General features: G+C 38.3%; 1 protein-coding gene across 2 annotated transcripts; it reads left to right on the top strand.

Moving 5' to 3' along the window:
* Window positions 1-18,307: 18,307 nt before the first annotated feature.
* Window positions 18,308-67,449, top strand: csf1rb (colony stimulating factor 1 receptor, b). 2 transcript variants are annotated; one of them, XM_082141251.1, is made up of 21 exons: window positions 18,308-18,474; window positions 33,467-33,727; window positions 35,320-35,604; window positions 35,715-35,848; window positions 38,366-38,525; window positions 38,618-38,813; window positions 39,609-39,730; window positions 39,818-39,935; window positions 40,046-40,239; window positions 40,330-40,445; window positions 40,702-40,828; window positions 40,931-41,035; window positions 44,319-44,429; window positions 51,749-51,911; window positions 53,236-53,306; window positions 53,388-53,494; window positions 53,966-54,088; window positions 58,410-58,521; window positions 58,610-58,709; window positions 58,793-58,898; window positions 66,442-67,449. In XM_082141251.1, exons 1-21 carry the CDS (start codon window positions 18,312-18,314, stop codon window positions 66,526-66,528), a joined length of 2,961 nt encoding a protein of 986 aa, XP_081997377.1. In that variant the 5' UTR covers window positions 18,308-18,311; the 3' UTR covers window positions 66,529-67,449. The 2 variants fall into 2 exon arrangements, with proteins under 2 accessions (XP_081997377.1, XP_081997376.1); XM_082141250.1 differs by having other exon boundaries at window positions 66,439-67,449.
* Window positions 67,450-68,339: the final 890 nt, after the last annotated feature.

Raw genomic sequence — 68,339 nt, 5'->3', positions numbered from 1 at the left:
GATATAAAGTCGCAATTGCAGGTTATAAAGTCAGAATTGCATGATATAAAGTCTTTGATGAATTATGAGATATAAACTCGCAATTGCGAGAAATATAGGCTACTTGAAATTCTGACATTTTTTCTCAGAATTGCATGTTTATATTTCGCAATTCTGACTTTATAATACACAACTGGGAGATATAAAGTCAGAATTGCATGATATACAGTCGCAATTGCGTGTTATAAAGTCAGAATTGTGAGATATAAACTATTCTTTTTTTCCCTTAGAATTGGACTTTATATCTCACAATTGCGAGTTTATATCTCACAATTCTGAGAAAAGATGTCATAATTGCAATTATGTGTTATAAAGTCGCAATTGCGAGAAAAAAAAGGGTCAAAATTCTGACTTTATAAGACGCAATTGTGACTTTATAACACGCAATTGCGACTTTATTTCACGCAATTCTGACTTTATAACACGCAATTGCGACTTTATTTCATGCAATTCTGACTTTATATCTCGCAATTCTGACTTTATTTCACGCAATTCTGACTTTATAACACGCAATTGCGACATTATTTCACGCAATTCTGACTTTATATCTCGCAATTCTGACTTTATATCTCGCAATTCTGACTTTATATCTCGCAATTCTGACTTTATATCTCGCAATTCTGACTTTATTTCACGCAATTCTGACTTTATTTCACACAATTCTGACTTTATATCACACAATTCTGACTTTGTAAACTCGTAATTGTGAGATAAAAAGTCGCAATTATCTTTTAAAATGTTTTATTCTGTGGCAGAAACAAGCTTCAATACAATGCTGATGAGTCTGGCAATGTGAAACTAATACATTTCAGGTCCAATATGAGCCAAATATAGTCTAAACTGAAAAGGTTTCTTACTTCTTCTTACAAAATGTTTATTTGTGCAGTTTGCTGCTTTAAACACTGGCCTTCTCCTGGAAATCCCCAGGGAATAAGAGACTGCTGCTGTAAAGAAGTAACCAGTATTTTCCCTTTATAATGACTTCCAGGCGATGCGTACGCTGTTCCTCCAGACACTTCTCCTCGAAGCTCACAAATGTCCTGAGTTCAACTTTTACGTCAATTCAGATACGCCATTATGCCAATAATAATTTGTGCTTATTACATCTGAGAATACAACTTCAGTTTGTGCTGTCCCACACAGAGAGGATCAGATGTTCTGCTCTGTTTTGAAACAGTTGAAAAGTTTCTTGTTTATAGCATGCTAAGACTGGATAGATCTGTTATGCAGGTCAAGAGGTATACAGCACATGGATACTGGGCTTAAAAGAGTATGTTTATATCAGAATAAGTGCATTAGGGGTGTGTATGTGACTCTGAAGAGTTGCATGTCTGCACACTGACTCCTGATGACTTCAACACATGCAGGACGCCTCCAGAGCTCACAGCAACACTGTGCTAACTCAGTAGTTAAGGGGAAAGCAAGCATCAGGTCTCGTTTTAAGTTGAGCTTTTACATAAACAGTTTGTTCACTGACCATTCAATGCATATTGCACGGGGAATCAGCTCTAAAGCAACTCTTATATTGCATAAAACTGACTGGTTTTCATGTGGCCTGAGAGATCTGAGTTACGAGTCAGAATAGATTTACTGTAAAAGACTTTATTTATTTTTTAAATTATGCATGTTCATTTATTATTGTGAAAATTTGATTTATTTGTGCGTATTTAGGATGCATCTAATGCAATTAGGAGTCTGGCATTTCTTCCACAAAAAACTAAATTCATTACTTGAGATCGTGGAAATTATGATTTTTTAAAATGTAGTTAAGTCAGGATCCAATCTTTACTTTGATTAATAATGTATTTAGAAACCTGGCCTGTACTCGTCATGTAATAACAAAGCATAATGTAATAAGTATTATATTATTAATGTAATAAAATGTAATAATTTTCTTAAAAGGTAATAAAATAATGAGCTCATATGTGATTAACTTTTTTTCAATGTAATACTTTTTCATGTAATTTAATAGGTTATAAGACCGATGTATTACTTTATGAACACACTGTAGCTACTTATAATGTAATCACAGTTCATAAGGTTATATCAGCGCATAATGTATCAGTCAAACAATATAATAATTATCTTTCAATATAACAAATTTGAGCACAAAATGTAATTCGGCTGCATCGTGAAAGTAACATTTGTGATTATGATGTGCACCATTTTGAATCGCTTTGAATCGCAGAAACACATTTTAAGTTTTATACACTAAATAAACAAATATTAAAGATTCTGCTATCTAATTTTTTTTAAGGGAGATATAGTCATTTAAAAGGTTGTTTAAAAACTTGCTTATATTCTACAAAAATGTATAATTTATTTATATAATTTTTGTGATATAAATCTCTATAGAGTCGCTTTTCATTTTATAGTTAACTAATAAACTAAATACATTATTGGCTAATTTTCCTGAGCTAAACGTCACGCTATGACAAGTTCTTCACTATGTTTTTTGTTCAGGTTTTTGTTTGTTTGTGATACTTTACTTGATATTTATACACAGTTTGTCATTTTGTCACAGTATGTATACTTTTTATGTAGTCAAACTGAACAAAACTTTTAACTAAAGCCTACAAGTGTATTTGGCTCATGTATTTAACCCATTTAATCCCACTGGTCACAATTGTGACCACAATTTTTCTTTGCATATTTTAGTGTGAAATTAAAAATAACTCATATTATGAAGTACATATTCATATATAATGAAAATGTAAGATGTCTATAAGAGTTTATGGCAGGTCTAACATGATTAGTTTGTTTGGTTATGTGACCACACACATTTATTTCTTGGTACTGTCGTCTTAACGAAAGGATGACATAAAAGCTCAGAAAGGACAGGTAAGAATACGAAGTTCCTTTTTGAATAGCTTATACATTTTTTGCACATATCATCATGAAAGGGTTACCTATACATACACATTGAAATTAAATTAATACATGCTTTATTCTGTTGTGAAACTGCAGATAAATGAAGACGGTTACAATAGTGACCGGTGGTAGAACACAGGGAGTCTATGTTCCCCATATGTAATTCTGTGTTATTTTTATGAACTCTCTTTCAGACTGACTTTAAGTCAAGTTTTGGATTTACTTAATAATAATAATAATAATTAATAATTTGTTACATTTATAAAGCACTTGGGTACTTAAAGCGCTTCACATATGGAAGGGGGAATCTCCTCAACCACCACCAATGTGCAGCATCCACTTGGATGATGCGACGGCAGCCATATTGGACCAGAACGCCCACCACACACCAGCTTACTGGTGGAGAGGAGACAGTGATGAAGCCAATCAGTATATGGGGATGATTAGAAGGCCATGATGGACAGAGGCCAAGGGGCAAATTTGGCCAAGATGCCGTGGTTAAACCCCTACTGTTTTTCGAAGGACATTCTGGGATTTTTAATGACCCCAGAGTGACTCTCTGAGCACTGTTATTCTCACCCGAAGGACGGTCCTCTTTGCCAGTAGTGTCCCCGATCACTACACTGGGGTGTTAGGGCCCACACAGACCACAGGGTGAGCACCCCCTGCTGGCCTCACTAACACCTCTTCCAGCACCAACTCCTGGTTTTCTCAGGAGGCCTCCCATCCAGGTACTAACCAGCCTCAGCCCTGCTTAGCTTCAGTGGGAGACCACTCTTGGACTACAGGGTGATATGGCTGCTGGAGCTGGATATGCTCTGTCTTCCAGAGACTGGGTTAGGTCATGGGCCCAGTGTAGTGATGGGTTTGGCTGAACAAGCTGGTGTTCCAGGTGGATGCAACTTCAAGCATGACATGCCTGGACTCTACACAGTGCTGTGATCAACAGTTGGCTGTTCCACAGAGATGTCATGAATTGTGACTATGATCTCCTTGGATTTCAGCAAGTAGTTGCCCAAAGTCTCCTGAAAATATTTGGTACTGCACCAAAAGGACAAGGGAGGCCATCCTCAATGTCAGCTGCTGTGACTGATATACCCAGGTTTGATGGTGTTGCCCACTGGCTGATAAACACAGGTAGGCAGGACACAGTTGTGATTTAAAAAAATATATATAATTCCACTGTTATTTCTTTAGGAAGGTGATATATAATGAGTTCCACACCAGCACACAGTTGTGACTGTTGATTGATCATTTTTGTGATGCTTTCCTGTTATTCATGAATTGTTACATGTTCCTTGGCATTGTTACATGTTTCCTACCATAGGCTAATTTTTAATCATTTGTTTATTTTAATTTGTTTATTTTAATTAATTTATTTTATTTCTGTATGTTTTTTTCTTTTCATTTTGTAATTTTAAGTATTTTGCATCATTTATAATGATTGCATTCTAAGCAATTTCCTATAATTTATTATTTCATCATAATTTAATTAAAATATTTGTGCCATGTTGCTGCATAGGATTGCTATTTTGTCATTTTTTAAACTGGGCCAGACAATGTTTAACTATTTGTTAATCGAATAAATCACTTCAAAATTTAATTCTGTCTTCAAACTAATTTCTGGAGATTTTTTATTTATTATATACCCCATAGACTTAGACTCCCTGTGTTCTACCACCGGTCACAATTGTGACCAGAGATAAAACTCTTATTTTCATGGACTTTTCAAATATTTTTTTACATTATTGACATTGATTGTTTAATATACTTGCAAATACCACACAAACTCATAAATTTCATCTCTGGGAAAAATTTGGGATTAAATGGGTTAAGTACCGTACAGTAATAATAGTAAAATAAACATAAATAATAATATACCCTAAAATAATAATAGTAATAATTGCATGAATATTTAATTTTGGTGCATTCATGGGTAGTTTAAGACTGGATTTAGATTTTTAAAATACACTGTAAATTATGTTTAATAAACAATAATAATAAGCTATTATGATAATATGGTGAGATTTTTTTTGTTGAGAAAATGAACATTTTATTGACTTATGACATGATGTGCAGTTATGATGGTACGAGTTGCTACATGGCCTGCGATCTGTGGCAGACTGAAGGAAACAAAGACACGAGATCTTTATCATCATGTTGTCTGTTCAACAGTGCGTGACCTTACGACCCTGTGCTTGTGCACGACTAACAAGCCGTAAACCCTGGAGAATCACATCCATCTGGAAGCATTCGTACATCTGGAAAAACTTTCCTCTGGACAAATGAATGCATAGACGAGATGGTGATAGTCCAGCAGAACGAGGCTCTCACAGAAACTGCATGCTAATAATTGTCATATACGTCATCTTATGTGTGTGTGATGTCTGTGATTGTATTATGATATGTCTATAATTTAACATGTTATGTGTTGTCTGTGTTATGTGCACATCTACAGTGGAAACAAATGTCCTCTCGAAGACAAATACTATATCTTCTACTGTCCCGCATTGTGATGAACCAATCCCAACATTTTGATAAGCATTTTAAATCATTTTAAGGCTGAAGTGTGTAATCTTTCAATGTTCTAAATTCAGAGACAACTATAAATCAGATGCATTATGTACTATGAAAAGCACATAACAAATTTGAATTGCAATAATCACCTTTTGTTGTTCAGTAATTACAATGGCCTAATCATTTTATATCTGCAACCGTGCCATTTTAATTCACCTATTAAAAAGATTCTAGTATTAGTTTTGGATTCTATGACTTTTCATGTTATGAAAAAAAAAAAAAAAAAAAAAGGATGAACAATATCCAATAAAAAACTGAGATGTATAAAAACAATGATTATAATAAGAATGCATCTGAATCTTGCATAGAAACCATAAAACAGTGGCTGCCTTCAATAGGTTTACATTACATTTTTACCCTTATAATGCTTCTAAAGAAGTTTTTATTACTAATTATAATTCTACATAAAGCCTGTTACTGAATAATGGAATATTTTTCAATGTAAGCACATTTCAGTGTGATATTGTGTGTTTGGCTCCGGTCAGGGTAAATCAGTTTGTAGTCGCTGAAGATGCACATTTTCCTTGTGAGCCAATCAAACATAATATTGCTGTATATGTCAAAGCGTAACTCTTATATGCGCTCTGTTTCCTGTCTAGACTTTTATTTTGAAGGTTGTGTTCCCGTTTCCTGTTCCAGATTTGTAGGCCTTTTGTAGTTTTCTTGTTGATTTCTGCTTGATCGTCTCCCATCTTCAACCTGTTAGCCATTAGTCAGCTGAGACACCATATTGAAGTTGACTCGGATGAAAACGAGGCTGTGAGAGATATGAGATCATGATTTTTTTCACAACTCGCAACTTTCAAAACGGTTTTATGGAGTTTTTGTCTGAAAGTTTGTTTTTTTTTATCTCAGAAAGATGTTTTGTCAGATGAACAATATGTTGTTTAACAACAGTTCAATCCACTGAATGCACTGTACCGACTTCTATCCCTCACAGCCTCGTCTTCATTCCTGTCAGAAATTAAATATGGTGCTATATGATTAAGGCCCATTAAAAAATAGTTTTGGATTGATCTATTTTTGATAGTTTACACCAAAGAAAATGCTGTTCAGATTAATTTCTAATGATATCAGCAAACAATAACTGACCATCACAACTCTCACAGCAATTCAGTGATGTCAAGGCTATGATGTGATTGGTTATCGAGGCACACATGATTTACAAATCGCTGATATTCACAGGAAAGAGGCATGGTTAAATCCAAATACATTTTGTATGCTGAATAAAGTTAAAGAGGTACATTTTAAAATACAACTTTGGTCTGATTGTTAGTTCTTTTCTTTTTGCCCCAAGGATTATAAATTATCTCTAAAAGATGTTCTTTCACTCACAGAAGCAAAATGTTTGAATATGTGGTGAACTTCTACATCGTGCATGGTAAATATTACACCCATAAACAAAAATGAGCAAAATTCACACCTAAATGTAATTTATTCTTAATCAAGATGGAATCGCTAAAGAAGTCGTTAAATTAAAAATAAAAAGAATGAAATTTTGTTAAACTTTATGGAGAAATTCTTTATATTGTAATGTCCCCACTATGTTTACTAAATTCTATGAATCTTGAATGTCTCAATAGGAAAAAGGAGGAAATATTTAGCTTTTTTTCTTTTTTTTTTTTACTTGTTAATTTGTTTAAAGATGTGATATTTGTCTTGTGAAGCATTGTTGTTGTATGCTGGTATGCTGGAATCAATGTTTTTGAGTCATTTGTTTCAATAAAAAAAAAATACAATGGTAGAGCCAAGGACTGACAAAAGCCGACAGAGTCAGTTGCATAAATAAAACTTACACTGGTCAAGTATGACAAAGAAAAAGACTGATTATGTTTATGCAACATAATATATAATAGGTTTCACGGGTCCATTTTTATTTAATGCTGACTTTCATGGATGGACATAGTGTTGTCTGAATTCAGCATGACATCTAGTGGTCATGTGAAGTAATGTTATGAGAAAAGAAAAGTAAGAATATAAACCTGACCTCGGTATTCATACACAACAAGTTCAGATGATCTTAAATGAGCAAGACCGTTCTCAGTAACATCTGAGGCCCCTGTTCACTAGGGTGACTAGCCGGGGACAGTCCGGTTTTAGGTATCCTGTGGCCAAAAGTTTCCCAGTTTTACATCATGTTCAAAACATGTTCATCATGTTCATTTTTTTTTTTTTTTTACCAACAGAGGGGGCTCATCCGATTTATTGGTCGTACAGCGTTACTTTAGCCATGAAGAACTTTACCTGAAGGAGAGCACTGTTATCATCAATGATCAACAGAGACACCTTTATCGGTTTCAATTCAAGGTAGTCATATACTGAGTATTCTTGTTGAAATAACACTGTTTGTGTGTACTATTTCAGTGGTGCTCAACTGGTTTGGTCATGGGACCCACATTTTCCATGGTCATTAAGCCAAGACCCAATTATAATGTAAAATGTATAGTGTAATTTCACCTAACTCCTATATAGCCTATAAAAAAATATAATAAATTATAATAAAATGTATTTCACAAAAAGTGCTTGACACATAAAGTGTCACACTTCACATAAAGCTGCAGTCCGTAACTTTTGGGCGCTCTAGTGGTTAATAAACAGAACTGCATGCGTCTTGCGGAAGAATAATAGCCACGTTTCCACTGTCGGGCCAGGGCCGGGCCGTGCTAGTGCGTGCCAGGGCCAGTCGCATTTCCACTGTCACTTCCGGGGCTTACTCGGGGCCAACGGCCAGGATTTCTGGCCCGTCGAATACCTTGGGCCAGAGCGGGCCAGCTCGGGCTAGAGGAGTGGTTACGAACAGAGGCGGAGTTCACCTGAGTCGGGAGACGGCAGCGCCGGATGATTCTGTCAGCATTAAAGACTTTTAAAATAATTTAACTCGCGTTCATGTTTGAATGCCTTGTGTTTGTGATGCAAAAGACTATGCGCGCTAACCGTTACCATAGTAAACACTTGAAGATACGCATAGTAAAAAAACATAGTGAACGCTTGAAGAAATCAGACCAATCATAAAGGCTATCACAATCATGGTTTTATTTTATCTGTCAGTAGCCTCGTCTCGTCTCTTTATACCAGACTATCATATCTGTATGGGAGTCGAGAGAGTGCTAAAGCTCCTCAGGTCGTATTTTTGGTGGCATAGAAATTATCATTCTTTCTAAATGTGATGTAAATATGTCCTGTAACTACCAGATAAACAGAAACAGACGCGACTGAAAAAGTAAGTGTGTCCTCTTTCTTTTGTGAAATAGACCTAACGTTAACGGTAATTTATTTCTGAGTGACTAATGTGCAATTTTGACATAAATTAATTCATTATGATCAATGCATCACTTTTTATTGTAAACCTGTGGTAAAACATCGATGCTTGGGTTTTAAATATTCAAGTAAACAACAAAAATGCCAGCAAACGGCCGCTTTTATCATGTTTGTTTTCAACGCGGTTTCCAGTGATTTCTGATTAGTTTTCTGATAAAACTTCCATTTGTTGGTGAATGGGTTAGTGTGACGTTGTTCCAGAGAGGCGTGTTACGGGCGTGTTTTAGTGAAGCGCTGTGGAGCTTCTGGCCCGACAGTGGAAACGCAGGCCCGAGGCTATTAGCCCGAGGCTATCAGCCCGGCACGGCCCGTTTAAAGCCCTGGCTCGCACTGGCCCGACAGTGGAAACGCGGCTATTGTAGCCGGAGCTACTTCTCTCTGTTTATGTCTATGACGAGTCACGCAGGTAGGGGAGAGCCGGGACAGTTGAAACACTTAACGATAAATGTCGTTTTCTATGATAAGGTTACAGATAGATTTTTCTATTTTTTTTGTGATTAACAACTCACATATGTGTTCTCTTAGTATCATGTGTTATTCGGTACAAATATAGAATGATTTAAGTAAAATTTGACTTTGAACGGTAGTCGTGCTTTGTTTCAATCGCGGGACGATTGCAACACATGGGGTGGGACGGATGAAACATAACAGTTTAAACGGCAACTATTCATCTAATGCTTATTTTTGTGAACAATACCTGACAAGTAACTTATGTACATATTGTTACAAACATATTTTGTAATTTATTTTAATTTAAAGGTTCATATTATACCATTTTTGTTATGTCGCCCAATAAACAATAGGCGATAAGCCTATGCTCATTTTGTAATCTTTCTAATAGGCTATTTTGACAAAGATAGAAAAATCCGTTTACAATGAATTTTCTTAGATTTCTTCCTTGAGTCATATTGAGTGTTTGCTAGTTGAAAACCCGTTATTATGAAGAAAACGAGGTCAACCAGAAGACGATAAATGAAATTTATTGAAGATTGAAGATTGGACAATTGATGATTATTAATTTGCATTAAAAGAAACACAAGTCTAGGAACAGTATATGAATCTATGAACAGTATAGGCTATGCAGGTTTAACGGGCAGGATGCACGGTCGGGACGGTCCTGACAGCACCTCCTGTCATTTAAACCTCTTTTGCCCTCAAACTAAAAAACTCTGATAATGCTCACTTAAGGGTGTGTTGCAGGACTAATACACCTGCCGTATTATCATTACAATGGCACATGAAACAATAAATCCAACTTGTCAGTCAAAAAAAAGTACAGCACGAAAGAATTCACTTACCGCACTCAAAAACAGTTTTGCGGCTTTAACTCCAAAACGGCACGACGTAAAGAAGAAATGTTTTCGCGGGTATGGTAGGCATTGCGTGCTGTACGTGCTAACGAAATTTGACGAGTGGTTTTCAAGGAAATCTCAGTGTTTCATCCGTCCCGTGGACTGGATACTCCGCAGAGGTGCGACCCGACCGGTCTAATATAGTCCCAATATAAACACTTATTATAGGCATACCGTAGTGATTCAGGATAGGACGAAACCAAGGTTTGGATAATGGATTCACGATGTACTCGTTTATTATATAAACGTTGTCAATTTTGAACACACAAAAAAAAGCTACGGACTGCAGCTTTAACATACACATAAATTGCAAGAATATGACTTTTTAAGTTTTCAGAATTTAAAAAATTACAGGGAGTAGATATTGGCCTATAATTCTTAAAAAATGTAATTGGGGTTATAATATAAGTTTTACAATTTGAGAGGAATTTACTTTCTCTAATAGATAATCAAATTTACCACGGTCTTTAGAAAACAAGTGCTAATAAGTAGTAAGTGTTCAATTTATGTTCAGCTCCAACAATGGTTTTCTTCGCCTACCTTCTCGTTTAGAAAGTTTGTTAATGCACTAGAGATGAGCTATTTTCTCCTGATTCTGCAATCAATTGGCCAAAATAGGCAGTTTTTGCATTTATACTACTATCACATCCCAGTAGGCCACTGGTGTTGGTGGTAGATTGTTAGAGTGACACCCAATGGATAAATATATAACTGCATTAAAATGGCTCTGACAACTACTCTTGGCCGGCACGGCAGAGTCTGAAGCCGTCATGGACGCTGCACCTGAAGCTACTAATGCCGAGTTCACACTGCACGATTTTCAAAGTAGTCGGGTCACTGTTCTTTTCACACTGCACTACTATCTGGGGTAACATTCAGTCACTGCTGTGTTCACACTGCACGATGGATCGGTGACAGGAGGTTTCACACGGCATGCTTTTACAAAAGAAAGAATCGCAAACAGCTTCAGGCTGGTTCGCAAACTACATTTCACAACCAAACACCAGCGAGAAGTGATAAGGAAATCACGCAAGATCACGGTTGCGTGAGACCGGAGTTCTCGCGCAAGACTGAAATTGTTATTAAAAATGGTAGCCTGCAAGAAGATTGCGATCCAAATTGTCTGTGCACTGATTTGCTGCAAAAAAAAAAAAAAAAGAATTATGCAGGAGGGAATCGTTGGGGAGACGAGGGGAGCAAGGACTGTGTGTTCTGCAAAGAGAGTTGGGGGTAAATAAATAATTTTGCAATGTGCTGATGGTCAAGCAAATGTTTGTGCTTTGTTTCTGTTTGATATAATTGTAATCATATCTATTAAAATACTGATATTCTGGTCTATAACTCCTCCCCGAACATCCCGCTGTCCTGTTTCTTGCTCTCTCATTGGCTGTAGGTCTTCGCCGATGTAGTTTTCAGTCAGAACACATTCACACAGCAGGATTTTGAATCGCCGACAGGTCCAGATATTTAGCATGCCAAATATCTCTCGGGCGTCTGCGACTCATCGTTGATTCTCTCAGATCGCGTCTTTGATCATTCACACGAGCATCGATTTGCCTATGATTTTGGGCATTTGTCGGCGATCTCACAAAACCTGTCAGCGAGCGAAAATCGTGCCTAAAATCGTTCAGTGTAAACTCGGCATAAGGCGGTCCCTAGGTGTTTGAGACTGGCTTCCAGTTTGGCTGCCTCACCGCTGATGTTGGTGCGAGTGGGCTGACATCTCAGTGGTCCTAACATCGACCTGAAGTCCAGTGCATCCGAGTCCGGTGGTATCAAGTCTGGGGTCTCAGAGATTCTCCCACTATCGATTGCTCTCCCAGTTACAGCAATGTCCATTATATGTGTCTGGGCTGTGTACACTTCTCCCGAGGCAGCGGCACCTGATCTAGTTTTGCCCAAGGTGGCGGCGCCCACTCATGAACATTCTGTCTACTAAGGCCCTGTCCCAAATGGCACCCTAAGCACTCACGGTCTTCCTATGAGTCCGCACTTTCGTGACGTAAAACCACTTTGACTCTCGGGAAGAAGTCTTGCATCAGTGTGGGGGTTCTGCAAAAGTGCATATCGAGGGTGCATATCGACCACAATGGGGGCGCTCGGGATCACCCTTCTGAAACCTAAAATGACAAGTGGGACACCCTACAGTCTAATGGACTTAATGGACATGCACATGCGGCAGCCATTGTAAGTCCACAAGACCAAAAGTGCATGTAAAGTGTGCCACTCTCTATTGGCCCAGATACGTCTACGCAGGTCTTGTTACGTCAGAAACGAGGATACAATATGCAAGTGCAAAAACTCTTTATTGATAGTCAATAAATGATGATGATGAAGTCCAGGTGGTGCAGGCTGTGGCGCAGGGACTTTGATGGTCAGACACGGAGTGATGAATGAAGTGCAGCGTGCTCTGATGAGTGAAGACGTGATCCAGACATGTAACGTAATCCAACTAGACGTGAAACAGGAACACAGGAACTCCAGACGGGACACGAGGCACAGGAACAGGATCAGGATCAGACAACAACAGAGACTTCATGCACCGATCTGACAAGGAGATGAGAAAGCAGTGAGCATATATAGGAGATGAGATGAGTGGCAGCTGGTGATGATGATTGATTGCAGCTGGATACTGATCAACAGTAATGATCCGGACACACCCACTCACACACTCACACACATGTAAACAACAAAGCACGAGACTAGAGAGAGACATTGGATCTATGAACCGTGACAGGTCTACCCTTTACTCTCTATTGGCCCAGATACATCTACGGAGATCTTCCCTTTACTCTCTATTGGCCCAGATACGTCTACGGAGATCTTCCCTTTACTCTCTATTGGCCCAGATACGTCTACGGAGATCTTCCCTTTACTCTCTATTGGCCCAGATACGTCTACGGAGATCTTCCCTTTACTCTCTATTGGCCCAGATACGTCTACGGAGGTCTACAGAGGTCTTCCCTTTACTCTCTATTGGCCCAGATACGTCTACGGAGATCTTCCCTTTACTCTCTATTGGCCCAGATACGTCTACGGAGATCTTCCCTTTACTGTCTATTGGCCCAGATACGTCTACGGAGATCTTCTCTTTACTGTCTATTGGCCCAGATACGTCTACGGAGATCTTCCCTTTACTCTCTATTGGCCCAGATACGTCTACGGAGATCTTCCCTTTACTGTCTATTGGCCCAGATACGTCTACGGAGATCTTCCCTTTACTCTCTATTGGCCCAGATACGTCTACGGAGATCTTCCCTTTACTGTCTATTGGCCCAGATACGTCTACGGAGATCTTCTCTTTACTCTCTTTTGGCCCAGATACGTCTACGGAGATCTTCTCTTTACTCTCTATTGGCCCAGATACGTCTACGGAGGTCTTCCCTTTACTCTCTATTTGCCCTGATACGTCTATGGAGATATTACTGAACTCCCTGACTGTTTGGTCGCGGCCAGAGAGGCCGTTTTAAGCATTTTAAGCCCCTCCCAAGATGACCATGATTGAAGACTCTGCTTGCCTTGCCACATAGCCTGGGAAAACCCAGACAACTTCCGGCAAATTTAGATTTGCTCTGCAAGTAGTCTGGCAAAGAGCTCATTCAAGCCCATTTCTAATACCTCAAAATCGCGGCACCAATCAGAAACGTTGGGGCGGGCTTTACACGATGACGATCGCTCTGATTGGTTTTAGGTCTATCCAATTGAGTCCAGAGGCATTTGAGCGACGTCCGTTGGTGAAGCGCAGCAACTTTTAAATGCATATTAAAATTGCAAACACATGAGGACAGTCTCCATGAAAGACCCGCTGGCAGATGAACGTGCTGCTTCATTTCTCTCCGAAACGGTAGGAAATTAAATTAGATTTAATAGAGGATTTTAACTGTGACAAGATGATTGACAGGGCAGTTTGGCTGACAGGATGCACGCGACAGATCCGTCCGATAAAGATGACGAAGTAGTATGTCCCAAAGCTTGCCTACTTTTTTGCTACACATTCAAAATTAAATACCTTTTCTTCACAAAAAGAGTACATACTTTTATGGCGTAGTGTAACTTAGGCGAATTGGGACGCAGCATATGGCTTCACACGATGACGATCGCTCTGATTGGTTTTAGGTCTATCCAATTGTGCCCAGAGGCATTTGAGTGACGTCCGTTGGTGACGCCCCTTTGGAAATGAGTTATTAATGAAGCTTTGCCAGACCATAACTCAGTTACTACTGAGAATGGTCTGGTTTTAACCAGGCTACTTGCCACAGCCATCACTCCTGAATATCCTGCCTGCCCTGTTATGGCCACGGAGGCCATTACTGAACTCTCCGCCTGTTTCGTTTCGGCCCTATTTTAGACGAAACCTAAAATACTATGTGGCGGAGGCAAAACAATTTAATAATTTTAATATTACCCTGTGGTGAACCAATTAACTTAACTCACATTGAAACCACTATCGCTTTGTGTTGTTTGCCACTGTACACATATCCTTACAAGTAAAGTTTTGGCTGTATTATTTATGTCCCCTTCAAAAATTGCTCTTTTTGAAATTAGAAATTAGAAATTTCATGTTTATTTTCCCCCCCAACTGTTAGATGAAATGTCAGGCAATGGGCCACATAGTATAAGAGGGGGGCTATGTCACATCCGTCAGCTGGAGTGCCCATGATCGCCACCAGAGGGCACTACTTCCGTCTCCTTTGCTACCTCATCATCAACTCCCTTTCCCAGTAGCCATTGCCTGACTCATTATGTGTGATTATGTTCAGCTGTGTGTGATTATTTTGTTTAGCTCTGCATTTATAAGCCCTGTGTTTCCACTCATTCATTCCAAAGTCTTGTTTGTGTTACAACTGCATTTCTGAGCCGTTCTGTCCTGGGCCTATACCATGAAGCCAGTTTAGGTGGCTAGCCACCTATGTTTCAGTTTAGTTTGCGCCAACCCTGCTCCGCTCAATTGTGCTCTTTCTTGCAAGAAAATGATATCTATGAAAAGTTTCAGTCAGGATTCAGGCCGCACCATAGCACAGAAACTGCGCTCGTTAAAATTACAAATGATTTACTTCTAGCTTCTGACCAAGGCTGTATATCAATACTAGTTTTACTCGATCTTAGCGCTGAGTTCGACACTATAGATCACAAAATACTCTTAGATCGACTACAAAACTACACTGGTGTTCATGGACAGGCATTAAGCTGGTTTAGACCGTACTTATCAGACCGCTACCATTTTGTCTGTTTAAATGGGGAAAAATCGAAGATAACGTCAGTAAACGATGGAGTGCCGCAGGGATCTGTATAAGGCCCTCTGTTATTTTAATATATATGATGCCACTTGGTAATATTATAAGAAAACATGGAATTAATTTCCACTGTTATGCTGATGACACTCAATTATATATTTCATCACGACCAGATGAAAACAATAAATTATCTAAATTGACAGAGTGTGTTAAAGATATAAAATACTGGATGACGTGTAATTTTCTGCTATTAAATTCAGATAAAACGGAGGTATTACTTATGGGTCCAAAAAACTGCCCACAAAACCTCTTACAATGCAACTTCAATTTAGAAGAATGTCCTGTTACTTTATCCACTACAGTAAAATACCTGGGGGTTATACTAGATCGCAACTTGTCTTTCGAAAATCATATTTCATATGTTACAAGAACAGCCTTTTTCCACCTTAGAAACATTGCTAAGCTACGTAATATGCTATCTGTCTCTGATGCTGAAAAGTTAGTTCATGCATTCATGACCTCGAGACTAGATTACTGTAATGCTTTATTTGCTGGTTGTCCTGCATCCTCAATAAACAAGCTACAGTTAGTCCAAAATGCAGCTGCAAGAGTTCTTACTAGGTCAAGAAAATATGATCATATAACACCAATTCTATCATCTCTACACTGGTTACCTATTAAGTTCCGTATCAATTACAAAGTATTACTAATGACCTATAAAGCCCTAAATGGTTTAGCTCCTGGGTATTTAACGGAACTTCTATCGCCCTACAATCCATCGCGCTCTTTAAGATCACTAAATTCGAGGCTTCTGGTCATTCCTAGGATATCTAAGACCACTAAAGGAGGGAGGGCGTTTTCACATTTAGCTCCTAAACTCTGGAATGGCCTTCCTGATATTGTTCGAGGCTCAGATTCGCTGTCCCAGTTTAAAACTAGATTAAAGACGCATCTCTTTAGCCAAGCATTCACATAATACTTACCTTTTATACTACAGTTGAAACAGATTGACGCTAGGAGACGACTCGACGCCCGTGAGGAGGCGACTCCACGCCCGTGAGGAGATGACTCCACGCCCGTGAGGAGACGACTCGACGCCCGTGAGGAGACGACCCCACGCCCGTGAGGAGACGACTCGACGCCCGTGAGGAGACGACCCCACGCCCGTGAGGAGACGACTCGACGCCCGTGAGGAGACGACCCCACGCCCGTGAGGAGACGACTCGACGCCCGTGAGGAGACGACTCGACGCCCGTGAGGAGACGACCCCACGCCCGTGAGGAGACGACTCGACGCCCGTGAGGAGATGACTCCACGCCCGTGAGGAGGCGACTCCACGCCCGTGAGGAGGCGACTCCACGCCCGTGAGGAGACGACCCCACGCCCATGAGGAGACGACTCGACGCCTGTGAGGAGACGACCCCACGCCCGTGAGGAGACGACCCCACGCCCGTGAGGAGACGACCCCACGCCCGTGAGGAGACGACCCCACGCCCGTGAGGAGACGACTCGACGCCCGTGAGGAGACGACCCCACGCCCGTGAGGAGACGACCCCACGCCGGCGATATGTTATGCCCTAAATTAATGCATGATTAACTAACTGTATTTTTCTATGTACATTTCTGAAATGCACTTTCTGTAAAGCTGCTTTGAGACAATATGTATTCTGAAAAGCGCTATACAAATAAATTTGAATTGAATTGAATTGAAATGAACCCTGGGTTTTAGGCACCATGAAAGTGGTTTGGCTTTTAGCAGTGTGGTTTAGCAGATTTCCCTTGTGTGGTAATATTTTTCCTTGTAATTATGTATGGTTTGCAAAAATGGGAACTGCTGTTTGTGTAGAGTAGAGAATCAAAGTGTATGCGTGTTGTGCACACACTACATTATGGCCAAGCTTGTGCCCTTAAAATAGCATCTGAACGCGCCACTGACTTTAGACTAGGTTTTTCCTGGTCTGTGGCGGAATTGTTTTCTGAAACTGCTAAATAGCACCAGGGAACGTTTGCTTATTTGCTTGACAGCTATTTTCTTCTTGCTGTGTAAATTTGTATAAATTCTTAATATTTTAATACTTTTATTTAATAAGTGAATCGTGTTTCTTCTCTCGCGAGAAATGAATCTTAGTGTCACTCTTGCAGCATGTGATTGGCTGTTCGCTACTGATGTCACACATAAACTCCTAAACTCAGGATAAAGCCTGAGTTGACAGAGAAAGTTGATGATCAGCATCATGGCACCAACAAAGCCTGGTTGGATTGGTTTGGTTTTGTCAACTCGAAACTAATCCTGCAACCCTGAGTTTGTTCAGCTACCATCATGGTACAGACCCCTGGTTCTCGGTTTCATGGTTCTGATCTTTTGCCTGTTCTTTGGATTCCCTTGTTTGCCTGTGCTTCTTGGTCCTTGTTTTATGTTTGGATTGTTAGCCTGTGTTTTTAACCCTGTGCCTGTTTATGGATTACAACTGTAGATTATCCCAAATAAAAGCTCTTCTAAAGATCTTCTAACTGTATATCAGAGCAGTACGTGACAAATATGTGTTGATCAGTGATATTTGTTTCCCCTGTAACTGGTCATAATGTTTTGTGCTCATCAGTGAATTAGTGACTAACATTTTTGACCTTATAGTAACAACTTAAAAGTTGTAAATTAATTTATACTAATTTAAAATATTGCTCTTATTCTTATTTCTTCTTCCATACTGCCATAATGATATTACTTATTTATTTAATGACATAATAGTAAACACTCTTAAAATGTCAGTTCTAATTTGAACAAATGCAATGTCTTATTGAATTATGTCTAATGTCTAATTTAAAGGAAAATGCATCGAAATGCATCTTACATCTGATGCACAGAAAAAAAAGTTGCTTTTTCAGTGGACTCAAAGTTCAACAGTCTGGAGAGGAAGTTGAAATGCACGAGGCTTTAGTAAATTGTGTCATCACACCTAAGCCAGTTTTCCTGCAGTGCTTCAGACCAGCAGACCACAGTTTTTACCAACCTAAAGTGACAAAGATGAACCGGAGGATGCTCTCTATCACCCTCTTCATTGCTGTACTGCCTTGTATGGCTAAAGGTACGTCAATTCTTATCTCTAGACTAACTTTATTGATAGATATGTAAAATTAGACCTCCAGTCCTCTCCCCAATTACGCTTTATGTCTTCTGCAAGAAATCAAATCTTAGCGATGGCATCAGCCTGACACATGCTGACGAAGGCTTCATTTACAAAAGGCATTAGCCTGCAGGGAACAGACTGTTAATGTCCAGTTGTGAAAGGCAAAAAGAAATAAAGGATGTTTAACTTTGATTTTAAAATGCTTATTTGTTTGTTTGTTTGTTTACTTCAGGCTAATTCTATTTCTGTATACTGGTAAAATGATTCTTCCAACAAGTCCAAGCATCCTGTGTTAATTTTTTTAATGAAATTTTAACATATACAATTTATAACATAAACATTTATAAAAAGCTATAATTTATACTAATTTTGTGTTTTATTTCTCACTTTGTTAAAAAAAAAAATCTTTAAAATGTAATAAAAAGATATTTCTAATTAATACAAAGATCCATAAACAAATAATGATTAAATTTTTTTCACATTTTGATAGAATTATGATTTGTAACCCTCCTTCTGAGAGCAATTTAAGACATAATTTGGTAACACTTACTAAGTACTAAATACTAAGTATACAGTTATAAAGTACTTACAAATCATAAACGTACTATTAGTTTATAGTTAACTCATATTAATATATTAAAGTCTCTACATTGTTCATATATTAATAGGCTATATAGCTACAAATAGTGAGTTCTTCATGCATTGTCACTGTAATTAACACAATTTTTATTGTTTAATTAGCTATTTAAAGAGTTAGATAATGTTTTTTATGCTTTGTTAACAACTTATCAACTGTAAATATTCTCACTTTGGATTTTAGGAAAAAGGAAAAATGTCATTAATTAAGTGCTTTAAAACGACCTTTATTAGACATTAATTGCATTCATATTCAGTGTTCCTTAGAATGTTTACAAATACATTAAGCCCCCCCCCCCACACACACACACGCACACACACTCACACCACACACCACACACTTTGGCATATGTGGTTCACTTGTTTACGAGACTCTCCACAGATTTTTAAACTGACATTTTTCCATTTCCCGCGACCTAATCTAAAGTGAGAACTGTTTACATTTAATAAGTTGTTAACAAAGCATAAAAACATTATCTAACTCTTTACATATGAGCTAATTAAACAATAATAATTTCGTTAATTACAGTGACAATGCATGAAGAACTAACTAGTTGTATATTAATATATTAACAATGTAGAGACTACAATATATAAACTAATAGTTTGCAACTGATTTGTAAGTACTTTATTAATGTATACGGCAACACTTTATAATAATGTTCCTTCATTAATGAATAACTACACAGGAACAAATGACTAACGCACTATTAACATTCTAGTAACTACGATTAACTAACAAGAAACTCTGATTAACGCATTAGTAAGTAATAGCGCTCAGATGAATGTATTAGTTCACTATTCGCTTATCAATAACAACTATTTTTCATACCTCCCAGAGAACTACTATATACAGGTTCATAATTAACATGAATAATGCATAATTTATAATAAAAGCTAACGGTAACCCACTAGTAATGACTCAAGTGTTACTAAATCCTTCCAAAGGAACTACTAATCATTTTTAGTAGTATTCTAAAGTGAAAAACATGATAACTAATATCAACTGAAATCATTGTAAGCTGTAAGATTTTGATTAGTAATTCCTTCTGATGGATTTGGTAACACTTTACTCATTACTAGTGTTTCCATAATCTTCACTTTAGATACTAATCCAAATAATTAGTAGTTCCTTCCGAAAGATGTAGTAACACTTGAGTTATTACTATCCCAAATCTTACAAAAACCTCAAAAGCTTACAATGACTTCAGCCAATATTAGGGAGTTATCAAGCTTTTCACTTTAGAAACTGATCCAAATAATTCGTTCCTTTAGAAGGATGTCGTAACACTTAATTCATTACTAATGGGTTACCATTACCTTATATCATACATAATGCATTATTAATATTAATTATGAACTTGTATAGTAGTTCTTATAGTCTTTAGTGAGGTATGAAAAATAGTATTATTGATTAGCTAATAGTGAACTACCACATTCAACTGAGCGCTATTACTTACTAATTCGTTAATCAGAGTTTCTAATAGTAGTGTTAATAGTGCGTTACTCATTTGTTCCTGTGTAGTTATTCATTAATGAAGGAAAAGTGTTTCCCATAATTTTAACACTGTCAGTTGTCCAAAACAATTCTTAAAATATGCATTCAATCACAACAATCCCACAGTGCATTAGTTAAATGTGGCAGTGCATCATGTCAGCGGTGTGTGTGTGTGTGTACTGCGCACGGGAAACAGAGTGTGTTTAAGACAGGTGTGTGATGTTTGTGGCTTTGATGGCCAGCTTTGTAACAGTCCTGTCTAGCTTTGGTGTGTCCTGTCCGACTCAAAGCAGAAGTGAAAGTGGGAATGGGAAACAGACCCCTGGGATGTGGCTGTGCAACGGGCCACCGGTGCAATGTGTTTCCTGAGGGACCCAATCAGAGGGGCTCTTCTACTGCGCTTCAGACATTTCCCCGCGCGCACACTGACATCTCAGGCCTCGCTCTCGTTTCCCCTTTCCGAAGATAAAAATAATGCTCGGGCCCCAAAATGTGACAAGCCCCTGTGTTGTTGCAAAAACTGCGATCCAAAGTCGTGTCTCGCAATTTCCGTTAGTTCGCATTTCACGCCTTAAATTTTGCACAAACCACATTCTGACGTTTCACTTTTTGGTGATGTCCACCTCAGTTCACCAGCACTGGGTAATGTCGTTGATGCAGAATGACAATCAAGACCTGATGTTGAACTGTGTTTGCATGTGTAAAGGAACGCTGAATGTACATATTAGCTGCTGTACATTTTCTGAAAGAAATATAAGTCTCCAAAATATGAAAATCCTGTCATCATTTCAATCATTTCATGTTGTTCTATAGGAAGGTCTTCTTTTTGTGGAGCAAAAAGCTTTTAATCTTTTTTTTATTTTTTATTAAAGCTTTATTGCAGACACAGGGTCATATAACACATACAGTACAAAAAGGAGATACAAAATATACATAAAAATTCCAATTTTTTTTTAAATTATTATCTTGTTTTCCAGTAAAAAATATCTAAACACCTTAAAACAAGACAAATATTCTTGAGAAGCAAAATTGTGAAAGATAATAAGACTTTGTTTTCCAGTATGGTAAAGTAAAGTCGGCATGAACCGGAAGTTTCTTGTTTCCCTTATTGTGACGCATATCCAATTGAAACGGCTTTAGGAACGAGAACAAATGTAGGACGGGACCTGATTTTGTCCATCGGGAATTGATCAGATGGTTGTGGTTTTCTCATGTGTTTCCTTTCAATGTTGCAAATTAAATTATGCACAGAATTGGAATATCGCATCAAACATTTGTGAATAAAGCAGCGTTCCCAGACAGCAACATAGTGTCGGCCCAGATCCGGCCCACATCTGGCACATGTGGATTCCACACGGTCCGGATCAGGGGGCTCATTTATAAAACTGTGCATAGGATCCTTACTAAAAGTGTACGTGCGCCCGAAAGCCAAAAATGGCGTACGCCAAAAAATATTCAGACTTATAAAACCGTTCGTACGCCAGAATCTGCGCAGAATTCACTTTATAAATCCCAGTCAGCAGAAGATTGTGTTCACATGTGTCTCCTCCCCGAAATAACCATATATGGAGCTTACAACGCCTAGTTTTACTATGCAGATCCTCATCTGCATATCATTTGCATATGATTATTCATCCACGTGATAACGTTTAACGGTACACATTACATTAATAGGGAGACCGGGGATGGTTGTAACAATTTTGACCTTTCTGTCTATAGCTTGAAGTACTTTGAAGTCAGTGTGTTCAAAATGTGATCCAAACTAGTTACAAGTGTCTGCTATTAAATGACATAGCTATTATCTTTGCAACACAAACAGAAAATGCATGGTTTAGTTTCAAACACGAGGAGTGAAATGTTACAATTCACCCCATAGTCAGGGTTAGTTGTAACATACCCCGGGGTGAGATGTAACATTATGATATCCACCGGGGTGATATGTAACATAATGAAATAAGGATTTTGACAAAAAAAATATTTTGAAAGGTTTTTATTCAACACTGACTTTTCAATATAACTGATGTGTGTATCACTCTTAGTCTCAGTGTGTTTGTCACTCTCAATCATAGTAATTGACCATTATAAATTGAACTTGAACACAAACATTGCTTGTTTGTAAGCATGTTTGTTACTGCCAGTGTTAGTAATGGCCATAATAAAATTTAACACTTGAACATTGTGTGTGTGTGTGTGTGTGTGTGTGTGTGTGTGTGTGTGTGTGTGTGTGTGTGTGTGTGTGTTTGTGTGAGTGTGCGTGCGTGTGTGACTCTGTTGTTTCTCTGTCATAGTAATTGACCATAATAAAATGAACTTGAACACTTGAACATTCTATTTGTGTAAGCATGGTTGTCACTGTAAGTCTATAGTATTGGCCATGATAAAATTTTGTTTCATTGTTGTTACAACTAACCCAGAGTCTTGTTGTTACAACTAACCCAGAGTCATGTAGCCATGAACTAGCTCACCTTACAGCTAACAGGCAAAACATTAGCACTAACAACTTGCATGGAAAATATCTACACAGACACACAATAAACATAATAAAAGTTTGAGGAGTTTAACTACAAAGCAGAAATTCCCATAACAAAAACAAAAAAAGTTAAAAAAAGTAACTTTCTTATCTCAAAATTGTTTTTTCCACTCAAACATGTGCTGTGTCTGCCACAGGGCTCTACTTTATCACATGTGGAATAAGAACTAAACTGAGGATGTGCGAAGTGAATCAGGTGATTTGTAACTAGTTCCTGATTGGACAGATTGGAATTGTTACAACTGACCCGTGTTACAACCATCCCCGGTCTCTATCATGTAGTTGCCTATCCTTGCCTTGTTTTTGAATACATACATCAAATAGTGTAAAATACATTTCAGAGAAAGTTTTTCTCAATCTTTTCCACTGGCCGAATTGTATTTTTAATTGATTTATATTTTTAATGGAAACAGATCGGCCTTGGGCATTATTTGCACCTTGCACACGAAACTATTTTCCCAGATAATCTGGTATTATTTATCATGATAAGCAATTATATCTGTGGTTCAAACATTAAAACACAGCACATCACAGGAAAAGTGTTCAAAAACATCGCATCCACAACAAATATTTCTATTGATTGAATATAGGCTACATTTTTTTGTAACTTCTCAGTAATTATTTCATGTTTAACTCCATTCATTTGAATGGCATATTTAATCTAAATGTTTATATCAGAAGTAAAACATAGTTTAAATCATTATTTTATTTATTTAAACTGTTTGCGTCAGTTTCACTAAACGGCCCAATGCGCTCGCTGGCGCGGACATTTAAGAAGGGATGGATGTTTGCTTCAAGTGACAGGCTTGGTGAGTGAAATTATATTTGCATTATCTTTCTGTATATGTTTCATTTTCTTTAGATTTTCTGTCTAAAAGTGACCAAAAAGACATTTAACTCCAGCTCACCATCGGTGTCGCCAAACTGCTCCATCTCCAAAACGTTCGTACGCATGATCAGAGTTTGCGTGCAGTTGCACACATTTTCCCCAAGTTTGTTTCTATAAATCACAACTTATGCGTCGGAAGTGGCGTAGGCCTACGCCTCTCTCAGGGCCTGTGTGTGCGAACGCAACGGTTATAAATGAGGCTCCTGGGCCGACACTATGTTTCTGTCTGGGTTTCCACCTCGTGTGTTCAAGAGAACAAAATCGTCACTTGCTGGGAAATTGAGGCGAAATATCCGCAATCGGCCAAAATCTGCCATCGTGGCTCTTCTTCCATCATAAACGAGTGTGTCTCCGAGCGACAGACGAAACACAGTAAACGCATTAAAACTGGTGGATGGAAACATAACTAGTGACAGGTTGTAAACACATCATCGGGGAAGAGAAGAAATGTCATTTTGATGAAAGATTATGAACTTTGCGTTGTTTCTCACCCGTTACCATAATTTTGTCTTGTTTTGAGAATAAACTGGTTTATGCAGAAAAAACAAAAAACATTTACAACAAAAAACTGAATTTTTAAGGTTTACATATTTTACTGGAAAATGTTTTGCATTTTTAAGCATCTTTTTGCCTTCACTGGATTATTTAAATGCTCCTGCATTTAAATTTTTAAAAAAATTTAAATGAAAGTTTAAAGCAATCCATGTAGTCTTTCAATTAATACGAGGTCATTAAACTGAGTAGAGTTTAGTCTGAGATGAAGTGTACCATGTCAAACCACCAAACATGTCAACTAACAAATCATTTTATAAACTTCATTAATAGTCAAAATTAAATGTATTCAGACTCCTTCAACATTTCTCACATTATCACAGTTTATTCGCTATAGTTTAGAAAATGGTAATAAAATATGAGCAGAACTCAGTTGATATTTGACTGGTTTTGTCCGTCCTTCTGTTAGACTGTCTCACACATGAATTATGTTGAATATCTGTCAGCTGTTAAATTTAACTACACAATTAGATAATACCAGTTTAGCTCAACCAATCACCAAACAATGCTTCATTGTGTTCAGTCTGTGTGTAAAAAGAGCATTAGCAATTAAAGACAAAACACTTCAGCAAAACATGATCAGCTCAAAGTGTCCCAATCATATTTGGTCCCAAATTTGTATAAATGTCACTGCTGTATGAAGAATATTTGGGTATAATATGTCACAGTTTATTTTGCTCTCCTCACTTACATAAATGAACTATATTGTCCTGCACACACTAGTGAAACAATATAAAAAATTATATCTGGTATCTTGACTGTATATATGAAGGGTTCCTCAAATCCGGCCCGGCAGAGTTGAGCTCAAAGCCAGATCGAACTCACCGTATCTGTAATTTAATGTAATAATTATACACTATAAAAAGTTATTGTTGTTTTAACTTAAGAGAAGTAAGTAACCTGGTTGCCTTAAATTTTTTAAGTTTATTGAAATTCAAAAATTGAGGTAATACATTGAGGGAGATTGGTTTAATCAACAGAAACTCAAGGGTAACACTTTACAATCAGGTTCATTAATTAACTACATTAATATTACATAAACTACATAAACATTAATAACTACATTAATTAACATGAACTAAGAGAGAGCAATACTTCAATAGCATTTTTAATCTTTGTTAATGTTAATTTCAACATTTACTAATGCATTATTTAAATCTTGATAAACATTAGTCAATCCACTGTGTGCAATACATGAACAAACAATAAACGATATTTGATTAACTAACATTAACAAAGATTAACAAATACAGTAACTAATGTATTGCTCATTGTTAGTTCATGTTAGTGAGCTAATGTTAACTAATGAACCTTATTGTAAAGTGTTACCGTATTATGTTCTCTGAACCACATAAATTATCCAAGTTGATTTGACAAAACAAAACAATTTTGGACAACAAATCATGCAAATGTTAGTTTGCAGTGTAGCGACTCTGAAGCCGTTGCTCAGGTGTTTGTGATTAGGGTTTTTAGGGCAGTGGTGAGGAAACCTACATATAGGACACACTGCAGAAAAACATTTTCATGATTTGTTGTCAAAAAAAATGTTGTCTTGTTAAATCAACTTAGATCATTTATGTGGTTCAGATAACATCATATTTCGAGATTCTGTTGATTAAACCAATCTTCTTCATTGCATTACTTAATTTTTTTTAACTTCAATGAGCTTAAAATTTTAAGGCAACCAGCAGGTTACTTACTTTTTTAAGTTACACCAACAATAACCTTTTACAGTACTTGTCAGTGGGGAAATTTTGCAGCTTACTATATGTGTGCTCCCTTTAGCAAATGAAGAACGGCAGGGTTTGTTCATATTCGACCCAAACTTAAGGTTTTAGAGTGTACTGAACCTGCAATGTAATGTGAAGTCTTGCTCAGGTACCTGTCATTTAATGTAGTAATTCTACACTCTAAAAAATGCTGGGTTGTTTCGACCCAAATTTGAGTCAAATATGGATAAACCCTGTCGTTGGGTTAAATTTTTAAATTACATTTTTTAACCCAACGGTTGGGTTTGTCCATATATGACCCAAAGTTGTGTTGAAACAACCCAGCATTTTATAGAGTTCAGTAACTCTGAAGTCCTTGATGATTGTGCTCAGGTGTTTTTGATTCGGGTTTCAGGGCAGTGGGTCAGTTTTAAAAAATGCTGGGTTGTTTTAACCCAACTTTGGGTCAAACATAGACAAACCCAAACGTTGGGTTAAAAAAATGTAGTTTAAAAATTTTACCAAACGGTTGGGTTTGTCCATCTTTGACCCAAAGTTGGGTTGAAACAACCCAGCATTTTATAATTCTATAGAATTATTACATTAAATTACAGGTACCTGAGCAAGATAAGCAAGGACTTCACATTACATTACAGGTTCAGTACACGCTAAAAAATGCTGGGATGTTTTAACCCAACTTTGGGTCAAATATAGACAAACCCAAATGTTGGGTTAAAAAATGTAATTTAAAAATGTAACCAAACGTCTGGTTTTGTCCATATTTGACCCAAAGTTGTGTCGAAACAACCCAGCATTTTATAAAGTTCAGTAACTCTGAAGTCCTTGATGATCATGCTCAGGTGTTTTTGATTAGGGTTTCAGGGCAGTGGGTCAGTTTTAAATAACGCTGGTTTGTTTTAACCCAACTTTGGGTCAAATATAGACAAACCCAAACGTTGGGTTAAAAAATGAAATTTAAAAATGTAACCCAATAGCTGGTTTTGTCCATATTTGACCCAGAGTTGGGCATTTTTAGAGTGTGACATATAATTCTATAACTTGTTTGTGGGGAAATTTTGTAGCTTACTGTATGTGTGCTCCCTTTAGCAAATGAAGAACTAATCAGCCCAACGGCAGGGTTTGTTCATATTTGACCCAAACTTGGGTTGAAACAACCCAGCATTTTTTAGAGTGTACTGAACCTGTAATGTAATGTGAAGTCTTGCTCAGGTACCTATAATTTAATGTAATAATTCTACAATCTAAAAAATGCTGGGTTGTTTCGACCCAAATTTGGGTCAAATATGAACAAACCCTGCCGTTGGGTTACATTTTTTAAATAATTTTTTTTAACCCAACAGTTGGGTTTGTACATATTTGACCCAAAGTTGGGTTGAAACAACCCAGCATTTTAGAATTCTATAGAATTATTACATTAAATTACAGGTACCTGAGCAAGATAAGCAAGGACTTCACATTACATTACAGGTTCAGTAAACTCTAAAAAATGCTGGGTTGTTTTAACCCAAATTTGGGTCAAATATAGACAAACCCAAATGTTGGGTTAAAAAATGTAATTTAAAAATGTAACCAAACGTCTGGTTTTGTCCATATTTGACCCAAAGTTGTGTCGAAACAACCCAGCATTTTATAGAGTTCAGTAACTCTGAAGTCCTTGATGATCATGCTCAGGTGTTTTTGATTAGGGTTTCAGGGCAGTGGGTCAGTTTTAAAAAATGCTGGGTTGTTTTAACCCAACTCTGGGTCAAATATAGACAAACCCAAACGTTGGGTTAAAAAAAACAAAAAACTAAATTTAACCAAACATCTGGTTTTGTCCATATTTGACCCAAAGTTGGGCATTTTTAGAGTGTGACATATAATTCTATAACTTGTTTGTGGGGAAATTTTGCAGCTTACTGTATGTGTGCTCCCTTTAGCAAATGAAGAGCTAACTGATATGACAGTGAGTGATGTGGATGAGAGCTCGCCCCCCCCCCTGGCGCCCCCGGCGTCCCCGGCGTGTTGTGGCCTGGACGAGCTGAAGCTTTCTCTCGCTCAGCTCATTCAGGAGGAGCAGGAGAGCAGGGGCTGGCTGGGGGAGATGGTGAAGGGCCTGAATCAGCTGGTGCAGGAGAACAAGGAGGCGGCCAGCGTTCAGGTGGAGGTGCTGAAGGTCCTGCGGCTCGCCAGCGACCGGGGTGAACAGGAGATCACTCACCTGCAGAGCATGGCCCGTCTTCAGAGCCTCCTTGTGGAGAACCATCAGGCTCTTCTCTTGCAAACGTCCCGCATCGCCACCATGATGCAGGAGGCACTCAAGAGACAGAGCCAGTAAACACGCGGGACAAACCGCATTAAAAGCATTCTGATGACATATTATACTTGTACTAACAGAAAGGCACGCTAAAACGTCACGATAATCTATAGCTAAAACGACCTGACATCCTAATCAATAAATGTAATGAAGTGCATATCATTTTGTTGGTATACAGTAGTCAACATTTGAAGTGGATCAAAACCTTTCATCAAAGTTACACATGAATTTTGAACAATACCCGTTCTTGTCTTAGGACAACTTTGATCAACTTCAAATGTGGACTACTGTGAATATAATCTTGTGTTTTTGCATTACTCCATCATAACATGTCACACTTGAAAGTTTCTGGATTGATTTTGTTTTGTGTGTGTGTGTTATGGTTGATCTAACTTTACCTGTAACCTGTCGCATGTGTTACAGACTTAAATGGCATGATGACAATAAACAAGCTATTGATGATAACTTTATTTGGCATCAGGAATCATTGAATAAATCAATCTCACTGTTTTACCAATGCACAGCATTTAACATATTTCTATACTTTATTTTTTTCACTTTTTTGGGGGTTCTCTGCTCTTTTTTCTGTGTTAGCATCTCCTCATTGCTTACCTGTTCAATATAGAGTTGATTTGAAATGGGATTGCTCCTACGTACATCTCAGATCTTTTTCATCCCATTTTCTTCCCAGAGAATGTTCGGATCTGACTCTCAGCTCACTTTAAAAAAAAAAAAAATGTATAATAATAATTCAGACCTCTCCAACTCGAAAAGTGTCTTAACAATAACTCAATCAGAAATAATATGCTGAGCCAATGGAAAACATTTTTGGTCCAATTAAATATTGTAAATTGTTGTCGCAATTTTATTTTTCACTGTCCCAAAAGAACAAAATGCATGAAAACCATAAATATATTAAGCAAAATACAGAACACAGACTGATATTAACAAATCAGTTCCAGCACAGGATATTTGGGGAAAACACCTTGTTTTAAAGAAGGAAAAACACTGAATACATTTAAGAAGTCCTCTGTACATTGTGTCTTAATGCAGTAACATTAATGACAAAGATCCCCTGTGTCACACACAGCCTGTGACAGAACAGAAGTGATGTAATTATATAAAGAGGGCGAGACTTGTGTCAGTCAAGGTAGATTTTGCTTTATTATTTATTTCATGGTATGTAAATATATCCAGCTTTCAGGATTGCTTAAAGTTACTGACACGAGCAATGAAAAACTGAATGGATGAATAAGAAAATCACAAGCTTGACGTGTTGATATATTAAAATTGGTCTACAATAATAAACCCCGGAAGACTGTAGTCTAACAGCACTGTGTTCAAAATCAGTTCATGGCACATCACACACACATCACACACACATCACACACACATCACACACACATCACACAATCACACACACATCACTCAAACATCACACACACATCACACACACATCACACACACATCACACATCACACACACATCACACACACATCACACAATCACACACACATCACACACACATCACACACACATCACACATCACACACACATCACACACACATCACACACACATCACACACACATCACACACACATCACACAATCACACAAACATCACACAATCACACAAACATCACACACACATCACACACACATCACACACACATCACACAATCACACAAACATCACACACACATCACACATCACACACACATCACACACACATCACACAATCACACACACATCACTCAAACATCACACACACATCACACAATCACACACACATCACTCAAACATCACACACACATCACACACACATCACACACACATCACACAATCACACAAACATCACACACACATCACACACACATCACACACACATCACACAATCACACACACATCACACACACATCACACACACATCACACAATCACACAAACATCACTCAAACATCACACACACATCACACACACATCACACACACATCACACAATCACACAAACATCACACACACATCACACACCCATCACACACACATCACACAATCACACAAACATCACACACACATCACACACACATCACACATCACACACACATCACTCAAACATCACACACAAATCACACAAACATCACACACACATCACACAAACACCACACACACATCACACAAACATCACACAATCACACAAACATCACACAATCACACAAACATCACACACACATCACACACACATCACTCAAACATCACACACATATCACACAAACATCACACACACATCACACAAATCACACAAACATCACACACACATCACACAAACATCACACAATCACACAAACATCACACAATCACACAAACATCACACACACATCACACAAACATCACACAATCACAAACATCACACACACATCACTCAAACATCACACACACATCACACACACATCACACAAACATCACACAATCACAAACATCACACACACATCACACAAACATCACACACACATCACACAATCACACAAACATCACACACACATCACACACACATCACACACAAATCACACAAACATCACTCAAACATCACACACACATCACACACACATCACACACACAGCACACACACATCACACAAACATCACACACAAATCACACAATCACACAAACATCACACACACATCACACACACATCACACACACATCACTCAAACATCACACACAAATCACACAAACATCACACACACATCACACAAACACCACACACACATCACACAAACATCACACAATCACACAAACATCACACAATCACACAAACATCACACACACATCACACACACATCACTCAAACATCACACACATATCACACAAACATCACACACACATCACACAAATCACACAAACATCACACACACATCACACAAACATCACACAATCACACAAACATCACACAATCACACAAACATCACACAAACATCACACAATCACACAAACATCACACACACATCACACAAACATCACACAATCACAAACATCACACACACATCACACACACATCACACAAACATCACACAATCACAAACATCACACACACATCACACAAACATCACACACACATCACACAATCACACAAACATCACACACACATCACACACACATCACACACAAATCACACAAACATCACTCAAACATCACACACACATCACACACACAGCACACACACATCACACAAACATCACACACAAATCACACAAACATCACACACACATCACACACACATCACACAAACATCACACACACATCACACACACATCACACAAACATCACACAAACATCACACACACATCACACACATCACTCAAACATCACACACACATCACACACACATCACACACACATCACACACACATCACTCAAACATCACACACACATCACACACATCACACACATCACACACATCACTCAAACACCACACACACATCACACACACATCACACACACATCACACACATCACTCAAACACCACACACACATCACACACACATCACACACACATCACACACACATCACACAAACATCACACACACATCACACACACATCACACACATCACTCAAACACCACACACACATCACACACATCACACACACATCACACAAACATCACACACACATCACACACATCACACACACATCACACACACATCACACACACATCACTCAAACATCACACACACATCACACAAACATTACACAAACATCACTCAAACATCACACACACATCACACACACATCACTCAAACATCACACACACATCACACACACATCACACAAACATTACACAAACATCACACACACATCACACACACATCACTCAAACATCACACACACATCACACAAACATTACACAAACATTACACAAACATCACTCAAACATCACACACACATCACACAAACATCACACACACATCACACACACATCACACACACATCACTCAAACATCACACACACATCACACACACATCACACACACATCACACACACATCACACAAACACCACACACACATCACACACACATCACTCAAACACCACACACACATCACACACACATCACACAAACACCACACACACATCACACACACATCACACACACATCACACACACATCACACACACATACATCACTCAAACATCACACACACATCACACACACATCACACACACATCACACACACATCACACACACATCACACAAAAACAGTATTTTACCCGATCATGAAACCAATGAATGCATGAAATCACAATTCTACCAAATGTCTTTTAAACTTTGTGCCGGGTCCTAAAGAAACATTGTGGAGAATAATTTCTGTGCTTCATACTCACAATAAAGTCTTGAACCTTGTGATGAAGAATATCTGTATTCTCTTGAGAATGTTTGTTATCAATTCCAAAAAACACATTACCTCTTTTCATTAGATCATCTCTATCTACATTTAAATCATCTCTTAAAATATATCTATATTTTTCTGGCTTATGCGTAACTTCGTAGCACCTTTTATGTTTTATATTTGTCTGGTGATTTTTTGTATAATTTTTTTTCTCTTTTTTTTCTTTTAAATTATTAGTATTTAAACGAGTAATTTTGCATTTGTTAATTAATTCTATTGTTGTGCAGCACTTTGGTCTGCACTCATGTTGCTCTTAAAGTGTATATAAACACACGTGACCTTGACCTTGAGCTTGACCTTGAGCTTGAGCTTGAGCTTGAGCTTGACCTTGAGCTTGACCTTGACCTTGACCTTGACCTCTTCTGTGTGTCTGAGCAGAGTTCTCCGCTCCAGTGATAAAGCTGAACTCCTCTCCTCTGAGTCAGTCTGAGATGGTCTGGTCAGCGAGCGAACCCTTGACTCTGACCTGTGAGGGACAGGAGGAGATCATATGGAGGACGAGACCCACCAGACTCCAGAAACACGTCTCACGATCGGTCCTCACGCTCCGAAACCCCACCGCAGAGCACACGGGAACATACCGCTGCGGTTACAGGAATCAAACACACCTGTACGCAGAGATACACATATATGTGAAAGGTATGTGCACTATAGAAATGAAAATGATTATCTAATATATGTTACAGTGTACAGTAATTATCACAAAGTAAATGTTGCATCTCTCTGAAGGGGTTTCATTTTTGATATTAACAGTTTACACTGACGATACACTTATTGTACAGGGACTAAACATTTATTTTAAATATATATAATAATATTTCAAATTTAAGATCAATATTGTATTAGATGGATTAAGCAGAAACACAGCACAGAGTGACACAAGGAACATGAAATTACTGTTTGGTAAAACTTTATTTCAATGTGACGTAGTTACACGGTACGACATGCACTTACTACGGTAATAACAGCAAATTATGCATAATTACAAGTAACTTACAGTAAACCAAATCCTACCTTAACTCTATAGTATTTACATAGTTAATTAATATCACTCGGTATTGATTTGAGTAAGTACAATGTAACTACATCACATTAAAATTTGGGTTACACTTTATTTTAAGTGGGTTGGATTTTATTTTAAAGTGTCCTTGTTACAGTGTAATTATAAATTTAAGTACTGAGTAATATTATTTTATATTATTTTATTATTTTACTGTAAAATATATATTGTTGGTTTAACTTAAAGTAAGTAACCTGCTGGTTGCCTTAAAATGTTATTTATAAAAAAGGTATAAAAAACTGAGTACAATGAAGACATAAATGATCTACAGTAAGTTGATTTGACAAAAGAATAAATGTTGTGATAACAAATCATGTAAATAATTGTTTACAGTGTATATGTTCTTACTATAGGGATTGGTTTAAGGTTGGTTGCATGTAATTATGCAGATTTTACTGTTATTATATGGTAAGCACATGTAACATATGTAACAAGGACACTGTCAAATAAAGTGTTACCATAAAGTGTAACCAATTGTTTGCCTGAGACAAACAGTCAGTTGTGCAGTTTAGAGTCAAAATGATTTTAACTCACTATATGGTGCCACTGACCAATCAGAATCATGCCACCAATGACACCTTAAAATAAAATGTAACCAATTATTTTAAGGAGTCATTGTTACACTGTAACTATACATTTATGTAATAAGTAATATTACGTAACTACATCTACTTACTATAGGGTTATGATTTGGTTGAGGGTTAGTTGCATGTAATTATTCATAATTTACTGTTATTACTACGGTAACTACATGTAACATATGTAACAATGGCACTGTAAAATAAAGTGGGTTACATTCTTTTTTAAGGTGTCTTTGTTACAGTGTAATTATGCATTTAAGCACTGAGTAATAATAATAAACTGCATGTAGCCTAATTACTATAGAGTTAGAGTTAGGATTGGGGTTTGTTTTAGGGTTCGTTGCATGTATTTATACATAATTTATAGTTATTACTACAGAAACTACATGTAACATGTGTAACAAGGATACTGTAAAATAAAGTGTTACCCAAAATCGACTTTAATCAGAAATACTATTAGAACTTGTTTGGAATTTAATGAATCAAAACGTGCATTAAAGCATCTGCAATTAATAAATACACAAAATTGTGGGAATGAACAAAAAACCATTGGCATGGGCTGAAATGTGTGTATTTTTTTACTGCAATAGATTCTGTCAAAGCCTTTACTACTCCTCAAAACTCACTGATAGTTGAAAAAGAAGGCTCAAACCACTGGCTGGACTGCCTGGTGACGGACCCAGCGAGCACTGAGTTCTCCCTCAAGATGAGGAACGGATCAGACGTCCCGTCCCAGATGAATTACACTGCGGATCCCAAACGTGGCATACTGATACGAAACCTTCAGCCTAGCTACGACGGAGACTATGTGTGTTCTGCGAAGATTAATGGAGTCCAAAGGAAGTCTGATGTCTACAAAATCACTGTCCTAGAAAGTGAGTTGTGTGAGTCTTTTATGCTGTTTTGTCAAATTTCATTGACGAAAGATCTGGCGAGAATCATACGTTATTGTAGCAATCCTGCGCTACCGATGTGTTTCCTGCAGAAGCACAAGAGCCGCCGCCGCTGTCTCTCCCAGACCATCAGTATGTGCGAATCGTTGGTGAAACGCTGAGTATCCCTTGTTACCTCAAAAACCAAGATCATTCGTTCAACATCACCTGGAGCTCATCAGAAAAGGTGAAGTGTTCCAAGAATTCAATCTCATTACAAACATAAAAAAAAGAAAAAAAGAAAAAAGATTATTGGTAAGGAATTGAATCAAACAGGTCTTGATTTTTTGGTCTTGAAACCTCTTGAAAACATGGCATTGGTCTTAATTTCATTACACAGTGTCTTGGTCTAGACTCTCGGCTTGTGATCACAGACACAGACTTGTGTGCTGTCTGTTTTGAAATTCTAGTGAAGATATTCCAAACTTCCATATGTTTATTAATAATCAAATGTCCCAAAGCACCACTGAGCTACTCACACCCTTTATTAATGCAGAAATGCATATCAAGAGTAGAGGAATTCCAGGTAACACTTTACTTAAAGGGTTAATTCACCCAAAAATGAAAAATCTGTCATTAATACTCACCTTCATGTCCTTTCAAAACCTTCGTTCATCTTCTTAATACAAATTAAGATCTTTTCGATCAAATCTGTGAGATTTCTGTCCCTCCATTGACAGGTTACGCAACTACCACTTTCAAGGCCCAGAAAGGTAGTAAAGACATCATTAAACTAGTAATCCATGCGACTCCAGTGTATTAACCTCAATTTTATGAAGCGATGCGAGTTGCTCAAAAAACATAATTTACGACTTTATTTACTAAATGTAAATAAAGTTGTGTTTTTATTCTGTCATTGTTGGTGTCTTCTTTGGATGCCATCATTTCAGATTAATCACGCAATAAACATAATAATTGCATCTCTTATGGAGCAGCTGCCACATATTGCATATCCGTTTATTATTTAAAGCGTTTTTCTTTGTGTGTGAGAAAAGTGAGAAAACATTTGCAAAAAAATATGTTAAAACGTGTTCAGAGCACAGTTCAGTTTGCCATAATATGTCAGTCATATGTTGACTGTGTCAGTCATATCTTCACCATCTATTCTACTGCCAGGGGACAAATCTTGCTCAGATCTTTTATGATGCAAATCACACCCAAAAAAAATAAAAAAAATGAAGCAATCTATAATTTACACTATTATGACTTGTTTGTCTAACCGTTGGAGTCGAGACCAAACTCTTTAAGTTCCAGACCCCTCGAGGCCCAGATCTAGACCAAGACATAATCACAAGATCCAGAAGGATTACAAAATATTACCAAAAGATTTCTATACTTTATATTTTTGCCACACATCCAAAAGAAAATCACTGAAACGAATGGTTGATAAAATCTACAGCCCTAACAGGGACAAGTAACAAATATGGATGTTTTCAGTCACAATTTATACTAGGTATACATTTTCAATTGTTGGGTACAATGTACTTACTGTTTTCATGTTGTATTGACAGGTTTCATGGTATGGTTAGGTTAAAGGGTGGGTTAAGGGTAAGGGAAGGTCAACAGTGTAATTATAGATGTCATTAAAGAAATTAATTACAGCTGTAATTACATTCAGGTATTTTGGTTACACTTTATTTAGTTACACTTTATTTTAAGGTGTCATTGTTACAGTGTAATTATATATTTAAGTACTGAGTATATTAATGAACAACATGTACTTACTATAGAGTTAGGATAGGATTAGGGTTTGGTTGAGGGTTAGTTGCATGTAATTATGCATAAATTAATGTTATTACTATGTTACATATCGTGAGCTTAGAATTATAAGGTTCTATCTCCACTTTTGGTCGAAATTGAGTTTTTGACATAATCTGATCCATTAGGTGTTTATTAATGCCTGTGTGGTGTTATTTTTGTAAAAAAAAAAAATTTGTTAGTAGTTATTAATAATTAATCAAATAAAAAGGTTCCATCTCACAAAAACATAAACCGAGTTGGGATTATAAGGTTCTATCTCCAGTAGATTCAATATCCAATCAAAATCAAAAATCCAATCAAGCTGTGTGCTTGTATTATAAATATATAAATTGATTAAAATCAATGGTTATATACATTTATTCTTTGAAATGTGGGGTTTTATTTGTAAAAGTGGAGATAGAACCTTATAATTCCAAACAGAATCAGAGCTCTCAGAATTATAAGGTTCTATCTCCATTTGGGCCATCTTAAAAAATCCCATTTCCAAATGTGCCAGGATTTTGATATTCTATCCTCAAAGTACCTGTAGGGTGATGGTCTTGTTGAGCTATAATAGTAGATTATACTACATAACAGTTTTGCCAGCTGGGATGTAAAAACTTTGATGCTCAATATCTCAGAACTACCCTAAACGGAGATAGAACCTTATAATTCTAAGCTCACGATATGTCAAGGACACTAAAATAAAGTGTTTCTGGCATTTTTTAAACTTAAGTACAATGTAAAAACATCTACATACACAATAAGTGTATTGTATCAAATTAAGAATCTAAATGTTTTTTTTTTTATAGTAAAGACACTTTTTATAAAGTGGGACCATTTCAATTCAAAGCCAGGCTATTCAGTTCCTCTAAATCCATTTCAGTTCCTGATTGTTGTAAGATTGTTTTGAATGCTTACTGCACCATTTGGTAAAAAATCTATCAATATTTGTTCAACTTAGGTACTGAATCATGAAACAAAGAAAGACAAAAGGTGTGAAATTTGCTTCACTTCCCTTTTGACTATTCATCAAGTCAACATGTCTGACACAGGGAATTTAACCTGCACCGGGCAGAATAAAGCTGGGAAAAACAGCGTTACAGCGGTTCTTACAGTTGTGGGTAGGTTTCTTTATACCAGAGAGTGATGCTCAAAAGTTTGTTTGTAAGATGTGAAACTGTGTTTAAGTCGTGGTCTTGCTGTTTTCTTTCAGATAAACCTTACATTAAACTTACTCCCATCCTGTCCTCTGAACACAAGGTGAATAGAACGGATATTGAGGTGATGCAAGGGGATGTTGTTAAACTTACTGTGCAAATTGAAGCATATCCAGAAGTTAATTGGACACGTTGGAAAACTCCTGAATCGAATCACACCCACGAGGAAACATTTCTCAGGATACATAAAAGGTTGAACAGACTTTTAGGTTATTTGTTTTTGTGCTTAGAATTATAAGGTGATCTGAGACCAGATCAGTTCTAGATAATGGGCCTTTTAAAGGGTTCGTTCACCCAAAAATAAATTTATTCTGTCATTAATTACTCACCACTCGATACATATGGATTCGTTTTACGATCTCTTTATGAACTTTTTGAAGCGTCAAACTGGTAGTTGCGTAGCTTTTAATGGAGAAAAGATCTTCATTTGTGTTCTGAAGATGAACGAAAGTCTTACAGATTTGAAACGACATGAGGGCGAGTAATTACTGACAGAATTAATTCCTTTTTTTGGTGAACTAACACTTTAAAGTTCACGGATCAGCTAAATGAATAGTAGAGAGCTGTGTAGATGAAAATGGAAATAACGATACATGTCCTTGTTTCCCAATATTGTTCAAATGTGTTATTATGTTTTTCCTTGAGTTTACTAATTCACTTATTTATTAATTTATTTATTTTATGCCTTTATTATTTTTGAAAATAGAAATGATTTTACAATTAACCTTTTTAATTTAAGTCTCTGTCCTTATGGTGCTCTTAGTAGTGTAAGGTTACCCTAGAGTCTACAACCATTTTCAAGTACTACTTAAGTTACAATGGCTTTGGGAAATGGTAGCAAAACTAAGATTAATCATAAGATAATTCTGTTATCTATTTAGGCTTATATCGCTTCCGGAAAACAAGACCCAGATACATCAACCCGTTTAACAAGAACAAGCTCTGTTTTGTTAGGTGACACTGACCTTGTGTGTTTATATTCGACAGCAACAGCTATTTGTCCACAATCCTGCTGAGAAAAGTTGGAGCACAAGACTATGGTCACTACATCTTCACTGCCGGAAGTGCCAGTGTCAATGCCTCAATTGTTTTTACAGTTCATGTTTACCGTAAGTCTTAATAAAAAAAAAAAAAAAGATTACATAAATTAATGAAACCATAGTTTTTTTTTTTTTTTTGTCTTTCCAAACATACAGAGAAGCCTAATGCTTTAATTACTTTAATTAAGTGGGAAAATGGAATTGCCACTTGTGTGGCGACTGGTTATCCTATACCCAGGATTCAGTGGTTCCAGTGTGGAGATGCCAGCGCTATGTATGTCCTCTTTTTGGATATCAGATATATATGTTTTACAAGATAGTATGTTTTACAAGAAATGTGTGAGGATGCACTAATTTTCTGATTTTAATATTACTGAGTGACAGGTGTAAATACAACCATACATCAGCTGTGGAACTAATAGCCACCCAGTCCACTTTGGGGAACGCCAGAGGGTATGGCCCAGTGCTGGTGAAGAGTGTGTTACCAGTGACTAACGCAAATACTAATTTAACCTTTGAGTGTGTGGCTACAAACATTGCTGGAAAAGATCGTGATAGCTTCACCTTTAAAATTTCATGTAAGAAGAAAGTCAATATTCCTTGCAATTGAGCACCATTTTGTGCATTTGAAGTGGAGTTGTTATTTGATGCATCTCTAATGTCTGTAGATGTCCCTGGCAATACATCAGTGTGGTCAACTTCAGTGTTGATCACTGTCGTTCTCTCTGGAGTCTTCACTGTAATGATCTTATGGATGTTGATCCTTTTCTACAAGCACAGAAAGGTATTTTTTTCACGTCCGTTGTACTCACAAATGACGCAATGCATTCACTGTAAAAAAATGTTGCTGCCTTAAATTTTTTAAGTACAATCAACTTGGATGTTTAAGTCCTTAAATTCAACTTAAACTGACTTAAAAAACAAGTTGAATCTTGTATAACTTGTAAAAAAAGTTAAAGCAATATAAAAACATATGTTGTCATAACCTATTGATCGTATAATTTTTTACAGTGTCGATTTTTAACACCACTTTTTTTAAGGCACATAAATATGAAATCCAATGGAAAATCATTGAGGTGAATGATGGGAACAATTACACGTTCATCGACCCCACCCAACTTCCATACAACAAAAAACTGGAGTTTCCTCGAAATAAGCTGAAGCTTGGTACTGCAACCATGCTCTCACTGTTTTACATGATCATCATTTAGTTGTTATTAAAGATAAGAAATAACAACTGCAAAAAACAAACCATTGCTTTTACTTCAGGACAAGTTCTAGGAGCAGGAGCTTTTGGGAAGGTGGTGCAAGCAACCGCTTTTGGGCTTGTCAAGGACGAAACCGTTACACGAGTGGCAGTGAAAATGCTCAAGCGTAAGTTCAATACATTTTATGACAGATTTGAGTAGATTTTTTATGAAAATTGCTGAATTAATATATATGGAGTGAATATGTAAATATATAGAATCTGTTCATTTTAGGTAGCGAAAGTTGGGTTATGGATTATGTTCGTTCATTTACTTATTTCTATAGCACCTTACAGGCTACCACCGTAGTTCTAATGTGTGTACTAAGTTGCTAAAATGCCAAAGAGTACAGATACGATTTTAAGCGGTTCTTAAAAACATTAAGAGTCAAGGAAGATCTAACATCCAATGGCAGATTACTCCCAATCTTGGACCAGCGACAGAGAAAGCACAGTCGCCCTTAAATTTGAGACGCACACAAGGATGTTTGATGATCTTAGTCTTACGCCTGAAATGTAGGGCTTAATAAGCTCAGCTAAGTATTCTGGCGCCATTCAGTGAAGTGCCTTAAAAACATATATCAGAATCTATACTGTATCCTAAAATGTAATGGTAGCCAACCTAAAAAGATAACAAGGGAATAACATGATCCGTTTCCCCAGCATTCATTAATAACCTTGCAGCAGCAAGTGGGCAATGTGTGTTTGAGAGGTCCCAACATATAAAGTGCACTACAATAATCTAGACGGGAAAAAATATAAGAGTGGACAACTTTTTCCAGGTCGCTAGCTGAGAGAATTGGTTTCAATTTGGCAATTGCTTTTACATAGAAGAAGGAATTATGAACCACCATCTTTATCTGTCGATCAGATATGACAGATGAGTCAAAAAACACTGCAAGGTAACTTCTCAGAGTAGCTTGAGTTAATGTTGTAGTCTTAAAGGTAAAAAGAAGCAGAGATAAAAGTCTGGAGTCTCACAAAATTGATGACTCAAATGATCAAATTTATAGTAAAATATCCTATTATAAGCTGTTACATTTGTCAAAAGTGTAGGCTACTGTTATGATAGTTTGATTATAAAGTATTTTTGAGACTATAGACTATATAGAGTCTCTGGGTTACCGTGTGACCTGATTCCCTTAGAAGGGAATGAGAGGCTGCATTATGGCGTTGACACCATGGGAATAGCTTCAGCACATGCCGGTGTCTGAAGCATGTGTGAAATCACACCAATCATATTAGCTGATTGAGGTCAGGTGACAAAGTGTAGTATCAAGACCATAAAAGGGCACCAATTTCAAGGATTCCCAAGATCTTAATTGTATGAAGAAGCCGTGCAGGCAAACGTGAAGTATTACAACGCGACGCAGCATCTCATTCCCTTCTCAATGAACCAGGTTACATAAGTAACCCACAGGCGTTCCCTTTCGAGGGAACTCAACTCTGTGTCATGGCGTTGATGCTATGGGAACGTTAATACCCACGCTGTCATACTGAGCAAATCCCTGACCAAATGATGTTTGCATATGCACAAACCCGGTGGCCCACTGAACAGATTGACCCAGAAAGATTTCAGAGCCTGAGATTGACTTCATGTCCAAACTGTAAGCCTTATTTATAAATGTGTGTGGAAAGGTTCAGCCTGCCGCAAAATAAAACTTATGGCCACTGAAGAAGGATTTACCCAGAAGGACCTGAGATCCTGGGGTTGAATCCATATCCAAACTGTAGACTGATATTACTTAACTGCATGAACTGAATTATCTTAGAGCTGTGCATTTGTTGACACATGGACATTACTTTGACAGTCACCTCTGATAACAGATTACTCTAAATTGTAATGTAGAAACTGTCTTCTGTTAGACTAAACTATATGTATTGTGAAAAGCGTTATACAAATAAATGTGAATTGAATTAAATTGTATTAACAATCCAAAGTGGCAGAAACAGTTGATCAGATTCTCACCAGTCTTCCTGAGTGGTCAATGTGAATCCCTAGTGCCCTGATTTGACTTAAGAGGTGAAGCTTCTCCTGCTCCAGCAAGTCAAATGGCAGAGAGGAGAAGGCTTGAAAAATGACCGGATGAACAATCGAGAAAGGCACCTTTGGGACGTAACCTGGCCTCGGGTCCGATGTAACTTTGACCAGTCTAGGGGCAAAATCGAAGCAGGGGGAGACAACTGAGAGGACTTGCAAATCTTCCACTCTATTAAGCTAAGTTAATTCCAGCGACAGAGCCACCTTGAGAGTCAGAAACATTTCCAAGCTGACTCCAAGGGCTCAAACCAAGACTCAATAAACCTTCCAGGGGTACAGAAAGATTTCAAGAAGGAACTCGCTGTCTGCAGATAGGCCTCAGCCATCTGTTACCAGAAAAAGAATTAGATACTAGGTGATGCTTCCTCACAGAAGCTCCATCAATGTGGAAGTGAAAAGCTGAACGGGGGCCATTTACAGCTTTCTTAGGAGTAGCAGGTGATTGTCCTGCTGGAAGACGCTCCAGGAAGAACTCCAGCACTGCACTAACTTGGCAGTGGACTGGGTCAACGTGGTGCGGAGCGCACCACAGTGCAAGAGATGCTACCTCAGGGCATACAGTTTCCTTGTGTAGAAATCTGGTACAGCTTGCAAATCTCGGGCCGGGGTAGAGAATCGGCCCGTGCCTGAGACAGAAGGCCAGTCCTCGTCAGAATCTCAGAAGGAAAGCGTTCCAGGAGAGACCAAATTTAAATGCACTGGGAAGAGACGGATGAAACGTGAAACCACATGCCCTTTTGGTCTTTATGATGCACTACGCTTCATCACCTGACCTCCGTTGGCTAATAGGATTGGCATGATTTCAGACACTGGGGCACGCCTGTTCAGTGTCAACACCATGCGTTGAGTTCGTTCGAAAGGGAACTGGCTATTTGAAACTGTATTTTGAATGAATCCCTTTTCTTTCCATGACACATTGACATTACAGTACAGAATGGCTTTTTTGGCATTATCCTGAACATACAAGCATTAATTTCATGTGTCATTGAACGGAAGAGAGGCTTTAGGAAGCTTGTGTAACCGTCACATCATTTGCATTTCACGGCAAAAAGGAGTCCTTCACATAACAGTCAGTCTACATGCTTTCACAGACAACCTAGGAATACAGTGAAGGCCTGGTTTTTTAAGTTTTGTTACAAGCTGTTGGCAATTAAAAAACGAGTAATACTGTACATGAAAATTCTTACACATAGCCCCTTTAAAATCAGCCATAGGGAGTGGAACTAAATATTCGCCCTGGACATATATTTTTGGACTGCCAGAGAATCAGGGTTAATCCAATAACCCAATCACTCAAGACCGTAGATTTTTGTTTAGAACTTGATAGAATAATTTCAATCTCTCTATTTCTGTCCCTCCACCCCAAACAGCCAGTGCCCGCTTCGAAGAGAAAGAAGCACTCATGTCCGAGCTGAAGATCTTAAATTACATTGGGCCGCATGAAAACATCGTCAATCTGCTGGGGGCATGTACTCAAGAAGGTACGTCAAAGGCATATTCTCACATTAATAAGCAGTGAAATCAGTAAGATTATCACTATAACAAAGAAAGCACTTCTTTTCATATTTAGAAAGAAACATGAATTCATCAAATTCATTGAAAGTGACTTATTGTGAAACATGTGCTCCCTTAGATATGTGAGCCACACAATAAACTATTTAATAAAGTGAACTTCAATATTTACCAATATTTTTGATTAATATTTACATTTACTTAATCAGTTAACTTTTTTTAACAGCCATAATTAGTTAACTGATAAAGGCCGCTGTCTGCTGGGTTTGTTAAAAATAGGGCCGTAAATCAACATCCAACAATAAATACTGGTGTTTTTGGCCGAAAACAAATATAAGTGATTATTAGTAACACTTTTTTTCTATAACGCCTCTAACTAAGTGTTTTTTTTATTTTTTATATGCTGTTAATCTACAACTTATTCTTGTTTAAATTAAATTCTGACACTATAGAAAGCATGATGTTTAAATGTTTTAAAAAAATTACAAGCCCCATCAGCAATTATTATGACCGCCGCTAGCGTAGCTAGCCGGTCATATAGGGATTGTCAAAGTTTTTTTTTTTTTTTTTTTTCGTCACCTTACTGAATTTTTCGTCAACGATACCAGGGACACCGAAGCACCGGGGAACATGAAATTTGGTGGGCATGTAGCCCCACTAGACTTCTAAGGAAAAATTTCGTTTGGTCCCCGGGGGCCACTCCCCCCCCGCGCTGGGCCCCCCCAAACCCCCAAAAATGCAGTTTTTCCTAAATAACTACCTGAACCGTGGCACCGAGGATGAAGAAATTTTTATGGTATGTTGGTCTACTAGACTTTTACGGAAAAATTTCGTTTGGTCCCTGGGGGCCACTTCCCCCCCCGCGCTGGGGCCCCCTTAAATTTTTCGTCAACGATACCAGGGACACCGAAACACCGGGGAACATGAAATTTGGTGGGCATGTAGCCCCACTAGACTTCTAAGGAAAAATTTCGTTTGGTCCCCGGGGGCCACTCCCCCCCCCGCGCTGGGCCCCCCCAAACCCCAAAAAATGCAGTTTTTCCTAAATAACTACCTGAACCGTGGCACCGAGGATGAAGAAATTTTTATCGTATGTTGGTCTACTAGACTTTTACGGAAAAATTTCGTTTGGTCCCCGGGGGCCACTTCCCCCCCCGCGCTGGGGCCCCCTTAAATTTTTCGTCAACGATACCAGGGACACCGAAACACCGGGGAACATGAAATTTGGTGGCCATGTAGCCCCACTAGACTTCTAAGGAAAAATTTTGTTTGGTCCCCGGGGGCCACTCCCCCCCCGCGCTGGGCCCCCCCAAACCCCAAAAAATGCAGTTTTTCCTAAATAACTACCTGAACCGTGGCACCGAGGATGAAGACATTTATATGGTATGTTGGTCTACTAGACTTTTACGGAAAAATTTCGTTTGGTCCGCGGGGGCCACTTCCCCCCCCGCGCTGGGGCCCCCGTAAATTTTTCGTCAACGATACCAGGGACACCGAAACACCGGGGAACATGAAATTTGGTGGGCATGTAGCCCCACTAGACTTCTAAGGAAAATTTTCGTTTGGTCCCCGGGGGCCACTCCACCCCCGCGCTGGGCCCCCCCAAACCCCAAAAAATGCAGTTTTTCCTAAATAACTACCTGAACCGTGGCACCGAGGATGAAGACATTTTTGTGGTATGTTGGTCTACTAGACTTTTACGGAAAAATTTCATTTGGTCCCCGGGGGCCACTTCCCCCCCCCCCCCCGCGCTGGGGCCCCCGTACATTTTTCGTCAACCATACCAGGGACACCGAAACACCGGGGAACATGAAATTTGGTGGGCATGTAGCCCCACTAGACTTCTAAGGAAAAATTTCGTTTGGTCCCCGGGGGCCACTCCCCCCCGCGCTGGGCCCCCCCAAACCCAAAAAAATGCCGTTTTTCCTAAATAACTACCTGAACCGTGGCACCGAAGATGAAGAAATTTTTATGGTATGTTGGTCTACTAGACTTGTACGGAAAAATTTCGTTTGGTCCCCGGGGGCCACTTCCCCCCCCGCGCTGGGGCCCCCTTAAATTTTTCGTCAACGATACCAGGGACACCGAAACACCGGGGAACATGAAATTTGGTGGGCATGTAGCCCCACTAGACTTCTAAGGAAAATTTTCGTTTGGTCCCCGGGGGCCACTCCCCCCCCGCGCTGGGCCCCCCCAAACCCCAAAAAATGCAGTTTTTCCTAAATAACTACCTGAACCGTGGCACCGAGGATGAAGACATTTTTATGGTATGTTGGTCTACTAGACTTTTACGGAAAAATTTCGTTTGGTCCGCGGGGGCCACTTCCCCCCCCGCGCTGGGGCCCCCGTAAATTTTTCGTCAACGATACCAGGGACACCGAAACACCGGGGAACATGAAATTTGGTGGGCATGTAGCCCCACTAGACTTCTAAGGAAAAATTTCGTTTGGTCCTCGGGGGCCACTCCCCCCCCGCGCTGGGCCCCCCCAAACCCAAAAAAATGCAGTTTTTCCTAAATAACTACCTGAACCGTGGCACCGAGGATGAAGACATTTTTGTGGTATGTTGGTCTACTAGACTTTTACGGAAAAATTTCATTTGGTCCCCGGGGGCCACTCCCCCCCCCCCCCCCGCGCTGGGGCCCCCTTAAATTTTTCGTCAACGATACCAGGGACACCGAAACACCGGGGAACATGAAATTTGGTGGGCATGTAGCCCCACTAGACTTCTAAGGAAAAATTTCGTTTGGTCCCCGGGGGCCACTCCCCCCCCGCGCTGGGCCCCCCCAAACCCCAAAAAATGCAGTTTTTCCTAAATAACTACCTGAACCGTGGCACCGAGGATGAAGAAATTTTTATCGTATGTTGGTCTACTAGACTTTTACGGAAAAATTTCGTTTGGTCCCCGGGGGCCACTTCCCCCCCCGCGCTGGGGCCCCCTTAAATTTTTCGTCAACGATACCAGGGACACCGAAACACCGGGGAACATGAAATATGGTGGCCATGTAGCCCCACTAGACTTCTAAGGAAAAATTTTGTTTGGTCCCCGGGGGCCACTCCCCCCCCGCGCTGGGCCCCCCCAAACCCCAAAAAATGCAGTTTTTCCTAAATAACTACCTGAACCGTGGCACCGAGGATGAAGACATTTTTATGGTATGTTGGTCTACTAGACTTTTACGGAAAAATTTCGTTTGGTCCGCGGGGGCCACTTCCCCCCCCGCGCTGGGGCCCCCGTAAATTTTTCGTCAACGATACCAGGGACACCGAAACACCGGGGAACATGAAATTTGGTGGGCATGTAGCCCCACTAGACTTCTAAGGAAAAATTTCGTTTGGTCCCCGGGGGCCACTCCACCCCCGCGCTGGGCCCCCCCAAACCCAAAAAAATGCAGTTTTTCCTAAATAACTACCTGAACCGTGGCACCGAGGATGAAGAAATTTTTGTGGTATGTTGGTCTACTAGACTTTTACGGAAAAATTTCATTTGGTCCCCGGGGGCCACTTCCCCCCCCCCCCCGCGCTGGGGCCCCCGTACATTTTTCGTCAACCATACCAGGGACACCGAAACACCGGGGAACATGAAATTTGGTGGGCATGTAGCCCCACTAGACTTCTAAGGAAAAATTTTGTTTGGTCCCCGGGGGCCACTCCCCCCCGCGCTGGGCCCCCCCAAACCCAAAAAAATGCCGTTTTTCCTAAATAACTACCTGAACCGTGGCACCGAAGATGAAGAAATTTTTATGGTATGTTGGTCTACTAGACTTTTACGGAAAAATTTCGTTTGGTCCCCGGGGGCCACTTCCCCCCCCGCGCTGGGGCCCCCTTAAATTTTTCGTCAACGATACCAGGGACACCGAAACACCGGGGAACATGAAATTTGGTGGGCATGTAGCCCCACTAGACTTCTAAGGAAAAATTTCGTTTGGTCCCCGGGGGCCACTCCCCCCCCGCGCTGGGCCCCCCCAAACCCAAAAAAATGCAGTTTTTCCTAAATAACTACCTGAACCGTGGCACCGAGGATGAAGAAATTTTTATGGTATGTTGGTCTACTAGACTTTTACGGAAAAATTTCGTTTGGTCCCTGGGGGCCACTTCCCCCCCCGCGCTGGGGCCCCCTTAAATTTTTCGTCAACGATACCAGGGACACCGAAACACCGGGGAACATGAAATTTGGTGGGCATGTAGCCCCACTAGACTTCTAAGGAAAAATTTTGTTTGGTCCTCGGGGGCCACTCCCCCCCCGCGCTGGGCCCCCCCAAACCCAAAAAAATGCAGTTTTTCCTAAATAACTACCTGAACCGTGGCACCGAGGATGAAGAAATTTTTGTGGTATGTTGGTCTACTAGACTTTTACGGAAAAATTTCATTTGGTCCCCGGGGGCCACTCCCCCCCCGCGCTGGGCCCCCCCAAACCCCAAAAAATGCAGTTTTTCCTAAATAACTACCTGAACCGTGGCACCGAGGATGAAGAAATTTTTATGGTATGTTGGTCTACTAGACTTTTAGGGAAAAATTTCGTTTGGTCCCCGGGGGCCACTTCCCCCCCCTGCGCTGGGGCCCCCGTAAATTTTTCGTCAACGATACCAGGGACACCGAAACACCGGGGAACATGAAATTTGGTGGGCATGTAGCCCCACTAGACTTCTACGGAAAAATTTCGTTTGGTCCCCGGGGGCCACTCCCCCCCCCCCCCCCCCCCCCCGCGCTGGGCCCCCCCAAACCCCAGAAAATGCAGTTTTTCCTAAATAACTACCTGAACCGTGGCACCGAGGATGAAGAAATTTTTATGGCACATCAACCTAGCCCATAATCACTCATTTGTGATTTGCGCCCCTCCCATAAAAAATGAAAATGCAATATTATTCTGCTTTAATCGCCCCTATCTTCAGTGGAGATGTTCAGAACTGCACCATATTTCATGTGTATGATTAACTTGACAACCTCTGGGGGTATCCTCTGCTAAGTTTTGTAGAATTTCATCCATGGGGGGGTATAAAATAAATTCATTTATGTGCACATTTAGTGACTGTACACTCATCGGCCTGTAGATGGTGCTGTTGAGCGAAGGGTTGCTGGTTTAGGATGATACTGTCACACACACACATGCAGGAATACAAACAAACGCAAGCATGCACACACACTGACATCCACACGCACAGACACACACCCATACACACACATACAAATCCACATGCACAGACACACACACACACAAACACACACGCGCACACTTGTACGCACACATACATACACGCACAGACACACACACACACACACACAGACACACACATACACAAATACACACACATACACACACACACACACACACACACACACACACACACACACACACACACACACACACACACACACACACACACACACACACACACACACACACACACACAGACAGACATGCACATACTATTACTTTTTTTAGGTATATACATAAACACGCAATACAGCCAAATTACTCCACGTCATTTATTTTTGTGGAAAGCCAGTGCAGGCCTGAGCGGCGGTCATATTTTGTACCGCGATGCGGTACATCTAGTTATTATTTTTTTTTAAAGATGGGGGACAATATTCTATACAACAAACAAGTTTGAAAAACGACATATTTATTTTACATGTGTGTTGAAAAACATTACAGAAATACTTGACACATAGCACTATACATTTAAAACTAATTACCTAAATTGTATTTTACATTACGTAAGTTAAGAGCATTGGACCAAGCAGTGCACGATGCCTTCTAAACTGATTAATTGAATTATTTGTTGCCCATTCACATTATTAGACTTGTAAACAATGTCGTTTTGAAGTTTTGCCACGTTATATTCTGGTCAAATAGCATGATGAGGGAGATATATTCAGATATTCTTTAATTAATAATACAAAATCACTTATAACACAGGAATACGTAGGAGATTTATCCAGACTGTACATAAACATTAACGAGAACCAAATGAAACACAGGGCTTAAATACATAGGGAATCAAAGAGAAACAAAGCAGGTGCGTGGAATTAGGAACTATGGAAACTAATTACAAACGGGGAAACTAACTAAATGTCACGGTGTGGGTTTTGTGTCTTGTTCTTGTCTGTCATGTGTTCCCCCGTCTTTGCATGTTTAGCTGTCTCCTGTTATGTTGATTAGTCTTCCCAGGTGTTTATTATTTACCACACCCCCTTGTTATCTTGTTTAGCTTGGTTGTCTGTGTATTTAAGCCCTGTGTTTTAGTTCAGTCTTGGTGAGTTATTGATGTTGTGAGGTTGCATGTTCTGTGTTCTGTTCTGAAGTCTGAGTTTATGTCAAAGTTCTAGTTAATTTAATAAAAACACCGTTGCACTTGGATCCTGCTTCTTGCTTCCTGCTCTGCATCGTAACACTAAAGGAACTTTTTCTCTCCTTTTTGGCCTTCCATTCACACTGAGACGGCGTTTTTAGCTACAAAGCTTTTTGAAAACGCTCTCCAAAGTGGATAAATTTAAAAACGCTGTTTTCACGTTGTAGTGTTGACTGTAAAAACAGAGGTATTTTAAAACGATGATGTAAGTTTAGTCATGTGACACATTTGTACCAATAGATATTCATGTTTATGTTGGTTTTGTGCCTGTTATGTGCTATTCACTTTCACACAGTTGCTAAGATATGTTACTTTACACACTCTTCATATCACAGTCCTGCAAAGATGACAGAAAACTCACTCGCATTTGCTGTCCTGCGATAAAACATGAGAGTTTTAGCGTTTTAGACCAAACATATAATGGTGAGTGAGAGCGACCTGGACGCTTCAGTGAACGCTGAGATATTTAGCTAAATAAAATAATATCGGCAGAAGAATTGCGTGATGTCTTATGTCTGTATCATCTCAGTGAGCTTTCATGAGGGTTTACACATGTGCTGTAAGGTGAATTTAGCGTTTTCCAACATTTCAGTGTAGATGAGAAACTTTTGGAAAACGCTTGAAAACGCTAGTGTGGACGGAGAGCGTTTTTTAACAAAAACGTAGTTTTCAAATCTATCCGGATTAATATAGACATATAGCCTCAGGCATACAGGAACAGAGCAAACAGAGTGAAAATGTAACCAAAACAGAACAGAAAATACACGATACAGGTTTGTGGTGCTCTGCATTGTAATTTTGCAGCCAGTTTTTTTCATTTTTCAGCATTAAACGTCATCTGTGCAATCACAATACTGGTTATAAAAAAAAATCAGTAGTGTATTAGTTGTAAAAAGATCAGTGTCGGTTGATGTCTGATTTGACTTTGATCTGATATAGGACCGATGCTGATGATCACGGAGTACTGCTGTCACGGTGACCTCCTCAACTTCTTGCGTCAACGAGCAGAAACATTTGCAAACACTTTTCTTGGTCTTCAAGGTTTCCCAGAGGATTCAAACCTCTACAAGAATGTGACCGTTCAAAATAACCGTTCTGCGAGGTATGTTCATGTCAGTGTCATAATAATGGAAGGCTTGCCTTGTACCACCACTTCTTTTTTAGCAACTGTGATCAATGCTATGTTATTACATTTCCAAGTATTATTAAAGCATTCTTCTTCCTACCCGGCTGGAAAAACAAAAGCACATGAAGGTGGTCAGGCACTTTTTGATGCAAGGTGGTTTTAGATTGATTGTCATGAGGGAACTATACCGATTTAAAACTTGTAGATATTGCTGTGACCAAGGCTACGTTCACACTGTCAGTCCAAATCCGATTATTTGTGTATCCGATCTAAAACTATAGATGTCCACAGTGTATCGCAACTGTTCAGATCTGATTTGTGTGTCCATGCCACTCTTTCGTTTTCTGGAATCTGCATTGGTTTCTACCCAGACAGCAACATAGTGTTTGCCCAGATCCAGCCCACATCTGGGACACATGGATTACACAAGTTAATAGGAAACCTGTAAGCAGGTGGGTACAGACTCCAGAGCGATGTCAGACTAGCAGGTGATCAGAGCCGGACGGCAGCTCAGACAAACCCAGTATTGAGCCCCACCCAAAAAAAAATATCTTGAGGAGCTCCCGGTGTCGATGGGATGGACTCTGGACGGGGTCAGAAACTGGAGCTCACTGGACTCTGAAGGAGGATGGAGACTGGACATTCAGGCACGGCGGCGGCCATCTTGCACGAGGGCTCAGGCGCGGTGGTGGCCATACTGGACGAGGGCTCAGACGCAGTGGCGGCCATCTTGGACGAGGGCTCAGGCGCGGCACTGATCTTGGGACGAGGCTCTGGAAGGGAGGTCTCAGCAGGACGAGAGTCTGGAAGGGAGGCGGAAAGGGAATCCGAATCTGCTTCTCCTCTGGTGTAGGACAATCCACAGGATGCTGTCGATGTATTCCCTCAAGGAACACATGGTGGCAATAGATGGAAAATGCCTGAAGAGTGGATCGTCCAGACCCTTCCAAAAGCAGGATTTGAGGGTTGGCTCTTTCCAGGACACCTGGTAAACGAGGTGGAGGAATTCCCCTACGTAAGTCTCAATCGGGCGGTGGTCCTGGGAGATGGCAAGAAGCAGATGGACCGGATCTGGGGTACTGAGGAGGATGCCCATATTGTTGTCTGTCAGTAATAGGTCCGGTCTTCTGTTATGGAAGCAGACTCTTCATGTGAATTTTGGCCATTCACACTTGCTAAATCTGATCGGATTTCAATTGGGTATGCACAAATAATCGGATTTGGACTGTGAACATAGTCTAAATGTGCTGTGGCTGTGGTGTCTCTTCTATTGTCAAACATGTACACCTTTCTCTTTTAGGAACACTTGTCATGGCCCAGAGAGCTTTAACGACGCACAATCAACACAGACGTCAAAAGACCTTTGTCATGGTAAAGTATAAAGTAAAGCAGACCAAATGTTCTGTAATGGGAAAAATTGGGCATCCTTATCATTTTGGACTTTTCCAACAGAATCTTGCAATGAAGGAGGGGAGGACGTGTGGTCATTGGATAGTACTGATTTGCTGAAGTTCTCCTTTCAAGTGGCACAGGGAATGGAATTCCTAGCCTCCAAAAATGTAATATTTCTCAGTTATATGTTACATATATGTGTGTCAAAATGTGGAAGAATTATTTTTTTATTTTTTTTATATCCCTGCTGCTTGTTATATAATGTAAATGAACAGGTACTGGGGCTGCTGAGCTACACAATAACAAAAAAGTATAGCATATAAAATCAGATCTGAGGGCAAAATGGGGAACTGATATGAGGAAGTTCTATGCACTACTTATAATGTTGCTTTTTAAAGATTTTTTGTTGTTGTTGTTTTCATTTTGGAAATGTGACTGACATAGTCAAATTTTTAATATAGAAAAGAGTTGAACAAAGGTGATTGTCATGGAACTAAGTAATAATACAGTGCAGAATTTAAATTTTTGAACTATTTCTTTTTAGATGCCAAACTGCACAGTAAGACTAATTATGTGAGAAGTAAATTATTATTTTTTTTTTTTGTACACTGTAATTTTATAATGCTGTTTATGATCAGTGTATTCACAGAGATTTGGCTGCACGGAACGTTCTTGTGTCTGACCGCAACATTGTGAAGATCTGTGATTTTGGCCTTGCACGAGACATCATGAATGACATGAATTATGTAGTGAAGGGAAATGTAAGTTATTTTTTTCTTTTATTATGAACAATTCAGCATTTTCGGGGCCAGATTTCTAACAGCTTGCTCCAGCACAAATCCTCTTTTGGCATTAAAAACTAGCGCTGAAAAGGCGTGGACAGGGTTATTTTTGCGGCTGACCTTATTGCATATGCATTTGTTGGAGTTTCCCTTTTAGACAGAAAATGTATGTGAGGAGAGCATTTAAATGTATCATGCAAGGTGATTTACTAAGCTTTGCGCTTGTCAATTCACTGGTATTTGTGCCATTATTCAAAGTTCCCATGTAGTCAATAATTTTATCCCTTAAAACTTTGATCAGCAAAATTATATATTTAAAAGTTTTTTCCATGGAAAAAAAAACTTCATGCCTTGAAATAGCTTGAATGTAACTCGACACCCTTGCCTCATTTAGTATATCGCGGTTCTATGAATATGCAAATGAGCCCCGCCTCCACTCACTCACTCAGCTCAGAGATCCACTGGTTGACGATCACACGTTGATCTGATTGGTTACAAGGTAGTTTGTGACATCAGAAACACCAGCGATTTCAAAGCTTGTTTTTGAGACTGTCTTTGGTTCACTGCAGTTTTAAGGAGAAAATACTCAGCAATGCTGTCGACTTATGAATCTACACATGGTTTGTCTTAAAGCATATTAAAAACACCACATAGACATATAAACAACATTCAAAGCTGGATTTTCACCACAGGGCGACTTTAAAGCCCCCCCCCCAAAAAGCATGTCTCAAATCAGACACTAATTTGCTCTTCTCTTGGTAGATTGTGTTGGTCATTATGGAAATTAACCCCTGCTTGGGGTTTATGGCCCTTACCCCTTTCCCCCAACAGGAGGCCGACTTCAAAGTCTCCTCTGTCCAAGATATCACCCGCTTTTTCTCCAACTTCCATATACAACCTGTATGAACATTTAGTACCGAGACTGTCAAGATTTCTAACGATTTACTTTTTGCCGATGACTCGAGAATTCTTACTATATTAATTCTTCTTGATTTAACTGCTGCATCTCGCACAACATCTTATTAGATGGGATACACTGAAGGAATTGTTGGTACAACCATGGCTTGGTTTAAATCTTATCTCTCAGGTCACACACAATTCATGCAATTAAGGCAGTTCCGATCAAAGCCAGCCCAAATGAATACTGGTGTCCCACAGGGATCGGTCTTGGGCCCCCTGCTATTTATCATTTACCTTCTTACAATTGGTAGAATTTTCTGTTTATGTTATGCTGATTAAACCCAGCTTTACCCGTCTCTACTTCCATTCTTTCTCTGCCTTAACTTTCGTTAAGTTGACTGTCTGAAATTAATATTTTGTTCTCAAGCAATTTCCTCAAATTGAATAGCAGTAAAGACAGAAATTATCCTTGTAGGCTTAGAGAATAATGTGAAAACGTCCAATTATTTTACTGTTAGTATAGATAATTCTCTTAGTTTCCTGTTTTACATATGTTAAGTGCTTGGGTGTTATCTTCAAGAGTATTCTGTCACTTGAAACTCATATTAATAATGTTACTCAGACAGTACCTCCACAGTACCTCCACCTTTAGCATTAACCGTCTCCGTTCTTTCCTCTCAATGATGAGCACTGCCATCATGGTCCATGCTGTAAATCATTGTAAGGCTTTGCTTTATGATCTTCTTTCTAATAATTTCTGGACCTTTTTTGCTTAAACATGTCCCCTGTTCCTCAAAATTTGCAATTTTGCTCCTTACTTCTAAGGCTCTTAACACACTTGCTCCCTTTTGATTGTATGATATTCTTTCCATGTACACTTGTACTTGGATCATCTTTTACATTCAGTAGTTCTTCCTCTGATGTGTATGATTACTCTGAAGTCTCAAGCTTTAGCTACACTCTCTTACTCTCTTACTCAAGACAGTCTTTAAATCTCAAATCTTACCCTGTTAAACGGCCTTTCTGGTGACTGTATCCTTGTATTTTTCATTGTTCGTGGTGTTCTTAAGATGCACTTGTGTGTTTTAGGCCAAACTGAGGGCCTACCACCTGCCTAATATTGTGAAGGTCTCATGCATCGAAGCATGACCTCCACAAGACCTCTGAAGGTGTTCTGTGGTCTCTGGCACCAAGACTTTAGCAGCAGATCCTTTAAGTCCTGCAAGTTGCAAAGTTGGGCCTCCATGGATCGGATTTCTTGGTTTGCTAAGATCTGGGGAATTTGGAGGCCAACACTTTGAATTCTTTGTCACGTTCCTCAAACCATTCCTGAACAATTTTTGCAGTGTGGCAGGGTGCATTATCCCGCTGAAAGAGCTACTGCCATCATAGTACATCTTTGCCATGTACGTGATCTGCAACAATCTTTAGGTAGGTGGTACGTGTCAAAGTAACATTCTCATGAATGCCAGGACCTTACGTTTCCCAGCAGAACATTGTCCAGAGTATCCCACTGCTTACACCAGCCTGCCTTCTTCCGATAGTGAATCCTGCTGCCATCTTTTTCCCATGTTAATGACACACACACACACACACCCTATCATCCTGATCTAAAAGAAAACGTGATTCATCAGACCAGGCGACCTTCTTCTGATGCTCCACGGTCCAATACTCACCGTACCGTACCCCATGAAGGTGCTTTCGGTGGCGGACAGGGGTCATTATGGGCACCGAATGACCAAATTATAATAAGCAAATGTGGAAGGGAATTAATGTATATATAAAATTAATAGAAAATCATAAAACATGAATCAATTCAGCATGGATTGTGTATGTTTTATCATTGCATTTAGAGTAGCAGTTGGTAAACATAATTTCCCTTGTACCTGTCTCTGGCAAAAGTGATTTAATAAAAAAAGATATTATTGATCTGCCTGCATTGACACCATTACAGTATATGAGAACTATGAATATGAGAGTATAACACCTGTACTAGCATCCCTTCATTGGCTTCCATTCAAATTTAGGATTAAAGGGATACTCCACTTTTTTTGGGAAATAGGCTCATTTTACAACTCCCCCAGAGTTAAAGAGTTGAGTCTTACCGTTTTCGAATCCATTCAGCCGATCTCCGGGTCTGGCGGTACCACTTGTGTACTCGTGTACTAAGACCGACGGAAAATGTAAAGTTGCGATTTTCTAGGCTGATATGGCTAGGAACTATACTCTCATTCCTGCGTAATAATCAAGAAACTTTGCTGCCCTACCATGAGTCCAGCAGGCGTAATGATATGACACAGCGCCTGAAAATAGTCCCCAGCTCAGTAACTTCCAACGTGACCGGGACTCAGTTTGTCTAACCTATTAGACCTATTTTCAGGCGCTGCGTCATATCATTACGCCTGCTGGACTCATGGTACGGTAGCAAAGTTTCTTGATTATTACGCAGGAATGAGAGTATAGTTCCTAGCCATATCAGCCTAGAAAATCACAACTTTTCATTTTCCGTCGGTCTTAGTACACGATGTAACTACAGAAGAGTCAAGTTTTAAATAGGAAAAATATCGAAACTCTTTGGTCATTTTTTTGAGAGAGATGCTAATGGTCCTGTCCGATTCAATGATCTATGCCAAGCTATGCTTAAAGTGGTACCGCCAGACCCGGAGATCGGCTGAATGGATTCGAAAACGTATCTGTTTAAGTATAAGTATCCCTTTAAGTATAAGATGTTATTATTTGTTTTTAAGGGCTTAAATGGGATGGCACCAAGTTACATTAGTGAACTTCTTCAGCAACATACATCCTCTAGGCCTTTAAGATCTGCACAAAGGTTTCAGATAACCATTCCTAAGTCTCGACTTAAATCAAAAGGAGACAGGGCCTTCTCTGTTGCAGGTCCTCGTTTATGGACCAGTTTACCCCTCCATGTTAGATCTTGTGCATTTACAACATATTTAAAGACTCATCTCTTCTCTCTTGCATTTGATTGTCATTAAAAGTTTTGTAATTGTTTTATACTTTGTTTTATAATCTTAGATTATATGTGCTGGTCTGTATGTAAAGCACTTTGGCCAACGTGTGTTGTTTTTAAATGTGCTATATAAATAAATGTGATTGATTGATTGAACTGAACTGAGCTTGACGATGACATCACGGTTTTCTCCAGAGCGGCTATACTGTATATAAATGAACTAAATTAATAACTTTTTTACAACTAAAGTGAACCATCACTGAACTTACTGAAGCTTGACTATAATGCTATTTTCTTCTAGAAACAAACTTTGTTGCATTATTTTCCTGTTATCTCTGTAAAGCTGCTTTGAAACGATCTGTATTGTAAGAATCGCTATATAAATAAAGGTGACTTGACTTCTTACACTCTGTTTGACTGGTTCTACAGGCTCGGCTGCCAGTAAAATGGATGTCACCTGAAAGCATTTTTGAATGTCTTTACACAGTACAGAGCGATGTCTGGTCATATGGCGTCCTTTTGTGGGAGATCTTTTCCTTGGGTGAGTGAATTTACTTGTTCATACCTATTAAAATGTTCATTTCATGAAGGTATTTTCTTGGTATTATGGCACTTTCTTCTGTTTTTAGGTATGAGTCCTTACCCTAATGTTGTGATTGATGCACAATTCTATAAGATGATTAAAGATGGTTATCACATGCCACAACCAGATTTTGCCCCTCATGAAATGTGAGTTTATAAGCATTTGAAAAGTTTTAGAAAGACACAATAAATACTATGCAAATCTCTATAAGTGACTTGATCTTCTGTAGGTACACAATGATGAAAATGTGCTGGAGTCTGGAACCAACTCTGCGTCCCACCTTTGCCAACATCAGAGAATTTATTGCAAAGTTGCTGCCAAAGCAGTCCAGCCAGGTGAGACGTCAAAGCACATTGTTAGAACAATTTCCTTCTGGTGTAAAAGCAAACAAAATATAGCCATGTTTCTTGTATTTATCATTTTGCTGATTTTCTATTTTGACACAGTGTATAGTCTCCTGGCTAACAGAGAACGTCCTCAAAACTTTAGGCTAACATTCTGGCAAGGTTCTCTCAAGGTTATAAACAAACATTCGAAGAGGCAAACTTTCATTTAAAAGCATAATTAGAATGGAAACGCCACTTTTAAGTTTTACCGTATTTTTGTTTTAGGTTAAAATGCCTTGTGAATGGGAGTGAATGGGGCACTTCTATGATAGCATCAAAAATCACATTTTTTAACCCTTTAGAACCTGAAGCTAAAATAGGTGTTTTTCACATATTTAGATTTTTTGACTGTACAATTCTAAAACATTGTGCTCTCTTCATGTGCAAGGTGTCATCTTTTTCAGAAAAAAAATAGCTTTCAACAAATTACAGTTATTGACCATTATTGTGTGTGGTGAGTTTGTAAATAGAATTTTAATAGACAAAAATAAAAAAAACGAGAATAAATTTACTGATTTTTATTTAGAAAAAACCCCAGAAAAATCATGAACGAAAGAAACTAACACTTTAAAGTTGAAAAATGAACTACAGTATAATACATATATACAAGTCTTTTTTGTGACATTGGGTTGCACAGTTTTCATTTAGGACACTTTTTTTCATACACGCACACATACAAATGCACGCATAGGCAACACACACATACACATACACACACTATATGCTTAGATACGTGAAAGAGTAACGGCCATCCGCAAAATAGTTGATCTCCGAATGCGAATGAACTGACTCTGAATTTTAGTATTGCTTCTTGTATTAGGATCCTTTTTCAAATACAAGGTCAATATTGATTTTCACTAATGAGAAAACAACAAATTATCCGTGAATTTATATTGAACTAAGCTTTAGGAGCTTTCCATCTTTACTCTCCTCCCTGTTACGGAGATCGACTGTTTTTGACTGTCAAAATGCCGGCGGACGGAAACACATGGTGAGTTGTTCAAAATCTTTCTTTTTAGTAAACTCTGTGTACACACACACTGTTCTCAATGCTGGAGTTGATACTTCCAGCACAGTTTCATGTTGTGTCGAGTCTTCTTAGTGTTTTAAAAATAGTGATTTTTGATGCTATCATAGTCGTGCCCCATTCACTCCCATTCACAAGGCATTTAACCTAAAACGAAAATACGGTCAAACTCAAAAGTGGCGTTTCCATTCTTATTATGCTTTTAAACGAAAGTTTGCCTCGAGTAGATTAACAAAAAGAGCCTAGGTTGCATTTTGGCGAGAGTTCCCCTTTAAGTTCACATAGGGTTAGCTTAAAAATATAACTTACACTCTAAAAAAGTTGTTTAGATTGTTTCAACCCAAATTTGGGTCAAATATGGACAAACCCAGCCGTGTCCCTGCTTCTGCCTGTCGAGTCTTCTCCCTCTCTTGACTCCGCCATGGGCCTGTGTCCTGGTTTTCCTGGTGGCTATTTCCTAAAACAACCCTAAACGACTAACTAATAGACCCTCAACTAATGGGCCTACCAAGGTGAATGGGACTTTGAAGCAACCAAAAGAAATAATGTCAGGAGATCAGAAGAATGCTTTTTTTATTAGTTTGTAGTTAATTTACACTCCAGCATGATCAAAATATACATAATGAAGGTAAAAGTATTGAGCACACTGATCTATGCACACTTGAACAGTCATGCACTTTTGTGCCATTCCTGGACACTTTCTGTTCAAACTATAGACACAAGTAAACCAAAACTGAGATCTCTAAGGTGCCATGCGCTCAAGAAAACACTGCCCCACTATCAGTATTCAGTAATAGTGCTCACCTTCACCATGTTCATGTAGAATATCAGTCCAGTGTATTGAACAGATTGCTGGTGTTGGTACAGAGATCTCAGAGAATATAAGTTTGAAGACACTCATGTGAGAGTTTGAATTTGGTCACTGGAAGAAAAGAAAAAAAGATTGTGAAATCAGGAGCAAATATGTTTATTACATTTACGATTACGGTAACACTTTACATTAAGTAAAGTGATTATAAATATGTATATTAATAACTAATAACATATACAAATGCATTATAAATCAGTGATAAACAGTTATAACTGCATGAATAAAAAGGGTGACTTTAAAACAATACCTGCCATATAGCGAGCGATTTTTAACTCACGTGTAATAAATGCTTAATAAATATATTTATTTATACTTAGGGTCAGATTTACTAACAGCTTGAGCCAGCGGAAACCGTCTTTTGCCGTTAAAAACCTACTGTCAGGATTTACCAAAGACACGCAGTGAAGAGTTAGAGCTGAAAGGCGTGGGCCTTTTATTTAAGGCTGATCTTATTACATATGCATTAGTTGGAGTTTCCCTTTCAGAGGCAAAGTTAATGTGAGGAGAGTATTTAAATTAATCATGCAAGGTGATTTAGTATAAGGTTTGCGCTCATTAATGTTCTGGTGTTTACGCCATTATTCTTTAATGTGCGTGTCATCAGTCGATCACGCACAGAACTTTTCCTCTCCCATCGGCGCTGGTTTGAAACTGCGCTCTCACCCTGTTTAGTAAATCTGGCCCTTATTTCACTCAAAACCAGATTCCTGTTTTATTTCATGATGCAGCAAAAATAGTGAGACTTATAGTGAGACTAAAGGGTGTTGTATTTGTGGGTTTCTCAGAAATATCTCATGACACATGTCACTTTTTTGATTATGTTGCTCACCAGAAACCACTCTGTGTCTTACACACGATACTCCACAAAAAGGTTGTGATTCCAAACCACAACAATATAAAAAAGGATTTCTTTTGTTGATCAAGATGAAAGTCTCAAACTTTACTTTAAAAAAGATAAGAGCACAACAATAATTATATATATATATATATATATATATATGAAGAGTTCAGATGCAAAAGCCTCTAAGTGCCATCTGAAATTTTCTTCTAGAATGATCATTTTTATCAAGCTTGTATGTTTAAGTTCAGTCATTTCACTTAAATGCAAATGAAAATTACTTATTATATTTTGCGTGTTTATGAATGAACGGCTCGTTTTAAAATCTTCCCGGTCGACTGACATTTGTTAAGTCATCTGCTTTAAACATTACAGTCCTCATGATAACTTTCGTTAACTTTACATCAAGTAAATCCACTTCAAAAGCGAATTACTCCTGGACAGCAGCGCCATAGAGATATACAGAGCGACCGCAAAACCAGAAGTTAGAAGACAATATTCTAAAGATGGCAACGCTCTTGTTTCTCTGGCGCATAAGGTCTATAGGTTATTCATGTGTTTGTACGGTTGCTAGGGTACTCTTTATGGTTACTAGGGTTTGGTTGTACAGTTTATGGGTTGATATTTAAAGACTGTTTGCCAGTCTGAGTCTGAAAGTTGTTACGTCACTACTTATTGGCTACTTCATAGGCCGAGTCAAAAGAGCCCAAACCCCAAGTCTCTCTGACCTTCTGATCCAAAGATATGATCTTACTAATTTTGTGCCAATTTTAAGTCTATGGAACTTTTTTTCGCCCGCCGGACGAACATCGTACACCCGATCGCTTAGAAAAGTCGGTAACACTTTATAATAACACCACGCTACTAATCATTAGTTAAGCATTAGTAAACCGTTAATTCATAATTTATAAAGCATTAATAGACATTAATAAGCAGTTTATGAATACAGCTATAAATGCTGTATTCTTGATTTATAAGCATATCTATAATGTGTTTAATAATTGTAATTTCATACTTTAAAAATGATCAATTTATCATGTCTAAATGAAGTATTGCATTATTGACAAACCAGTTATTTAGGAGTTGTCAGTGGTTCATAAGATCACTTAGAAAGTGTGAGTAAATGATTAATAAACTGTTTAAATGCATCTTATTATTCAGACATATAGTAATAGTTACTTAGTGTGTTAATAAATGGTTTATTAACATGTATTTCTACTGTAATTCATTATTAATTCAGGTAGTTATAAAGCATTTAGTAGTGGTCAGTTCACTATGTGTGTGAGCTCATCTAAAGTGAGGACTAGTTATGCTTTGTAAAGCGTTTATAAAGGAGATTTAAAGGCTGTTTAATATTTCTATGTTCTGTATCACTGTGTGTGTGTTTGTTTCCTTTTTCTGTTTAGAAGATACTGACTCTTTAAATCTCCTTTATAAACGCCTAACAAGGCATAACTAGTCCTCACTTTAGATGAGCTCACACACATAGTGAACTGACCTCTAGTAAATGCTTTATAACTCCTGAATCTACTACATTTACTTACACTTTCTAAGTGATCTTATGAACCACTGACAACTCCTAAACAACTGGTTTGTAAATAATGCTATACTTCATTTAGAAATGATAAATTGATCATTAATAAAGTATGAAAATACAATTATTAAACACATTATAGATATGCTTCTAGCATGTATAGCTGTATTCATAAATTTATGTCTATTAATGCTTTATAAATGATGAATTAACTGTTTACTACAGCGGGCACCTTGATATCAATTTGACGTCAAAAGTTAGTCAAGACTTGATCAAGATACTGCATATCATTTTAAGGTCAGTTTGAAAGGCAATGTCTTCCAGTGGTAATTAAGTGAAAAGATAAGGTTAATACCCACACTGAAACTGGTTTATGTATATGCAGGTCAATATGTTTGACATTCAGTTTACATCAAATCAATGTCATGGATTGGTTTTGATGTCAATTTGATTTGCATATTTGACAATTTTTTGACGTTGATTTTGACATCAATTTGATGTCTTTTCAACATCAATTGCCCACTGATTAATAGCGTGCAGTTATTATAAAGTGTTACCGAAAAGTCATAGCACACATCTCCGATAAACCGGTCGATTTGACACCTCACCTCATGGGTCTACGACAAGCGGTGCGGGAGGAGTAGCGTGCCGAAGTTTAAGTATGAGCAATAACAATTGTAGTGCCTTGCCTATAACCTGTGGAAGTCCAACTTAATGTAAAGTGCCATATTTATATTTTTTCATATTTCTGTCACCAAATATATAGGCACAATCTGCCTATATATTTCAAATTTCAATATGTTTCACTCAGTTTCACACATTTCAGTCTGGCAACATAGTTTGGCAAAAGCCCAACTAGTATATGTTCTTTGAAAACATATGGAAATCGCTGAAAGAGGAAACATTTCGATTGCTAAAGGAAACACTAATCAGCATAATGGTGACTTCAAATTACATTTTCAACATATTTAGTAACACATCAACACTGACTAGAGCCAAACATCTGTTAATTCTAATTCAAATAAAGAAGAACTTAGAACTTTAGACATGAAATAAATAAAATCAGACTGTATTGTAATAAGTGGAGATGGTAATGCTGAGTTGGAGTTGTTTAATCATCATCTGAGAGATTTAATGTGTTCTTTAATGTGCAGTCGACTGTTGTTCTGTTCTTCTTGTTCCTCGGTGATTCTGCTTGTTAACAGCAGGTGTTCATCACTAATGGTCAATCATAACTTAATTATCTCAGTAACTCCATGTTACTTTTTACACTCTGTAGATTGGACCCATTTAGAATAGTGTTAATTTAACACTAAGGATTTTGCTGTGTATCACGTCACTAAAACATTCTCTATGGGATTTATGTGCTATTGGAAATCTCCTGCTTCTACAGTCGTGATTACGAGCTCATCGCTTTTAAGTGCTTCGTTGTCATTAAGAACATGAGTCATGGAGGACAACATGCCTATTTACTGGGAAAATCTTATTAAAACCAAAATGATATTTAGCATCCCATTCATTGAAAACCATATAAACATTCATTACGATATCTATAGATAGTCCGCTTGCTGATGATTCTGCCCAGGACATAGATTCAAGTTGCATTTCTTGATGCGGCAGCAGACTATGCTAAATGACAGTATCATGCTGGTTTCTCATGAGGACTCGAAGGTCACACACAGTCAACAGAGGTTTCCTGCCCTGCCCTTCCCCTTTGCATTTTACAAAAAGTGGCACACAAATTGCAAAACTCAGTAATTACATAAATTGTTTTGGTCCTCTTAAAAAGAACTGAATGTGCTTACTACACAACATTTTTTTGTTAATTAATACAACCCTAAAAATTAACATTTCACAGCACGTAAACTGTCCCAATGAATTACTTTAACAATTGTTTTACCAAGAGGATCATAAACAAACATAGAGGAATAGGAGAGGACTCTGCAAACTTTTCACTTTGATTTTTTTTTCTGGGCCATATCAGCAATGCCTCCATCACACATGCATTTCAAAATGCTGCTCACAGTATATATATATATATATATATATATATATATACACTACCGTTCAAAAGTTTGGGGTCAGTAAGATTTTTTAATGTTTTTAAAAGAAGTCTCTTCTGCTCACCAAGGCTGCATTTATTTGATCAAAAAACCCTGTAATATTGTGAAATATTATGACAATTCAAAATGACTGTTTTCTATTTTAATATATTTTAAACTGTAATTTATTCCTGTGATCAAAGCTGAATTTTCAGCATCATTACTCCAGTCTTCAGTGTCACATGATCCTTCAGAAATCACTCTAATATGATGATTTGATGCTCAAAAACATTCATTATTATTATCAGTGTTGAAAACAGTCGTGTACAATTTTTTTTCAAAATTCTTTGATGAATAGAAAGTTCAAAAGAACAGCATTTATTTAATATAGAATATTTTCTAACATTATACATGTCTTTACTGTAACTTTTGATCAGTTTAGCTCATCATTGATGAATAAAAGTATTGATTTATTTGACCCCAGTAAATTCTTACTGACCCCAAACTGTTGAACGGTAGTGTTTAATGTTACAGAAGCTTTAGATTTCAGAGTAATGCTGTTCTTTTGAACTTTCTATTCATCAAAGCATCATGAAATAAAAATGTAAAAAACTGTTTTCAAATCATCATATTAGAGTGATTTGTGAAGGATCATGTGACACTGAAGACTGCAGTAATGATGCTGAAAATTCAGCTTTGATCACAGGAATAAATTACACTTTACTGTATATTCACATAGAAAACAGCTGTTTTAAATTGGAATAATATTTCACAATATTACTGTTTTTGTTTGTATTTTAAATCAAATAAATGCAGCCTTGGTGAGCAGAAGAGACTTCTTTTAAAAACATAAAAAAATCTTACTGACCCCAAACTTTTGAACGGTAGTGTATATGTGTGTGTGTGTGTGTGTGTGTGTGTGTGTGTGTGTGTGTGTGTGTGTGTGTGTGTGTGTGTGTGTGTGTGTGTGTGTGTGTGTGTGTGTGTGTGTGTGTGTGTGTGTGTGTGTGTGTAACGGCAGCATACACTTTACTGGAAGACTTAAATTAGTTGCATTGCATATCCCTCTGGGTCTCTAAGGTTTGTGGCTCCAGCCATACAACAATAGCAATACATATTTAGCAGCAACACATAATTCAAGTGTAATGTTTAGGAAGTAAAAGCTTCTCTTCTTCAGCAGAATGATTCCATGTCTCCAGAGTTGCAGAGGCTCCTGACGGGCTCCCACGACGAGGCCCAGCCTTTAATGAGGAACAGTCTGACCTAACTGTATATACTTCAGCTTTCCACATCTAGAACTAGAGCTAACAAGACAAGTCATATTTCTATATACGGCTTTGTGTTTTGTTTTTACATTGATAACGTTGTAATATCATGCTATATGATTTTGTGATTCCTTTATAGCAGATCATTTAGTATTTCACTTTTTGAAACCCATGGCAGCTAACACTTTATCAGACATCTTTCCCACTTCTGTTTGCAAATATGTTTATTATTTCTTTGTGACATTTATTTATCTTTTTATTTTGTTCATTTTATTTTCGCTTTTTGTCACTGACTATAAACTACCGTATCAATTCATTTGTCTTTCAAACCGTAAATACATACTGTATCATACACTTTTAAGCCTTTCAAAACAAATTTGGGGGGAAAAATATGCGTGGCTCAATTATTGCTACTAAAGTTTTTTTACTAATTTTTTTAAGTAAAAGTTTTTACAGTTTTTACAGAGTAAAACATCTAAGTATATTCCTTTTCATATTGTACATTAACTTCATCTGAAGGATTAAGAGCGCAGGTGGTAAGCAGTGATTTCTTGTTTTACTTGGCCATACAGTGGATATAAAAAGGTGAATATGGTTAAGATAACCTGAAGTGTGCACTAACTGTTGTGTTGGATCTGTGGCTGTGTTGAAATAGTGTGTGTATTTGTTCTTTTATATTATGCATTTATTCTTGTATATGTTGTGTGTCCTGAGTAGGATCCTCCGTCTGTCTTCACTGGAATGGATGGCATTAGTGTAGTTTTTTCTTTGATATAAGTTATTCTGTCTTTTTTTATATTGACTATATTGGTGTTATTGTGGGCCGTGGGTTAGCCTGACGTTTATACACCCACTGGTCTTTCTACTGTGAAGCTCTCAACTTTACATGTTTTTTCCTACATCTTAATAAAACATTTATCTTTCTTTGTTTATGAAGTTATTTATTTATTTATTTATTTTTGGGCTGGGAGTAATTAAAAAAATTTTTTTATTTATTGCGACTCAACCCTGGATGCTCGTAATAACCCGAAGTGACTCTGATTAACTCCAAATAAATCTCAACTCTTCTAGTAAGATTTTTCTTACATCTTCTTGGTTGTTACTACTACTAGAGCCACAAAGCCTTTACGAAGCGTCTCATTGCTGAAGCATAAGCAATACTGAAGCCTGTGATTATAGTTTATAAAGTTTTAAATACGGATATTTTTCTTACAAAGACGCATGGTTTCACTTCAGAGGGCCTTTATTAACCGTATGGATTACTTTATGATGGATGGATGCACTTTTTTGGGCTTCAAAATCTCTAGTTACTATTCAGTTATGTTTCTGAATCACTAAATCTAAGTTCCTCTGTATTGCTGACGTAGCAGGAACCAGATTTGATCAACAGATAATAATTTGTATTGATATTTAAGCATTTTTCCATAATCGGGTATCGGTTTTGTAATATGGGATTCACCGATAAATGGTGCCATCTTGTGGACATTTTGAGAATTGCATTCGAGACTGCCATTAAAGCACTGCGTCTGAGGGGAGATGTCATCAGCGGTGTTCAAAGGTAAAATAACTGACCTCCCTTAATTAATAAACTTATTTTAACATCACAGCCATTAATGCACAAATATATGCTTAATATGTAGGCTACTTTAAACTCAGCACTAAGTAATAAAGACGAACTCACTGAGTCACGTAATCCGTCAAGTCATATGTCCCAATAAAGACGTAACTTTACATTAAATAAATAAAACAGCCATGAATGCATGTTGGAAATAAAGCCGCTGAATTTTTCCCTCTTAATGTGACACTTTAGGAA

The sequence above is a fragment of the Leuciscus leuciscus genome, assembly GCF_965113295.1.
Source record: "Leuciscus leuciscus genome assembly, chromosome: 16".
Classification (NCBI taxonomy): Eukaryota; Metazoa; Chordata; class Actinopteri; order Cypriniformes; family Leuciscidae; genus Leuciscus; species Leuciscus leuciscus.
This window is presented reverse-complemented; position numbering and strand designations above follow the sequence as displayed.

Bases quoted from the DNA above. Each gene is read 5' to 3' on its own strand.
- csf1rb (XM_082141250.1), top strand. From the start codon at position 18,312: ATGCACGAGGCTTTAGTAAATTGTGTCATCACACCTAAGCCAGTTTTC. The intron at 39,731-39,817 runs GTAAGTCTTAAT...CCAAACATACAG, and splicing joins TTTTACAGTTCATGTTTACC to AGAAGCCTAATGCTTTAATT. The intron at 39,936-40,045 runs GTATGTCCTCTT...ACTGAGTGACAG, and splicing joins TGTGGAGATGCCAGCGCTAT to GTGTAAATACAACCATACAT.